The sequence below is a fragment of the Loxodonta africana genome, chromosome 26 (assembly GCF_030014295.1).
Source record: "Loxodonta africana isolate mLoxAfr1 chromosome 26, mLoxAfr1.hap2, whole genome shotgun sequence".
In the NCBI taxonomy this organism is placed as follows: Eukaryota; Metazoa; Chordata; class Mammalia; order Proboscidea; family Elephantidae; genus Loxodonta; species Loxodonta africana.
In genome coordinates this window covers 40,229,289-40,301,377 of record NC_087367.1, presented here as the reverse complement: position 1 = coordinate 40,301,377, position 72,089 = coordinate 40,229,289, and positions in this window count along the sequence as shown.

The following is a 72,089-nucleotide window of genomic DNA, read 5'->3' as shown; positions in this document are numbered from 1 at the left end:
TAGCGTGGCTGATATTTTGGAAATAGAATGCTGGGCCTTTCTTCTGAAGTGCCTCTAGGTAGACTTGAACCTCAAACCTTTCAATTAGCAGCCAAGCTGGTTTACCGTTTGCACCACCCAGGGAATTAACTATGCCAATGCATCAGCTTTGCACATAAGACTTAGCCAAAAATGATCCCTCCACCTGATGAATCTATGAAATCCTGAAGGGGGCATGGTGGTAAAAACTCCAGGAAGCCCTGTTAGACTGTGCTGGGCCAAATTCTCTGAATGACACTCTGCAATTCCAGGGAACATCTCAAGCGGCTACCTCTTTTCTCATTTCTGGAAGCTAGGCTGCTATTGGTGCCAAGACGCTGCCAGTTGGGTGCAAGACAGCCCCACTCCTCTGAACCACCCTCTGGCAGACAGTTAGCGCCCATCTGTAAGAACTAATCGCTTCTCAGATGCTCTTTTTGTGCAAACATGTCCACATTTGTTTCAACCTTGCTTTAGATTTAGGTTTAGTCATGCACAGCTCCTCCTTTCCCAGGGAGTACCTGGACTCTCTCCTCCCTAGAAACTGATTGGAGAGGTAGGGAGGCTGCAAAGAAATAACTAATCCCAACAGTACACAGGTGGGATTCAGCTCACATGTATATTTTGTTTGTTCAACACAGAAATAGCCTACACAATACTGTGAGGGAAAGCACACATTTTACATAACAATCTGGATTTCTGGCTCCTCAAATATTTGAGCACTGTATTTTTTAGTAACTCTAGGAAACCCTGGTGGCATAGTGGTTAAGTGCTACGGCTGCTAACCAAAGGGTTGGCAGTTCGAATCCGCCAGGCACTCTGGAAACTCTAGCGGGCAGTTCTACTTTGTCCTATAGGGTCGCTATGAGTCGGAATCGACTTGACAGCACTGGGTACTGGGTAGTAACTCTGGACTCACTGCGTGGCACAAATGGTTAAGCACTTGACTATTAACTGAAAGGATGGTGGTTAGAACGCACCCAGAGGTGCCTTGGAAGAAAGGTCTAGTGATCTGTTTCTGAAAGGTCACAGCCAAGAAACTCTGTGGAGTAGTTCTACTCTGAAAACATGGGATAGCCATGAGTCGGAATCAGCTAGATAGCAACTGGTACTGGTAGTAACTCTGGGGTGTGTTCCCACCTGGGGACCCCTTCAGGAGAGGAGAGGCAGCTGTTCCCATCAGGTTAGATGGGTGTGCACACACTACTCACCACCAGCCAAGCTACTCCCTGGTTACCACTTATCACTGAGGCTGAGTGTAAGATGCCATTTGTTACTTCACTTGTATTGTTGTTTACCGTCTTGTGAAGAAGAAATCAACTCTTTCTTGTCTCCCTGGAAGGAAATGATAGACCTTGAGGGCTGTATGCTTCATCAGCATGCTTCACTTACTTCTAGTACTTGCCTGGCCCCTCTAGGCATCTGTTTTCGTAACTCCTTCAAGTCTTGGCATGTACATAGGTGAGAAGCTGAGATCTTTGGGAATTAAAAATGCCATGACAGCTTTTATTTCTGCTTCAAAACTGCCAAGTTTCAGTTAAGAGCCATAACTTCCTTCTATCTCTCCCGTTTCATCACCAGCTCTGCAATTGGCTCTCTTTTTAGAGTCATTTTCAAAAGAAAAAAGTGTTTAATCACTTCTTGAGGGCTATAATTCCTGGACAGCCTGAGGACAGTTGCTGTTAATGTTGGCAGCAGCTGGGATCACTCACAGGGTCGGGGACTGGCCCTGACTGCCTCCCTACAGCATTCAAATCTGCTTCTCAAGAAAATTGCAAAGTATTAGATCCCATGGATCTTTAGGGATGCCAAATTACCCAAATCATTGTCAGATCCATAAATATTCTTGATATGAATTTGGGGAATATTTTCCTAGAATTCAGGTATAGCTTTGGGAGGTTTGGAACACCCTGAAATTGTCCGCAAAATTTTACCTGAATAAGAGAATGTGCTTTTTGCTAAGATAGGGTTGATAACCCTCATTAGATTCTCAAAATAGTTCATATTCCAAAAGAGTTAATAACTGTTAGGGTACTGTATATATGTCCACCCCATCTTGTTAAAAAATAAAATAACGTTGTTCACAAAGATGTCTACAACATGAAAGTTATAATAAATTAGGACTGAGTACTAAAAATGAGGGTTGGTTCAACTGATCTGGCTGGTTGGGGCCAAGCTCTCCCAACCTTGTCACGTGCCTCCTTCGTGTTCATTATTCATGATCACTGCGGTCGCAGTGCTTCTAGGCTGTTGCCACTCAACAAGGTCTCAAAGGAAGAATGAGTTTGGGAAGGTCCTAAGCCCCTAGAACATGTTGGTCAGAGAGAGGAGAACTAGCTGAGGCTTTCACATAAGCAGAACTAGGAAGTTGTGTGTGTGCACAGGTATGGATTTCTTTGTGTGGTGCCCAGTTACTATTGTAAGTAGGTGTGTGACCACATGTGGAAAAGTGTGTAGGTGTGAGTTTGAAAATATGAGTGAGCATGTATGGTGATATGCTCAAACTTACATACGTGTTTGAGCTTCATTATGTGTTTTATGTAAGTTTGCGTATGTAAATCAGTATGTTACAGTCTGGAAATATACAAAACATGGAGGGTCAGGGAGGGCAAGGCCGAGTGGACACATAATAGGGAAATAGCGAAGGAAGAATTGTCTGGGAAGACTGGTGCATAATTTTAAAGCAGCGATGAACATAAACACTATTTCAAGATACCTTCAATGATTTAACGTAACTGTAAATTATATTGGTGATAAACTCACAGGTACTGCTAATACTACTGTAGTTTGTTGCCTACATTCATAATTAAAGGAAATATTAAATTTAGTTTCAGCTAGTGAAAATGAAGATGTAAAGTTTTTCCATCAAAATTTACAAACCTTCTGAAGTATATTCACAGCCTCTGTACATGTATCTGTTGATCCTGTGTTAAGAATCCCTGGTTGAGAGAGACATGGCCAACATTTTAAAGGGAAATATAGAATGGAAAGGAATAGAACAATATGAAATGGAAAATAATCAGAAAATATGTCACAGAGTATTATACTGAATATTTTGTTTCAATGACTGTGTTCTGTGTGCATGTGCTTGTTCTGGGTCATGATGTAAGAAGGCGCAAAACAGAAAAGCATTGTGCCAGAGAACTAAATTTTAAATAAATCCTAAACCTTCTGAAATCCTAGGGAAGGATTTGAAATGCAGGAGGCACCTGACTAAGGTTTGGTTTCAAAATCCTTCCTCCAACAGCAGTGAGAAGGATGAATGGAGTGGTGTGAGCTGAGAGAGGGCAGTGGTTACAGGCCATCATGGATGCAAGGAAGCAGGAGAGTACCTGTACAATGGTGAAAATGAAGATGAGGGGCAGGTTCCAGGGCCATGAAGGAGATAGCACCTCAGGATTTGGTGAGTCTTTGGAGGTGAAAGATACCTCAAATGGATGAATCTTGATTTCCTCCTGGGGTTCTGATTTAGGCCCGTAGGTGGATGGACATGCCTGTCTGAGACAGAGCTCACAGGAGCAAGAGCAAGTCTGAGGGGGAAAAGGAATTTGGGTTTGGAAATGCCGATTTTTGGCTTAAGTTACTTATCCAATTTAGGATAAGTAACTTAACCTCTCTGGGTCTCCATTTTATCATTTCTGAAATGTGGTATTTTAATCTAAAAAGATATTTTTGAGGTTTGTTAGATATAAGATTATACCTTGGGAAGGTACTTAGTTGATTATATTAAATGAAATTATGCATGTAAATAGGACTTTATAAACTGAACTGCAAAAGCCTTTCTATAAATGATAATTATTTACTGTATAAGTAAAGTCTTTTTTCTTTGCAAGGGACAAAAACACAGAGCATACTGAATTGGACACATTTAAATAGAAAATCTAGAGATAGGTCTAGCTTCAGGGAGAGCTGCATCTGGGGTTTCTGAATTTGCTCTAGCTCCCAGTTGGGGTCTGCCCTTCTCTGTGTAACGGCTCTATTCCCAGAGGAGCTTGCCCCTCATGGGATCAACTTGGGGGAAGCAACTCCAGGCTCCCTGCTTCCTAGGTCCGAGTCCAGGATAAGAGAGTCTGTTTTCCCCCTATTTCCTGAAAAGTATTACTCTTATTAGACAAGTTTAGGTCACTTGCCTCCCCCTGGACCAATCAATGTGGCCAGGGGACTATGACTAATTTGTTTTGGGTTGGAAATAGGGATGGATCCCATTCAGAGCAATGGCCTGAGAAAGGAGGAGGGAGAGATCCCTGAATAAATTCTGGGGGCTATTACAAGAAAAAGAACAGATACTGGGGAATGAAATATCAAAAATCTGGATATATACATCAGAGAGGATTACAGTATAGAAATTTAGTGTGGAACAGTGTACAGAGAATATGTCAGGAACACATTTGTTGAATTGAACATCAGCATTTGGAACCAATATTCATATAGCTCTGGAGAATCAAGCTGTTTTTAGGAGACTGACTGGGGTGAAAACTCAAGGAGCCCTAATATCTGGAAGGCCTTGGAATCCCTGTTCAGGGAGGGAAGCCAGGATTCATCAAGTGGAGGTATCTAGAAGCCATTTTAATTCTCCTGCAGACAATTAAGTGAGAGATTACTTGACTTCTGCAGGAGTCAGACGAGAATCTGAAGCCCAGGATCTTCCTAGGCCACCACAGAAAGAACAGTAGCACATCCCTCTTCCCTCTGCTGCCTCACACTCTGGTGCCTCTGCTCCTGGAGCCTGTCTGTTGTGGCTGAGTTTTCTTTGGACCGGGTACCCTGAAAACAGGCAGGATGAGCTTTGAGAGTTAACTTTGTGGTTAGCACTTTCATTTTGGTCCAGTTGACCATAAACAGATTTTTAAATGTGCACATAAAGTACTCCGATTGCACACGTGCACCTACAAGGGATTTGCACATGTGTGTACACAGACACACACACAGATACACCTCAGAAAGCAATTTTCCCCCCAGAGCATCGAGAAAGTTCCCCTTTCCACTTAAATGCTTTTCCAAATAGTCTTATTTTATTTTATTTATTTCTCTGCCATATCCTTTTCAATCTGGAAAGTGGCTTGGCCTCTTCCCCCATCTATTTTCTGCCTTCCTGCTATTCAGTTTAGGCATGAAACACAGAACTAGATTGAAAGCATTCAATGGCTATTCAATCGGAGAAGAAAAGAGCCCCTTGGAGCTTTATTAGATATGAAGATCCACAATAAAAATCAATTTCTGCCTCTTTATGCAGTTTAAATGACAAAGCACCCACCCATTCTGCAGCCATTGTGCTGGGGAAATGTAATTCAGTCCCCGAGCTGGGCCCAGAGCACCGCGGACTCCCTGACCTGCACTGACAGATTCCAATATGATACAGACCTTCGGAGATAATGACAGCCACTTCATCTCACTGCAAGAAAAAAGTTATCTGATATCTTTGAGGGTTAAAAGGCTATGTGGGCAGCATTTTCAATAACCCACTAAATCAGCATCTTAAAAAATACCTAAGTTTTGTTCCTTTTAAAGAAAAAAAAGATTTTGCCCCTTATTCCTAACTCCTTTTCCAGGCCCCAGCTGATAGCATCCCAAGTGCCTCCTGCCAAACCTATTGAGCCTTCTTTGGCATAGAAGGGGACCCTCCTAGGTGATTAGCCCAAAGGGAAACAAGGTGAGAGAAACATCTTTATTCCTCTAAGGAATACAGATCTTCAGGTTGCCAGGTCCTGACAAAATAAATGGGATGAAACCAGTTAAAAAAAAAAATCTGGTCCCAAACTTGTTCTATCCTGTTTAAAATGTTGCTATAAAATAAATTTTTCTTCTATAGGAATGGACACAGTCCCTTTAACAGAAATAAGTTTGTTTTTGAAGAAAGTTTGTGGCAGAGTCGTTGCCAAGGGAACCACTGGAAATGCTCATCTGGTCATTAGTTTCCATGTGTAGAGACTATCCTGATAGAAGGGAAAAAACTGAAGGAATGAAATGTGTATTTCCCCCCCTTTTTTTTTTTGAATATTTTATTGTGTTTTAGGTGAAAGTTTACATAGCAAATTAGGTTCCCATTTAACAATTTTTATACAAATCGTTTCACGACATCAATTACAATTTTCACAATGCGTCAGTGTTCTCATTATTTCCATTCTGTTTTTTTCTGTTTCCATTGATCTAGGCTCCCTTCCCCTCCTTGCCTTTGCATCTTTGCTTTTGGGTAAATGTTGACCGTTCAGTCTCAGATGTTTGTTTAAGGGAGCACATTACTCACAGGTGATATTGTTTATTTTATAAGCCAATCTATTATTTGGATGAAAGGTGACTTCCAGAAATAGTTTCAGTTCCAAGTTCAAACTGTATCTTAGGGCAATAGTCTCAGGGGTTCTTTGAGTTTCTATCAGTCCAGTAAGTCTGGCCATTTTTTTAGGAATCTGAATCTTGTTTTGCATTTTTCTCCCATTCTGAGATTGTCTGTTGTCCCTGGTCAGAATGGTCAGTAGTGTTAGCCGGGTACCGTCTAGTTCTTCTGGTGTCTTCGTGTGGTCTATTAGTCCTGTGGACTAGATTCTTCTTTGAGTCTTTGGTTTCCTTTATTTTCTTTTGCTCGGGACGAGTAGAGACCAATAGTTGTATGTCTTAAATGGCTGTTCATGATTGGGATGTAGGATAGCTTTATGAACTATATTATACCAATTGACTAAGCTGTCCCACGAAATTACGGTCCTAAGCCTTTTAACCCAGTAAACCAATCCCATAACTTGTTTGGATGTTTGGGAAGGCTCTGTTACTGTGACCCCTATATGCTTTTTTGTATGTATGGATATATATGCAGCACACACAAACATGTATATACATATACCTACAGATATACCTATACATGCATGTGCATTTACTCGCGTATGCCTTCCTATACACTTATATGCATCCATATCTACCTATATAACTACACACACATTTTTGGTTGTTGCCATTGTGGTTGCAAAATTTTCTGTGCTATACTATTTACCAAAATTGTCCCTTTTTCTTGTGTACTTCTCAGTGTCTTCATTTGCCTTGGTCAAGTTGTGCAGATTTCACTCATATTTGGTATTGCCTTTCCCATCACCAAAAATAAAAAGTGTCTACTATCTAGAAAGTGATTCTCCTCCCTTTCCCTCCCATCCCTGGTAACCAGCAAAGAATGTTGCTTTCTGTGTGTATATCTATTGTTAACTTTTTATAATAGTGGGACCATACAATATTTATCCTTTTGTGATGGACTTATTTTACTCAGCATAATTCACTCAGATTCATCCATGTTATGTTTCACAGATTCCTCGTTATTCTTTATAGTTGCATAGTATTCCACTGCATATATGTACCACAATTTGTTTATCCATTCATCTGTTGATGGACTTTTAGGTTGTTTCCATTTTTTTGCTATTGTGAATAATGCTGCAGTGAACATAAGTGTGGATATTAGTGTCACTGCTGTTAGGTCTCTAGGGTATATACCTAGGAATGGGGTTGCTGATCATAAGGTATTTCTATATATAGCTTTTTGAGGAAGTGCCATACCATTTTCCACAGTGGTTGTACCACTTCACAATCCCACCATCAGTGTAGAATCTACCCACAACCTCACCAGCATCTGTTGTTTTCTGCTTTTGTGTGTTTGTTTGTTGATTATTGCCATTTTTGCTGGCGTGAGATGGTATCACACTGTAGTTTTGGTTTGCATCTCTTTAATGGCTAATGACTGCAAGCTTCTTTTCATGCGTTTGTTGGCCACTTGAATGTCATTTTTGGTGAAGTTTCTGTTCATGTCCTCTGCCCATTTTTTGATTGGATCTGTCTTTTTGTTGTTGAGTTATTGCTGTTTTATGTATATTTTAGAGATTAGACCCTTGTCAGATATGTTGTTGCCAAAGACTTTTTCCCTCCCTCCAGGTTCTCTTTTTACTCTTTTGGTAATGTCTTTTGACGAGCATAAGTATTTAATTTTTAGGAGGTCCCAGTTATCTAATTAATGTTCTGTTTTTTGTGCACTTTTAGTTGTCGTTGGTAAGCTATTTATGCCAAAAAATAGGCTCCCTAGTTTTGTCCCTGTCTTAGGCTGGGTTCACTAGAGGAGCAAAACCAGTGAACCATATATATAAAGAGAGAGAGAAATTTATCTCAAGAAAACAGCTCATGATTTGTGGAGGCCAGCGAGTTCCAAATCTCTTGGTCAGGTGTCAGGCTGGAGGCTTCTCCTGACACATCACTGCAGGGGCTGGCGATTACAAAATCTGTAGGTCAGCGGGCAGGCTACTGTCTCACATCCCAAGAACCAGAGGTTGGAGGATAATGAGTCAGAGGCAGGATCAAGACAGAGAGAGAGAGAGTTCCGCCAGAACATCTATATCTATTGGATGTAGGCCACACCTCAAAGAAACTCACCTTTCAACTGATTGGCTGCTCATATCAGATCACAAAATGGAGGAAGATTACATAATATCTGTCAAACCACAGAGGATCAGGGCCTAGGCAAGTTGACACATAAACTTAGCCATCACAGTCCTTACATTATCTTCTAGGAACTTTACAGTTTTAGCTTTAACATTTAGGTCTTTGAGCCGTTTTGAGTACGTTTTCTGTGCGCTGTAAGGTACAGATCCTGTTTCATTTTTCTGCAAATAGATATGCAGTTTTGCCAGCATCATTTGTTAAAGAGACTATTTCTTCACTATTGAACAGACTTCAGCCATTTGTTGAAGATCAGCTACATGAAGATGAATAGATTTACTTCTGGGTTCTCAATGGTATTCCAATGTTCTATGTGTCTGCCATTGAGCCAGCACTAGGCTGTTTTGATTACTGTGGCTGTATAGTAAGTTGTAAGACCAGGAAAGGTGAAGCCTCCCATTTTCTTGTTCTTCTCTAGTATTGCTTTAGCTATTCAGGACTTCTTTCCTTTCCACATAAAGTTGGAGATTAGTTTTCCATTTCATTAAAGAATGTTGTGATTTGGGTCAGGGTTGCATTATATCTATAGATTGTTTTGGGTTGTACAGACATTTTCACAAATAAGTCTCCTAATCCATGATTATGGAATGTTTCTCCATTTATACAGGTATCTTTTGGTTTCTTGCAGTAGTGTTTTATAGTTTTCCTTGTAGAAGTCCCTGGTTAGGTTTATTCCCAGACACTTTATCATTTGGGGGACTATTGTAAATGGTATTGTTTTCTAGATTGCCTTTTAATAATTCTCCTTGTTAACGTAGAGGAACCCAACTGGTTTTTGCGTGTGGATTATGTACCCGTCTATTTTGCTGAATCCTTCTACTAGTTCCAGTAACTTTCTTGTGGCGTCTCTGGGATTTTTTATGTACAGGGTCATGTCGTCTATGAATAAGGATAGTTTTACTTCTTACTTTCCAATTAAAAAAAAAAAAACCCATTGCCGTCAAATTGATTCCAACTCAAAGCAACCCTATAGGACAGTATAGAACTGCCCCAAAAGGTTTCCAAGGAGCACCTGGTGGATTAAAATTGCTGACCTACTGGTTAGCAGCCAAGCTGTTAACCACTGCACCACCAGGGCTCCCTTTCCAATTTAGATAAACATCATTTCCTTCTCTTGCTTTGTTGCTCTGGATAAGACTTCCAGTGCAATACTGAATGAGAGTGGTTGGTTATAATGGGCATCCTTATCTTGTTCTCGTTCTCATTCTCCTTTGAGAATAATGTTGGGTGTTGGTTTTGCATATATGCCCTTAATTATGTCAAGTAATTTCCCTTCTATTTCTAGTTTGCTGAGTATTTTTATCAGTAAAGGATATTGGATTTTATCAAATGCCTTTTATTGCATTGATTGAGATGATTATGTGATTATTTTCCTTTGTTTTACTTATGTGGTGAATTATATTGGTTGATTTCTAATGTTGAAAATAACAGGATTCATACCTTCCATCCCTGGAATGAACCCCACTTGATCATGACGTATTACTATTATTTTTGATATACTGTTATTTTCCCTAGGCAAGAATCTTGCTGGAGCCTTAACAGAGTCTAAAACACCAAAACATTACAAAGCATCTTCTCTGATCACAATACCATAAAAGTAGAAATCAGTAACACAAAAATCAGGGAAATAAAATCAAACACTTGGAAACTGAACAATACCCTGCTCAAAAATGACTGAGTTATAGAAGAAATAAAGGACAAAATAAAGAAATTCATGGAATCCAATGAGAATGAGAATGCTTCCTATCAGAACCTTTGGGGCACAGCTAAAGCGGTGCTCACAGGTCAATTTATATCAATAAATGCAAACATACAAAAAGACGAAAGGGCCAAAATCAAAGAATTATCCCTACAACTTGAACAAATAGAAAGAGAGCAGCAAAAGAAACCCTCAGACATCAGAAGAAAAGAAATAATAAAAATTACAGCAGAATTAAATGACACAGAGAACAGAAAAACAATTGAAAGAGTTAACAAGACCAAAAGCTGGCTCTTTGAAAAAATTAACAAAATTGATAAACCATTGGCCAAACTGACAAAAGAAAAATAGGAGAGGAAGCAAATAACCAAACAAAAATGAGATGGGTGCTTTAAGAAGACACCCAACTGAAATTAAAAGACTCATATTAAATTACTATGAAAAATTGTACTCAAACAAATCTGAAAACCTAGAAGAAATGGATGAATTTCTAGAAACACACAACATACCTAAAATTACACAGAGGTAGAACAACTAAATTAACCCATAACAAAAGAAGAGATTGAAAAGGTAATTAAAGAGCTCCCAACAACAACAAAAAAAAGCCCTGGCCTGGACGGCTTCACTGGAGAGTTCTACCAAACTTTCAGAGAAGAGTTAACACCACTACTACTAAATGTATTTCAGAGCATAGAAAAGGATGGAATACTCCCGAACTCATTCTATGAAGCCAGCATATCCCTGATACCAAACCAGGTAAAGATGCCACAAAAAAAGAAAATTACAGACCTATATCCCTCATGAACTTAGATGCAAAAATCCTCAACAAAATTTTAGCCAATACATCTGGGGTCTTAAAAGCTAGCAAGCAGCCATCTAAGATACATCGATTGGTCTGAACCCACCTGGAGCAAGGAAGAATGAAGAACACCAAAGACACAAGGTACTTACAAGGGTAAGACACAGAAAGGACCACATAAACCAGACTACATCAGCCTGAGACCAGAGGAGCTAGATGATGCCCGGCCACAACTGATGACCGCCCTGACAGGGAACTCAACAGAGAAACCCTGAGGGAGCAGAAGAGCAGTGGGATGCAGACCCCAAATTTGCATAAAAAGACCAGACTTAATGATCAGACTGGGACTGGAGAGACCCTGGAGGCCGTGGTCACCAGATACTCTGTTAGCCTAAGACAGGAACCATTCCCAAAGCTAACTCCTCAGACAGGGATTGGACTGGAATAGGGGATGGAAAATGATACTGGTGAAGAATGAGCTTCTTGGATCAAGTGGACTCATGAGACTATGTTGGCTTCTCTTGTCTGGAGGGGAGATGAGAGGGCAGGGGGGGCCAGAAGCTACCCGAATGGACTCGAGGAGAGGGAGTAAAGGGAAGAACAGTGCTATCTCATTAAAGGGAGAGCAATTAAGAGTGTATGGCTCAGTGTATGTAAATTTTTGTATGAGACTGACTTAATTTGTAAACTTTCACTTAAAGCACAATAAAAATTAATTTAAAAAAATTCTAGCCAATAGAATTCAATAACATATCAAAAAAATAATTCACCATGACCAAGTGGGATTCATACTACATGTGCAGGGATGGTTCAACATTAGAAAAACAATTAATGTAATCCACCATATAAATAAAACAAAAGACAAGAACCACATGATCTTATCAATTGATGCAGAAAAGGCATTTGACAAAGTCCAACACCCTTTCATCATAAAAACTCTCAGCAAAATAAGAATAGAAGGAAAATTCCTCAACATAAAAAGCATTTATACAAAGTCAACAGCCAACATCATCCTAAATGGAGAGAGTCTGAAAGCATTCCCCTTGAGAATGGGAACCAGACAAGGATGCCCTTTATCACCACTCTTATTCAACATAGTGCTAGAGGTCCTAGCCAGAGCAATTAGGCTAGATAAAGAAATAAGGGGCATCCAGATTGTTGAGGAAGACTTGAAAGTGTCTCTATTTGCAGATGACGATCTTATACACAGAAAACCCTAAAGAATCCTCAAGAAAACTCCTGAAACTAATAGAAGAGTTCAGCAGAGTATCAGGATACAAGATAAACATACAAATATCAGCTGGATTCCTCTACACCAACAAAGAGAACATTGAAGAGGAAATCACCAAATCAATACCATTTACAATATAATATCCAAGAAGATAAAATACTTAGGAATAAATCTAACCAGAGACATATACAAAAGAAAGACCTATACAAAGAAAACTACAAGACACTACCTCAAGAAATCAAAAGAGACTTACATAAGTGGAAAAAAATGCCTTGCTCATGGATAGGAAAACTCAACACTGTAAAAATGTCTATTCTACCAAAAGCGATCCATAGATACAACGAAATTCCAATCCAAATTCCAACAACATTTTTTAATGAGATGGAGAAACAAATCACCAACTTCGTATGGAAGGGAGAGAGGCCCCGGATAAATACAGCATTACTGAAAAAGAAGAACAAAGTGAGAGGCCTCACACTGTGTGATTTTAGAACCTATTATACCTCCACAGTAGTCAAAACAGACTGGTGCTGCTACGACAACAGATACATAGACCAATGGAATGGAATTGAGAATCCAGACTTAAATCCATCCACATATGAGCAGTTGATATTTGACAAAGGCCCAAAGTCAGTTAAATGGGGAAAAAATGGTCTCTTTAACAAATGGTGCTGGCGTAACTGGATTTCCATGTGCAAAAAAGTGAAACAAGACCCATATCTCACACCATGCATAAAAACTAACTCAAAATGGATCAAAGACCTAAACATAAAATTTAAAACGAGAAAGATCATGGAAGAAAAAATAGGAACAACACTAGGAGCCCCGATACACAGCATAAACTGTATACAAAACATTACTAACAATGTACAAACACCAGCAGAGAAACTAGATAACTGGGAGCTCCTAAAAATCAGACACCTATGCTCATCCAAAGACTTTGCCAAAAGAGTAAAAAGATTACCTACAGACTGGGAAAAAGTTTTTAGCTATGACATTTATGATCAGCGTCTGATCTCTAAAATCTATATGACACTGCAAGAACTCAACAACAAAAAGACAAATAACCCAATTAAAAAATGAACAAAGGATATGAACAGACACTTCACCAAAGAAGACATTCAGGTAGCTAACAGATACATGAGGAAATGCTCACATCCATCAGCCATTAGAGAAATCCAAATCAAAACTATGATGAGATTCCATCTTACTCCAACAAGGCTGGCATTAATCCAAAAAAATACAAAATAATAAAAGTTGGAGAGGTTGTGGAGAGACTGGAACACTTATACACTGCTGGTTGGAATGTAAAATGGTACAATCACTTTGGAAATTGATTTGGCACTTCCTTAAAAATCTAGAAATAGAACTACCGTATGATCCAGCAATCCCACTCCTTGGAATATATCCTAGAGAAACAAGAGCCTTTACATGAACAGATATATGCATACCCATGCTCATTACAGCCCTGTTTACAATAGCAAAAAGATGGAAGCAACCAAGATGACCATCAGTGGATGAATGGATAAATAAATTACGGTATATTCAAACAGTGGCAAACTACGAATCGATGAAGAACAATGATGAACCCGTGAAACATTTCCTGACATGGAGGGATCTGGAATGCATTATGCCAGGTGAAATTAGTCAGTTGCAAAAGGACAAATATTGTATGAGACCACTATTATAAGAGCTTGAGAAATAGTTTAGACAGGGAAAAAAATATTCTTTGATAGTTATGAGAGTGGGAAAGGAGGGAGGGGGGTATTCACTAATTAGATAGTAGACAAGAACTATTTTAGGTAAAAGCAAAGACAATACACAATACAGAAGAGGTCAGCACAATTGGACTAAACCAAAAGCAAAGAAGTTTCCTGAATAAACCTAACACTTCGAGAGCCAGCGTAGCAGGGGCAGCGGTTTGGGGACCACTGTTTCAGGGGACATCTAGGTCAATGGACATCATAAAATCTATTAAGAACATATTCTGCATCCCGCTTTGAAGAGTGGCACCTGGGGTCTCCAGCTCTATCAAGTGGCCGTCTAAGATGCATCAATTGGTCTCAGCCCACCTGGAACAAAGGAGAATGAAGAACACCAAAGACACAAGGCAGTTATGAGCCCAAGAAACAGAAAGGGCCACATGAATCAGAGACTACATCAGCCTGAGACCAGAAGAGCTAGATGGTGCCCAGCTGCAACCAATGACTGCCCTGACAGGTTACACAACAGGGAATCCCTGATGGAGCAGGAGAGCAGTGGGATGCACACCTCAAATTCTTGTCAAAAGACCAGACTTAATGGTCTGACTGAGACTAGAAGGACCCCGGAGGTCATGGTTCGCAGACCTTCTGTTAACCCAAGACTGGAACCATTTTCAAAGCCAACTTTTCAGACAGAGATTGGACTGTACCGGAGTCGACTCGTCGAAACTGGGTCCTGGGTATGGGATAGAAAATGATGCTGGTGAGGAGTGAACTTCTTGGTTCAAGTAGACACATGAGATTATGTGGGCAGCTCCTGTCTGGAGGGGAGATAAGAAGTCAGAGGGGGACAGAAGCTGGCTGAATGGACATGGAAATACAGGGTGGAGTGTGCTGTCTCATTAGTGGGAGAGCAACTAGGAGTATATAGCAAGGTGTATATAAATAAAAAAAGGTATATGGGAGACTGACTTGATTCATAAACTTTCCTTAAAACACAATAAATTTTTTTTAAAAAGTTGCTGAGAATTTTGGTGTTTATATTCATAAGGCATATTCGTCTGTTATTTTTTTGTGTGGTGTTTTTGCCTTGCTTTGATATCAGGTTATGCTGACTTCGTAGAATGAATTATGGAGAGTTCTTTCCTCTTCTATGTTCTGGAATGGTTTGAATAGAATTGGTTTCAACTCTTCTCTGACGTTTGTTAGAATTCTCCAGTGAAGCTGTCTGGGCAGGGGCTTTTTTTGGGGGAGGGAGTTTTTGTATGACATCTTCAATTTCTTCTTTTGTTATGTGTCTGTTCATATTTACTACCTCTATTTGTATTAGTTTCCGTAGGTAGTGTGTTTCTAGAAAATTTTTCATTTCTTCTGTTTTCAAATTTGTTGGAGTACAATTTTTTGTAATATTCTGTTATAATCCTCTTTATCTCATTTGGTTCCATTGTAATGCCACCCATTTCATTTATTATTTTGGTTACTTGCATCTTATTTATTTCTTTGTCAGTTTGGACAGTGGTTTGTCATTTTATTGATCTCAAGGGAAAAACTTCTAGTCTTGTCGATTCTATTGTTTTTCTGTTTTCTATTTCATTTATTTCTGCTCTGATATTTATTATTTCTTTTGTTCTGGTAACTGTGGTCTTCTTTTGCTGCTCCTTTTCTATTTGTTCAAGTTGTTGGGTTAAGTTATGCATTTTGGTCTTTTCTTCTTTTCTGATGTTTCCCTTTATTGCTATAAATTTTCCTCTGAGTGCTGCTTTTGCTGTGTTCCAAAGATTTTGGTTTGTCTTTTCATTCTTATTTGATTCCAAGAATTTTTTAACTTCTTTTTTTTTAATATAATTGTGCTTTAGGTGAAAGTTTACAGCTCAAGTTAATTTCTCATTAAAAAATTTATACACATATTGTTTTGAAACATTAGTTGCAATCCGCACTTAATTTCATTTTTAGTTTCTTGTATTACCCAACGGTTTTTAAGTAAAGCGTTATTCGGTTTCCACGTAATTAATTTTCTCTTGTTCTTTCTATTACCGATTTCTAATTTTATAGTGTTATGGCCAGAGAAGACACTTCGTATTATTTCAATGTTTTTGAACTTTATTAAGGCTTGCGTTGTGCCCTAAAATATGGTCTATCCTGGAGAATGACCCATGTTCATTGGAGAAGAATATGTACTGTGCTGCTGTTGGCTGGCGTGTTCTGTATATATCCATGAAGTCAAGTTGGTTGATTTTGTTATTTAGATCTTCTGTATCTTTGTTGAGTTTCTTTCTAGTTATTCTGTCCATCATTTAAAGTGGCGTGTTAAAGTCTCCTACTATTATCGTAGAACTGTCTATTTCTCTTTTCAGTTCTCTTAGAGTTAGTTTTATATATTTTGGATCTCTGTCATTGACTGCATAAATATTTATTATGTATTCTTGGTAATTTGACCCTTTAATCATTATATAATGCCTTTCTTTGTCTCTTATAATGGATTTTGACTTAAAGCCTATTTTATCAGAGATTATTATTGCCACTCCTGCTCTCTTTTGGTTACTGTTTGCTTGATACATTTTTTCCATCCTTTGATTTTTAACCTATTTATGTCTTTGTGTCTAAAGTGTGTCTCTTGTAGGCAACATATTGATGAGTCATGTTTTTTTTTAATCTGTTCTGCTGCTCTCTGTCTCTTGACTGGTGTATTAAATCCATTTACATTCAGTGTGATTATTGAGTTATGAATTCACTGCTACCATTTTGTTATGCTTTTTTTCATGTGGTGCTGTTTCTTTGTTCCACTTAATTTTCTGTGCTGAGCTCCTTTTTGTATGTGGATTTTTCTTTTTGTATCATTCATTGTTGTTGTTTATGTGTTTACTGATTCTTTTTTCTTTATTTTGGTGAGTAGATTTATTAATTTTCTTTGTGGTTACTCTGAAACCTTCATCCTCCTAAGTTTAAAACAGTCTGCTATATCTTGATATCGCTTTGACTTCCTCTCCATGTGGAAATTCTGGAACTACACCACTTATTCCCCCTTTTTGCTTTGAAGTTGTCAGTCTTTACAGCTTGTCTTATGTTGATTTCTCTAGAGAAGCAAAACCAGTGAAGCACATATATGTATATATAGAGAGAGATTTATATCAAGGAAATGGCTCGTGCAGTTGTGGAGGCTGACAAGTCCCAAATCCATTGGTCAAGTGACAAACTGGAGGTTTCTCCTAACTCACATGGTTGTAGGAGCTGACAAACTCAAAATCAGCAGGTCAGGCAGCAGGCTGCTTGCTCACATCCCAAGAACCAGAGGTCAGAGGATGACAAATCAGATGCAGGATCCAGAATGCACAAGCTTTGCCACAACCCAGCCCCCCAAAAACAAACAACCATATATAAATTGGATGCAGGCCACACCTGCAAGGAAATCTCCCTTCTTAACTGATTGAGTGCTCGCATCAAATCACAAAATGGGGGATGACTAACTCAGATCACTAAATTGAAGGTGATTCCATCATTACATAACTGCCAAGTTACATCATTACATAACTGCCAAATCAGTGAGAATCATGGCCCACCTGAGTTGACAAACAACCTTAACCGTCACACAGCTTAACTTCTTGGGTTCCCTGTTATCGGTTTTGCAGCTTTATTGACAATTCTTTACCTGGGTTGATACCTGGGTGATGCTGTCATGTGTCTTTATTTCAGGTTTTTGTCTGGTGTCATTGGCTCTCTGTCCAAAGGACTCTCTTTAATATTTCTTGTAAGGCTGGCCTGGTTTTTACAAATTACCTTAATTTCTGGTTGTCTGGGAATGTCCTAGTTTCACCATCGTTTTTGAAAGAATTTTGCTGATTAAATGATTCTTGGTTTGCAATCCTTTTCTTCCAGGATTTTATATATGTCATCCCATTGCCTTCTTGTCTGCGTGGTTTCTGATAAGAAATCAGCACTTAGTTTTATTAATGCTTCATTGTAAGTGATTTTTCATTTTTCATGAGTCGCTCTCGGAATCCTTTCTTTATCTTTGGTTTGAAAAGTTTGATTATGATATGTCTTGGTGAATTTCTTTTGGGATCTATCCTGTATGGGGTTTGTTGAGCTTCTTGGATGGATGAAGTGTCTGCTGCTGATTGCTGTGTGGGTGAGGAGGGGGTGGCAGCAGGTGGGGCAAGTGTGCACCACTGGTCACCAGTCCAGTGGTGAGGGAGTGTGTACCACAAATCACCAGGGGGAGGTTAGTGGGTGGCACTGCCAGTTACCAGGCAGGTGAGGCAGATGTATATCACTGGTTATGGGGGAAAGGGGTTTGTGCCACCTTTCGCTGGGTGTGGAGGCCCACTGTTGGTCACCGGCGGGGAGAAGAGGAGAGCATTCTTCTTGATCACCAGCGTGGGTGCTTGGAGTACTCTCCCTAGAGGGCAGCCAGTGATCAGGACCAGGCTCTGGCCAAATGTGTGTGTTGAGGGGGGCTGTCTGGATTCCATTCAGGTGGAAGATCTCCAGCTGCCATTCTGTGGATCTTCTACTTTGTGGGCACCACCCACCCAAATCCAGGTACCACTGCTGGTGAGTATTACAGCAGGAATACTCCCTGTTTTCTGACACCCTCTCTGCTCTGTGGTTGCCTGGATCCCTAGAGCTCTCTCCTGACTTCTAGCATTTTCCCTCCTTAGATCTGGTTCACGTTCTGCTCACTTTGCTTTGCTCTAGGTTGGTCTACTATAGAGATTCTGTCAAGTTGCCTTCCTGTTCCCCTCACCCAGGAATGCTGCTCGCTTTGTTTCAAGATGGGCACACTGTACTGGGTCAGCTGGCAGTATGCCTATGATCCATAAGTCACCTAGTTCACTGTTTTCATTTGGCTTCTCTTTCCATTCAGTATTCAATGTAATTCTTTATTCTTCTGTTTGCTGTTTGAGGTTCCAAGGTTGTCATATATTTCACTTGGGTCTTTGCTGTAGGGCGATGGCATGGTGTGTGTGATTAAGTCATCATCTTAGGCCATCCTCCTCCCCTTTCTCCTAAAAATTGTTAACTTTCAGGAAAATGATTGAAATAGAGTCCTGGTGGTTCGTGCTCTGGGACACCTATATGAATTTCATTCTCTGGTATGATCAATGAGGCATTGAGGGTAAATAGATGGTGGAAAGATAAATCAAATTTGTTCTTCTGATCCCTTGAAAGGATTCAGAGAATGAAATGGGCTCCAGGATGATTAAGCAAGAGTAACTGGAAGGACCTGGTGGCTCTAAATTGAGAAAAATGCAGTATGTCACGAACCATATGGTCACTGCAGTTAAAATGCGTCAAAATTATGACGTATTACTGGGGTAGTGGCAGGGAGTAGTGAGAGTGGTGATTCTAGGCTCAAAGACTTTAGTGCCACTTCTTCATTATGTGGGTGTTAGCTCCCTAATTGATGAAGAATGAGGTCTTTATCAAATGATCCATAAGGTCACTTTCATTGTCCCCCAAATCTACACTTTGATTTCCAAATTTACAAAGTCCTTTGCAAAGTTATTTGCACTGTATAGATTATCCTTCCATTTAAAATTTTAAAAATACTTTACAACCAATTGTTCTAATAATACATTCCTTTTAGCTTCATATCTGGGAAAACGTGACACCATTACTCATCTTGTGTGCCAACTCTGACTGACCAGTAGTAGCTATCTAGAACACTTCTGTCTAAGAGAAATATGAGAGCCATAAATGTGATTCCCATATAAAATTTTGAATTTTCTAGAAGTCACATTAAAAAAAGGTGGAAAGACACTGGCCTGACAGAGACTGGAGAAACCCCAAGAGTATGGCCCCCAGTAATGAAGTTCTGAGGTTCATCCTTCATTCTAAACAGGGCCATAAAATAAAATGAAACTAAAGGGACATGGCTGCCCAGGAGCAAGGCCTAGAAGGCAGGTGGGGACAGGAAAACTGGTAATGGGAACCCAAGGTCGAAAAGGGAGAGCATTGACATTCATGGGGTTGTTAAACAATGTCATAAAACAATATGTGTACTAATTGTTTAATGAGAGGCTAGTTTGTTCTGTAAACCTTCATCTAAAGTACAACTTTTAAAAAAAGGTGGAAAGAAACAGGTGCAATTAATTTTTAAAATGTATTTTATTTAATCAAGTATATCCAAAATACTATCATTTCAACATGTAATGAATGTAAAAAGTAGTGAATGAAATATCTCACATTCTTTTTTTATGCAAATTCTTTGAAATCCAGAGTGTGTTTTACATTTAAGCACATCTCATTTCAGACATCTCAAGGGTTAAATAACTGCATGTGGCTAACTCCAGTTGCCATCAACTTGAGACTGACTCATGGAGATCCCACGTATGTCAGAGTACAACTGTGCACCACAGGGTTTTCAGTGGCTGATTTCTTCCAAAATACCTCCAGGTAGACTTGAACCTCCAACCTTTCAGTTAACGGCCAAGCACATTAACCATTTGCACCACTCAGGGACTCCACATGTGCTAGTGACTACTGAATTAGACAGCATATATCTGGAGCCTTATGTTGAGGATTGTGAGGCTGTTGTGTGGGCAGTGGAAAAAAGCTTATTGATTGATTCTCAATGTCTGCAGTAGATAAGCTTGGGGCATATACCATAAGTATGTCACACTATATTTATCTGCCTGGCTCAGATTATGGGCAGGACTGTGAGTGGGTTCCTGTCTTAGGCTGGGTTCTCTAGAGAAGCAAAACCAGTAAAGCATATAAACATATATATAGAGAGAGATTTATATCAAGGAAATGGCTCACGCATTTGTAGAGGCTAGAAAGTCCCAAGTCCATGGGTAAGGATAGAGACTTCTCCTGATTCATGTAGACGCAAGGGCTAATGAACCCAAGATTGGCAGGTCAGAGAGCAGGGCTCTTGCTCACAGACTGTGAAGACTGACCAATCCCAAGATCAGGAGGTAAGACCGCAGGTAAGCTGCTGGCTCAAGTCTCAAGAACTGGAGGCCAGACAAACAGGAGCCATCTGGAGGATCCAGAATGAGCAAAAGCCCACAAGCCTTACCAGAATATCCACTTATATTCAATGTAGGCAACATGCTCAAGGAAACTTCCTTTCAAAGGTTTGGCTACTCACAGCAGATTCCATCATAGAGGTGGTCACGTCATATCAAATCTCATCATGAAAGTGACCACAACATCATACGACTATCAAACCACTTAGAATCATGGCCCAGGCAAGTTGACAAACAATCTTATCCATCACAGTCAACCCCTTGCCATCATGGCACCTCTACATATCTCCTTAAATCATACATAATCTCTGAATAAAGACAATTATACAGTCATATTTGAGCCTAACATGATACAACGAACAAATATACAAAGCAGAAATTCTCGTAACAATTACAGTCCTCATTTCTGCAACTGATCACGTGGCCGTAACTGGTATTTAGAACTACCTTCTTCCACCACCTATTCCATATTCCCTTTGCCCTCACCAAGCACCTCAGCTGGTTGTGGTTCTTTGCCTGGTGGGGTGTCCCAAACCTTCATTCCTGAAGGGTCTGGGCCATTAGTAGTCATGTCAGAGTTGGGTTGCTGTAGTTTTCCACTGACATTAATCACAGGGCATGGTAGTAATAACAGACACCCTAAGGGATCTCTTGCATTCCAGACATACTCTTCTTTTCCTCCATTATCTAATATCAATTCAATTTCCTCCTGGTAATCAGGATCTATCACATCAGCTAGTATGGTAACTCCCTTTTTTGCCTATTGATCCAGGGGCATAAGGAGCCCAAAGTGGCCAGGTGGCAGGCATTCTTAGCTTCCAGTTCAATGGAATCAGTGATGTGTCTCCAGGTGGGATCATTCCTCGCTTTGGACTAAGACGTCTAGACCTGCAGAGGATAAGGTCACAGGGACAGGAAGCAAAAATCTTGTGAGTGGGTCACTAAGGGAAATAGTAAGTGGTGCCACTCCCATTTCCACCCCTGTATTTCTGGACCTATGAATCCTGGCTATGGGAGAAACAGCACCATATATTGAACACTGGTTTAGAGCATATACAGCCTCCTGGAGAATATTGCTCCAACTCTGCAAGGTATTGCCACCTAAATGGCACTGTAATTGTGTTTTTAGAAGGCCATTATCAAGCCAGCTGCTTCAAGATGATGGGGAACATGGTAAGACCAGTGAATTCCATGAGCATGGGTGCACTGCAACACTTCACTTGCTGTGAAGTGAGTCCCTTGATCTGAGGCAATGCAGTGTGGGATAGCATGACGGTGGGTAAGGCAGTCTGTAAATCCATGGATGGTAGTTTTGGCAGAATAACTGCTTGCAGGGAAGGCAAATCCATATCCAGGGTAAATATCTATTCCAGTAAGAACAGAACACTGCCCTTTCCATGGTGGAAGTACTCCAATGCAATCAACTTGCAACGAGGTTGCTGGTTGATTACCTTGAGGGATGGTACCATACTGGGGACTCTGTGTTGGTCTCTACTACTGGCAGATTGGGCACTCAGCAGAGGCTCTAGCCAAGTGCACCTTGGTAAGTAGAAGTTCATGTTGCTAAGCCAATGCATAACTTCCATCCCTGCAACCATAGCCACTTTGTTCATGAGCCCATTGAGCAATGACGGGAGTAACTGGGGAAACAGGATGACTGACTTACACAGAACACATCATCCTATTCACTGAGTTGTTAAAATCCTCCTCTGCTGAGGTCACCCTTTGGTGAGCATTCTGATCAATAGCTGCATACCAAGAGATGTATACCAGGTACCAGGAGATGTATTAATTTGCTCAAGCAATGAGACTACATCTGGTACAGCAGCTGTAATTAGAGTAACCACCCGGTTAAGTGTTCAATAATCTACTGTTATCCTCCAAGATCTATCTGTTTTTTTGCACAGGGCAAATAGGAGAGTTGAATGGGACTGTGGTGGAAATCACCACTCCTCCATCCTTCAAGTCCTTGATGGTGGCAGTAATCTCTGAAATCCCTCCAGAAATGTGGTATTGCTTTTTGTTTACTATTTTCCTAGGTAAAGAAAGTTCTAATGGCTTCCACTTGGCTTTTCCTACTTTAATAGCCATTTGTTAGGGATCCAGTGTGGGGGTCCTACCAGTTGCTGAGTATATCTATTCCAATTATGCATCCTGGAACTGGGTAAATAACTACCGGATGGGTTCAGAGACCCACTGGACCTACTGTGAGACAGGCATGAGTTAAACTCCATTAATAACCTGGCCTCCATATGCCCCCACTCTGACTGGTGGGCCACAGTGACATTTTGGGTCTCCTGGAATTAGTGTCAGTTCAGAGCCAGTGTCCAGTAATCCTCAAAAAGTCTGATTATTTCCTTTTCCCCCAATGAACAGTCATTCTCATAAAAGGTCTTTGGAGAAGGCTAGCAGAAAGATTAACAGTAAAAACTTTTGGCAGTGCTTTGGAGTCCTTCCTCAAGGGGACCCAACCTCCCCTTCAATCAAGGCGTTGTGGGTTTGTAAACTTATTCAAGTCTGGGAATTGATTGAGGAGCCGTTATCTCTATTCTGGCAATTCAAGTTAGATGGCTCTTCACTTTACCTAGAATTCATCCACTTGTACAAATCAAGTAAATATTTAGTAGAATTTCTACCTCTTTCACTCCTAGGGACACCGTGACTAAGTAGTCAATGCCATAAGTCCGTACAAGTCAGATTATTCTGATTACTGCTTTGACTCTGCTGTCCATTATAGTAACCACGCCCACCGTGCCTTTGTCATTTGAGTGCCGCCATTTGGCCCCTGCCACAATGCAGTCCAATCAGCCACCTTGTAGTTAAGTGCCTTATTTCAGTTAGGGCAGTTCCCACTTTCAAATCTGACTTACATAAAATAACAATCACAGCAGTTTTCAGGGATCCTGGGGCTCCCTTCACAAATTTGTTCCTCACTGTTGTGGTAAAAGTTGTGTCCTCTGGACACTCCATGTGTGGATCTGTGGGTCTAACCTGATTAATCCACTCTAACACACCACTTTCCCTAAGGTTTTGAATACTTTCTTCTGCAGTATACCAAGACAGGTTTGGTACTTCAACCAGACTTAGTGTAGGCCAGCTCATAATTCATGTTTCAGTGACCCAACCAAATAAACTATTAAATCCTTTCCTAACTTCTCCAGCTGAAACATTGAATGAAGAATCTGTGCTTAGTGGGCCCATAGCAATAAACTTAGACTGATTCATCTTTATGTTCTTTGCACCACTATCCCATACCCTTAATAGCCATCCCCACACATATTCCCCAGGTTTCTGTTTGTACATATTAGAAAAGTCAAGTTCTTTTGGACTGTAGCATACCTCTTCCTGGGTTACACTGTGTATTCCACCTTTTGGGGCTTGCTGGGACTTAATTCTGGGTATTAGTCTAGAAGCCAAAATCAGTTTGGAAAGGTTTTGAGAACATTCAGCATTTTCCGTAAAGTATCTGCCTCAGGCAATGTCCCAGGCACTGACTCAGACAAAAGCACTTCAGATCCAGCTAGGTTAATCTCATTAGGTGGGAGTAGGGGGGCTAATGGTTTTATTGGGCAAGGTGGTTTAGCAGAAAATCATGGAGTAATGTATTGAGATGGAAGTGAGAGTGCTGGTTCTGTTGGCAGGAGTGATTCAATTGAATCTAGGGACTCAGGAGTTATCTGCCTATACGTCACCAGCCCAAGTTTCAGGATCCCATTTCTTCCCAATCAGGGCCCTCACTTTAACTTCAAACATCTCTTGAGTCTGGCAGTTGAGTTGGCATTGTAATTCAGCCACTCTTACAATAAGACTCTGGGTTTGGTTTTTGGCAATATTAGCTCTGTTACTACAAGAAATAAGGATTTCTTTCAAGGCACAAGTAGAAACTTTGAGGTTCTTAATGCAGCACTTGAGCTTTGACTCTGAAGGCTTGAGCTCATCTCTTTCTTCCCCCAGTTTATCTAGCAAAAGTAGGACCAATCAACCAGCTTCCTTATACTCCTCCTTATGACAAAATTGTAGAAAGGTATCACACATGCAATCACACAGTCCCAGCTTTCACCAATACCTGATCTATTGGTGTTGATATTTTGTGTATTTGAATTGTTACCTCATGCCATGGATTAGCAGAGTCCTCTTTAGTACTGGAAGCAGAGTTATCAAAATCTTTAAGGCTAATCAGACTTGAGAACCAATTTGGAAAACTCATCCTTATAATTTTGTTTCTCTAGAACCACTCTCGGTACCAAATGTCTTAGGCTGGGTTCTCTGGAGCAGCAAAATCAGTAAAGCACATAAATATATATAGAAAGAGAGATCTATATCAAGGAAATAGCTCACACAGTTGTAGAGACTTCAATGTCCCAAGTCAGTGGGTCATGATAGAGGTTTCTCGTGATTCATGTAGCTGCAGGAGCTGGCAAACCCAAGATTGGCAGGTTGGAGAGCATAGCTGTTGCTCACAGGCTGTGAAGACGGATGAATCCCTAGGTTGTCAGGCAAGACTGTAGGTAAGCTGCTAGCTCAAGTCCCAAGAACTGGAGATCAGACAAACAGGAGCCAGCTGCAGGATCCAGAATGAGCAAAAGCCCAGAAGCCTTACCAGAATATCCACTTATATTCAATGCAGGCCACACACCCAAGGAAACTCCCTTTCAACTGATTGGCTACTCACAGCAAATTGCAACATGGAGGTGATCACATTATATCAAATCTCATTATGAAAGTGATCACATCATATGACCACCAAACCACTGAGAATCATGGCCCCACCAAGTTATCACACAACCTTAACCATCACAGTTCCCATTTTACCATAATTTCAGGTTTGGTTCTTTGTGGTGAGGTGACATCAGAAAGCTCTCAGTTTTTGACCAGTGAAGCCAACATGGCACTCTAGGCAGAAGCACCATGCCATCCTTCCACAGCAAAGACAAAAAAAACTAAGTAAAACAGATACAAACATCAACCCTAGAACCCTAAGTGTCAAATGAAGGGATAAAGAGCTCCAACAAGCGCCGAATGGAATAAGAAACTGACAAAGAACGAGGAGAGCTATGGAGTGGAGGTCCTCTACCAGCTAACACAGCATGGATTCACCATCTTGGATTTCAGCCACCAAGGACTGTGGACAGGGAGTACAGGAAGACAACTTCATGGAGGTCCCAACAGGAGACAAAGCACCAGCTAACCAGGGGTACACGCTTTCCCATCCCTCACCCTTCTTCCCTGTGCATGGCCTCTACCACTTTTCAACAGGCTACAGTTGTTTGGTCTAAGAGACAACAGCTCATTACCACCCAGATTCGCCATATTGGACCTCAGCCACGAAGGGCAGCAGACAGGGAAAACCAGAAGGCAACTTCAAGAAACTCGCAACAGGAGAAAAAGTACCTGGTAACCAGGGATACATGATTTCCCATCCCCCACCCATCTTCCCTCTACTAGGCCTCCACCGCTTTCAAATGGGCCATGGTCACTTGGCTGGGGAGACGTCAGCCCACTGACACCAAGATATGCCCTGGCTCTACTGCTGTCCCTTCAGTGCGATTTTTCTTTTTTCCTTTCTTTGGCTTTTTTTTTTTCTTGCTGCTTCTCTCTCTCCCTCTCTCTCTCTTCCTTCCTTTCCTTTCTCCTACCCGGCTAGCCTCTTTTACATCCCCTCCCCTTCTTGATGGGGTATGCCGCACTGCTTGGCTAGACAGCCACTATTGCACAGCCACCCCTAGTCTGTATTGCCCCTGTTGGCAGGCTCCCTTAATACCATTTTTTATTTCATTAGTTTTTTTTCCTTCTGGTTTCTTCTTTCTTTCTTCCTTCCTCCCTTTTCTTTATCCCTTCCACCTAATGCTGTGTAACATCCCTGCCCCTTCTTGGCAGGCTGTGCCACACTGCTCTGCTAGACAGCCACTGGCACATGACCTCCTCAGGTCCACAATACCCTCTCTGGCAAGCTCCCTCAGTGCCTTTTTTCCCCTGTCTTTTCAAGTTTCTTCTCTCTCTCTCATTTCCTTCCTTTTCTTTCTCCAGCCCACCTAGCCCCATGAGCTGCCCCCACCCCTTCTCAATGGGCAGTGTTGCATGTGGCATCCCCAGGTCTGGGCCACCCCTGATGGCCAGCTCCTTCAGTGCCATATTTTTTCTTTGTTGTTGTTTTCTCTTTGTTTCTTCTCTCTGTATCTCTTCCTTCCTTCCTTCCATTTCTCACTTCCACTTGGCCCCATGTGTTTTCCCTGCCCCTTCTCAATGGGCCTTGCTGCATGACTTGGCTGGAGGGCAACTGACACATGGCCTCCCCAAGTCTGCACTACCCCACCAATTGGCTCATTCAGCAGCAGAGTTTATAGTTTGTTTGCTTGGTTGTATTTTTATTCTTCCTCTTTTTTTCTGTTTCTTCTCTCTCTCTCCTTTTCTTTCTCCCATACTCCTAGCCCTGTGCACTGCCCCTGCCCTTTCTTGAGGGTGTATGCTGCACCATTTGGCTGGATAGAAGGAAAAAAAACAAGACTCATAAATATATTCTTTACAAGAGACACATCTTAGAAACAAAGACATAAATTTATTAAAAATCAAAGGATGGAAAAAATACATCAAGCAAACAGTTGCCAAGAAAGAGCAAGAGTGGCAATACTAATCTTGGATAAAATACACTTTGAAACAAAATCCACCATAAAAGACAAAGAAGGACATTATATAATGATTAAAGGGACAATCCACCATGAGAACATAATCATAACAAATACTGACACACCCAATGACTGAACTCAAAAATGCATAAAACAAACTCTAGCAGCACTGAGTAGAGAAATTGATGGTGCCACAATAATAGTAGGTGACTTTGACACACCACACTTGGTAAAGGACAGAACATCTGGAAAGAAACTCAACAAACATACAGAAGATCTAAAGGCCACAATCAGCCAACTTGACCTCATAAACATATATAGAACACTCCACCCGACAGCAGCAAAGTACACTTCTTTTCCAACGCACATGGAACATTCTCTAGAATAGACCACATCTTAGGCCACTGAGCAACCCTCAACAAAATCCAAACATTGAGATAATACAAAGCGTCTTCTCTGATAACAACATCATGAAAGTATAAATTAATAACAGGAAAAGAAAGGAAAAAATCAAATAATGGAAACCGATTAACACTCTGCTTAAAAACTACTTTGTAATAGAAGAAATCAAAGATAGAAACAAAAAATTCCTAAAATAAAATGGGAATGCAAACAAACATACCGAAACATTTGGGACACAGCAAAGGCAGTTCTCAGAGGTCAATTTATAGCAATAGATGTGTACATCAAAAAAGAAGGGGCAAAATGAAAACATTAGTTATGCAACGTGAACTTATAGAAAGAGAACAGCAAAAGCAGCTAACAGCCACCAGAAGAAAGGAAATAATAAAGATCAGAGCAGAAATAAATGAAATAGAGAATAGAAAGACAATAGAATCAACAAAACAAAAAGTTACTTCTTTGAAAGGATCAAAAAAATCAACAAACTATTGGCCAAAATGACAAGGAAAAACAGGAGAGAATACAAACAACCCAAATAAGAAATGAGATGGGGAGACATTACAACAGATCCAGCTGAAATGGAAAGGATCATAACAGAGTACTATGAATAAATGTACTGCAACAAATTTGAAAACCTAGAGGAAATGGACAAATTTCTAGAAACACACTACCTACCTAAACCAAAACAAACTGAGGTAAAAAATCTGAACAGGCCCATAGTAAGAGAGTGAGTTGAAAAAGTAATTTAAAAAAAAAACTCCCAACAAAAAAAGCCCTGTTCCAGGTGGCTTCACTGGAGAATTCTACCAAACGTTCAGAGAAGAGATTGCGCGAAAACTGCTCAAAATATTTCAGAACACAGAAAAGGAAGGGATACTCCCAAATTCAGTCTATGAAGCCAGCATAACCCTGATACCAAAACCAGGCAAAGACACCATAAAAATAAATAAATAAACAAATAAATAAAGTACAAGCCAGTATCTCTCATGAACATATTTGCAAAAATTCTCAACAAAATTCTAGCCAATAGGATTCAGCATCATATCAAAAAATAATACACCCTGACCAAGTAAGATTCATACCAAGTATGCAAGGATGATTCAACATTAGAAAATCAATCAATGTAATTCACCACATAAATAAAACAAAAGAATCACACAATCATCTCAATCAATACAGGAAGATCAGTTGATTAAATCCAAAACCCGTTCATGATAAAAACTCTCAACAAAATAGGGAAATTCCTCAACATAATAAAGGGCATTTATACAAAACCAACAGCCAATATCAGTCTCAATGGAGAGAGGCTGAAAACTGAAGGAAAAATTCAAGCCTCGAGTTGCAATTTTGCAGGTTTCTATGGAGCCCTGGTTGTGCAGTGACTGAGAGCTTGGCTGCTAACCAAGGAGTTGGCAGTTTGAATTGACCAGCCACTCCTTGGAGGCCCTGTGGGGCAGTTCTGCTCTGTCCTATGGTGTCACTGTGTGTCAGAATCAACTCAATGGCAACGGGTTTGGTTTTATGGACAAAACATTGAATGACACAGGAAGCATCAAAAAAAAATGGGAGAGACTCTGTACCAAAAAGAATTGGTCGACGTTCAACGATTTTAGGAGGTAGCATATGATCAAGAACCAATGGAACTGAAGGAAGAAGTCCAAGCTGCACTGAAGACATTGGTGAAAAACAAGGCTCCAGGAATTGAGGGAATACCAACTGAGATGTTTCAAAAACAGATGCAGCACTGGAGGTGCTCGCTCATCTATGCCAAGAAATTTGGAAGACAGATATCTGGCCACCTGACTGGAAGAGATCCACATTTGTGCCCATTCCAAAGAAAGGTGATCCAATAAAATGAGAAATCATTGAACAATATCATTAATGTTACACTCAAGCAAAACTTTGTTGAAGATAATTCAAAAAGGTTGCAGCAGTGCCTTGACAGGGAACTGCCAGAAATTCAAGCCAGATTCAGAAGAGAACCTGGAAGGAGAGATATCACTGCTGATGTCAGATAGATCTTGGCTGAAAGCAGAAAATACCAGAAAGATGTTTACCTGTGTTTTATTGACTATCCAGAGACATTCGACTATGTGAATCATAATAAATTATGGATAATGTTGTGAAAAACGGGAATTCCAGAACACTTAATTGTGCTCATGAGGAATTCGTACCAAGAGACAGTAATTTGAACAGAACAAGGAGACATTGCATGGTTTCAAATCAGGAAAGATATGCATCAGGCTTGTATCCTTTCTCCATACTTAGTCTGTATGCTGAGCATCTAACCTGAGAAGCTGGACTATATGAAGAAGAACATGGCATCAGGTTAGGAGGAAGACTCTTTAACAACCTTCAATATGCAGATGACACAACCTTGGTTGCTGAAAGTGAAGAAGACTTGAAGCACTTACTGACAAAAATCAACTACAGCCTTCGGTGTTTACACCTCATTGTGAAGAAAACAAATATCCTCACAAGTGGACCAGTAAGCAACATCATGATAAATGGAGAAAATATTGACACAGTCAAGGATTTCATTTTACTTGGATCCACAATCAACACCCCATGGAGTATTGCCGTTGAGTCAATTCCAACTAGCAGTGACACTGTGGGACGAAGTGGAGCTGCCCCGTGGGGTTTCTGGCTGGGGAGCAGATGGTAGATTCTAACTACTGACCTTACAGCTGGCAGCTGAGCTCTTGACCACTGTGCCTCCAGGGCTCTAGCCACATGGAAGCAGCAGTCAAGAAATCAAATGACATACTGTATTGGGCAAATCAACCAATCAATCTGTCTGTCTGTCTATCTAATCTATCTATCATTTACAATTCTGTCTACAACAACAACAAAAATATTTCAATCTTTGTATTTCAAAAAAAAAAAAAGAAAGAAATCTCTCCATTTTTACTGAAATATGATAGGTTTAGGACCTTGCGGTGTTGTGATTGGTTTTCTTCAGCTAATGAACTTCCTGCCATTGGAGGAAAGTTTCTCAGTATTAGAAGAATCCCTCTTAGGAACTAAAGTCCTCATTTCTTCTCTGTGGTTTGACTTACAGGCTATTTTGTTGTGAGGTCAGATATTGAACACCAGTCCAGCTTTTAGTCATATATTTGGAAGTTCAAGAGGAAGAAATGTAAATTGACTTAGGACATATTCTTCTTGCTTAGGACAACTCATTTGATCATTGTGGCATCTTGTTCTAAGGTAGAAAGACTTTTAAAGGAATTACTCCGACTCTCTATAAAAATAAGTAAATTTTAAGACCCCAGGCACTATGGGACAAACTAGGAGATAGAACAGATGCATTAAACATGATACTAGGCCAATTAACTGGAATGTCCCATGAAACCGTTGTTACTGGAGAATAGCCTCGGTTTTTGTTTTCGGTGTAGGGAAGAATTCAAACACTGAGACAAATAATGCCAAGTGAGGAGAGGTTTATTAGCTAGCAGAGGGTTAGTAGCAAAAGTACACTCGACTAGGGAGCATCAAACGGGCTACTCAGATATAGAGAGAGTCTGAGAGTCCCCATAGTTGTTTTCTTAGGATTTTATACACTTTTTATCTTATCTCTCCCTGTTAACATTTAACAGCCAAGTCAGGGACCTTATCAAGTTAGGGATTATCTTATTGAGGAATGTCACCACCTCCTGTCTCTTCCTCTGTGGGGACTATCTTACTGAGGAATGTCACCATTCCTCCCAAGTGCAAGCTCTTTCCCTCCCCCTTATACCATGACCCTAAACCTCCAAACCAAGAAACAAAACCCATGAAGTGTTTGGTTGTACATAAACAGCCTCAGCAACTGCTCTTTTATTGTTGTTGTTGTAAATATATCTATCATACAACTTCTTAACAGATATACAACTTGCTGACGGCATTATATTATCACCTATGCAACCCTTCCCTTAATGAAATTTTTCCGTCATTGTAAACTGAAATTCAGTGCTCCATAAGCAATGCCGCAGCCCCTTTCTCTTTCCCTTTACCTCCTGCCCTTTGTAACTGCTAATAAACTATGGTCTCTATACATTTGCCCGTTCTTGTCTTTTTACACAAGTGAGATCATACAATATTTGTCCTTTTGTGATTGATTTATCTCACTCAGCATAATGTCTTCAAGCTCCATCCACATTGTAGCAAGTATCAAGACTTCCTTTCTCTTTCTAGCTGAATAGTATTCCATTCTTTGTGTGGGTTCTATCTCCTAGTTTGTTGCATAGTGCCTGTGGTCTTAAAAGCTTGCAAGTGGCCACCCAAGGTACAATGATTGATCTCTGCCTGGTGCAACAGAGGATGAAGGAGAGCCAGGAATATGTGGAAGAAATGGAATGTGTAACTAATTGTCCCCATGAACAACTGCCTACTTTGCCATGAGACCAGAAGAACTGGGTGATGCCAGGCTACCATAACTGAACATTTTGATCAAAGATTCCATAAAAGAAACCTGATCAAAAGAGAGAAAATGCAGAATTTTAAATTCCCATGTAATACAGAATTTCTGGAGCCATTGAGGCTAGATGAACCCCCAAAATTATTGCCCTGAGATAATTTTTAAATCTTAAACCAAAAATATCCTCTTAAGTCTTCTTAAAACCAAACAATTGCTGTTAGGTGTATTGAGTCGGTTCCGACTTATAGCAACCCTATGTACAACAGAACAAAACGCTGCCCAGTCGTGCGCCATCCTCACAATCATTGTTATGCTTGAGCCCACAGTTGCAGCCACTGTGTCAATCCACCTCATTGAGGGTCTTCCTCTTTTTTCCCTGACCATCTGCTTTACCAAGCACGAAGTTCTTCACCAGGGACTGATCCCTCCTGATAACACGTCCAAAGTATGTGAACCATAATCTTGCCATCTTTGTTTCTAAGGAGCATTCTGGTTGTACTTCTTCCAAGACAGATTTATTTGTTCTTTTGGCAGTCCGTAGTATATTCAATATTCTTTGCCAACACCACAATTCAGAGGTCTCAATTCTTCTTTGGTCTTGTTTATTGATCATCCAGCTTTCACATGCATATGAGGCGATTGAAAACACCATGGTTTGGTTAAGCTTAACTAGTAAAGAGTGTATGCCTTAAGCGTTATGCTGTTTTAAGATCTATCTGTATGGGATCAAAGTGATAGGAATCTTAGGAGGCAGTGAGTTTATGTTAATGGAAGAGGAACAGTTCAGAAAAGGAGGGTGTGAATGGTTGTACAACTTGAAGAATGTAATCAATACCACTGAATTATAGAAACTTTTGAATTTGAGTATGTTCTTCTGCACATATTCTCAACAACAAAAAATGAAATATAAATAAGGAATTAAATTTTTATTACCCAAATCATCTTCCACTTATCAAAATCTTTTGTCTGAGTCTATAATCATTTAATCATTCCCTTTTCCATAGACGTCAAGGTTGATTTTTGCCCATTTCATTATATTTATGACAACCAGAACTATTTTTCAAAATACAGCAGTCATCATTCCTTCTTTGCTGGCTGTCTTAGTGATCTCTTTGTCTTTGAGGGAAGTTGTGGCATAATTAAAAAAAAGAATTAATTCATTCTTCTATGTATTGTTTACTAGAGATAATGGATAATGTTTGTTTTTAAGTTTAAGAAGGTCAAGCGAATGCAACTGGAAGGGCAGCCAGGTTCATTTAGCAGGGTCAGCTTTCCCAGGATTTTGTTCTGTTTCTGGGGTATTTACTTGGAGTTCAGTCCATTTTGGGAATCAGATTCTAAAGGCTAGAGCTACTGTGATATTGGTTCTTAATTTCTGGGATAGTTATTTCCTAGGGAAGCAAACTTTGTATTCTTTGACTGAGCAACGGCACACACAGTTTATTTACTATAGAATGTTTCTTGGGTGAGTATTCTACAGCCACAATGAAACTCTTGCTTCATTGTGTGGGTCTGAGGAAATTACTTGACCATTCTATATCCAACAAAATGCAACCATGGTAGTATATAAAAAATATTAATAAAAATGTTAGTCAAACATTTGGAATATGTTGAAGAACGATAAAAATATCAGGATGAGATAACATATTTTTAGTTGTTTTTGATTACTTTGTTAATTTGGAAGGCACATAAACTGAGGTTCTTGTACTGGACACATTCAAGTTTTAGTATTTGGAGAGATCAAATATTTAACTATGGATTCCTGGTGGTGCAGTGGTAAAGAGGATTGGCTGCTAACCAAAAGGTTGGCAGTTTGAATTCCCCATCTGCACCTTGGAAACCCTGTGGGGCAGTTCTATTCTGTCCTGTAGGGTCGCTATGAGTCGGAATCGATTTGACGGCAATGGGTTTAAATATTCGTGAAAAACTTCATAGAGAATATTAAAATCTAGTTAAGGAACTCTATCATTAAATCAGGTCCTGTTAGTATTAAAGAAAGGCTAATAATAAAATTACTCAAATGGTTCAGATATGACCCCTCCCTTTTACCCCAAGCAGCAGAGCAAGGCTAGCTGACTTCATGGGGTAATGGGATCAAGGGGAAGAATACTTTGCCACATCTCAGAACATCACCAGCTGATACTGGAAAGGACTCTCAACCTAAAGAATCCTGCCTTTACTTGCCTCACAGGTTGTGAGGTTGAAGAGAGAAGAGATATATATACCTGAGTAAGTTCTGGAGATGGAAACCTACCTATTGATGCTATAACAGAAAATTAACTTTGGTTGACTTGTCACTTGTCCAGCTGTAAATGAATTGGGATTGGTTCAAGCCAATGATTGACTTTGAGGTGGGCACGTGAAAAAGTTTTGGACAAAGAAACATAAAAGTACGTCTGCTGGGAGATTTCAAGATTTTCCTGCCCTTCCTCATATCTGCCTGCTTCCTTATTGGGGTTCATATTAAACCAATGATTCTCAAAGTCTAACCAGCAACATTAATACCACTTAAGAACTTGTTAAAAATGCAAATTCTCAGGCTCCATCCCAGACCTACTAAATTAGAAACCCTGGGAGCAGGGCCTGACAACAAGTCCTCCAGAGGATACTGATGCATGCTGAGTTTGAGAAACATTGATAAAGAGGTGACTCCTGGAGCTGCTGCAACCACCCTGGCACTATGACCTTTTGACCCCAATACTGATGGCAGAGATGAGTGATTTAGAGCCTGAATCCTTGAGCTTCTAACCAAGCAAGGGAATGCCTACCTTTAGACTTCCTAAATGAGATAATAAATATACTAAGACCCTATTAGGTCAGAAACATCCAAATGAATAATACGTTATCACTATAACTTAGGGGTTGGCAAACGATGGCCTACAGGCCAAATTGAGTCCACTTCTTGTTTTCGTATGACTTGTGAACCAAAAACGATCTTTATATTTTTAAATGGTTGAAAAAAATCAAAAGAATAATATTTTGTAGCGTGTGAAAATTACATGAAAGTCACATTTCAGGGTCTGTAAATAAAGTTGTATTGAAACACAGCCACACTCATTCCTTTACATGTTGTTTTGGCTTCTTCATGCTACAATGGCAGAGTTGAACAGTTGCATCAGAGACTATATGGCCCATAAAGCTTAAAATATTTATTATCTGGCCCTTTACAGAAAAAAATTGTCAACTCAAGCTATAACTGATTGACCCACTTCATCCTCTTAAGGTTCAAATACGGCCTTGCCTTTTCAAATTTTCCAGTTCATTGTACATGCACCCTCAGGCTCTTATGAGTGAGAACCACAGGTATCTCCCTCCTAAAACCTCTCCCCTCCCCCAGAATTGTCCAAAAGCTCTGAGGGATAAGTCCTATGTCTAATCTCCAGTCTCCCTGTTGCTTCTGTCCCAGCTTCACTGTATTACTGTGTAAGAGTGACCCATTTGATGGTCCTTGTCCAGTGCTGCCCCAATGTGCTCACTGGTACAACTGCCACTCAGGCCGGGGGCCACCCTCCTCATGTCACGTGTACATTATTGTTGTTGTCGTTAGCTGCTGTCAAGTAGGCCCCTGACTCATAGCAACCACATGCACAATGGAACAATATGCTGCCCAGACCTGCACCATCCCCATGATTGGTTGCAAATTCAGCTGTTGTGATCCATGGGGCTTTCACTAACTGATCTTCAGAAGTAGATTACCAGGATTTTCTTCACAGTTTGTCTTAGTCTGGGGGCTTCTCTGAAGCCTGTTCCACATCATAGAAACACTTAACCCTCCACTAAAAGACGAGTGTTGGCTACGCATGAGGTATTTTGGCTATGAATCGCACTAGGGCCTCCCACGTGGAAGGCGAGAATTCTACCACTGAACCATCAATGCACTCTACGTGTACATGGTGAACCTTTATTTTCAGAGCAAAGCTGTTAGTCTCCCATGGCTGGGTTCAAGGGGCAGCTAGAATCAACCCTTCCTCTCAAATTCCTAGGTTCATGTGTGACCAGGTCAAGAGTCCTGATGCCCTTTCTTCAGTAAGCTATTCTCTAGGGTCCTTGATGTCCTTTCTGTTAGTGGACTTTGGCCAGGAAAACCATCATCCAGCCCCACGGTCTTCCTTTACTGTGATTATTATTTCCCAGAAAGACCCTGGGTTCCATATGCAGATTTGCTAGGTCTTTCTTCAAAGCTCTGGCTATCAAGGGATGGATTAGAATTTGCTAAACCATATGAGGAAGAAAGATCAAGAGGTGTAGGCCTCCAAGTAACTTTTATCAAAGGGAACTGCTTTGAGATGATTTGCCCCTCCCTGAGATACAGAATTAATTGATACAACTGTTACCTACAGTTCAATAAAGGTGGCAGGAAATTCTTTGGGCTCACCCCTGTCTCCTTTGACCAATAGAGCATAGTGGAAGTCATGTAATGCCAGTCCCACGCCGAACTTTTAAAAGGACTGTTAGTTTGTGCTCTCTTCTTAGAACTCTAAGTCATGATGGAAGAAGTCCAACTACCCCAAAGCCACTACACTGTAAGGAAGCTCAAGCTAGCCACATAGAGGGGCTATGTGGAAAGAGAGACTGATCTGCACTAGCTCCGATTGTTCCAATCCCTTGGCATTTGAATTTTCTCAGTTGAAGCCCCCAAAATCATGAAACAGAGATGAGCTATCCCCTTTATACTCTGCCCAAATTTCTAACCCACAGCATCATGAAATATGATAACAATAATAATTTGTTGTTTTAAGTTACTAAATCTTGGGGAAGTTTATTACACGCTGATAGATGCTGATAGAACTTTATTATATGCTGAATTTTGCTATTGCCAGAGTATAACGCTTATCAAAGGAGAATTTAGAATCTTCCTTAAAAAGAAATTTTCTTGGAGGAGGGGCCAAGATGGCTGACTAGGTAGAAGGTACCTCGGATCCCTCTTGCAACAAAGACTTGGAAAAACAAGTGAATTGATCACATAGATGACAATCTATGAACCCTGACCATCAAACACAGATCTAAAGAGTTGACCTGAGTGACAGAGGCTGAGAACGAACAACCACGGGGAAGCAAGGACTGCTTTCAGAGCCTGGAGCCAGGGTCCCAGTCAGAAAACCTTGGCGCCAGGATTTGGACTGGGTGCAGGGAAGCTGAGCACAGCATCCTGAGAGGGTGCAAACATGGGACGCAGCCCTAGCCCCCAGAATTGACCTCGGGGGAAGCCCAGCCAGTGCACGCAGGCAGCGCAGTGACGTGGCTGAGAGGAAGAGAAGTCACTGGGAGGCAGCAACTGATTTTGGAGCCTGGAGTGCAGCGTCCCAGCCGGGGAACCTTGGCGCTGGGCTTTGGACTCGGAGTGGAGGAACTAACCACAGCTTCTGAGACAACACAAGCACAGGACGTGGGCCTGACCCTCAGGGGCTATCTCGACCCAGCCAACGCACACAGGCTACACACCCCTCGAGAATCTCAGATAAAACAGTCATCACCAAACAAGATAAGTAACTTTGTCTATATTTTGGGGTGCTACTCTCTCCTATTTATCTGATCCCTCCCCTCCCCTTCCCAGGCGGCTTCATTAACATTGAAATTTCCTGAGCCAGAGAGTGAAGAGCTTTGTGTTTTTTTTTTTTTTTTTTTTTTTTGGTCTTTTCCTAACCCATTCTCCTGGCCTGAGAAAAGGAGCTACAAAAAACCCAGGGACCAAAAATCTTTCCCTAATTGGACTAAAAACACAGAACCAGCTCCAGCCAAGCATATGAGAGCCACAGTCTTGGGCTTTCATCCCTACAGGGAACAAGGTGGCTATTATAATGAAAAGGCATTTCTGATAGGGATCTGACTGTAATTGCTTTAGCGGAATACTGGAAAGACAAGTTTCCCAGGTCTGATATCTCTGCGTATTCAACAGAGCCCTCACTGACCCGCAACAGGGAACTGAGGGCTGAAGCTCCCCCCAGACCACCTAGCCTCCTGCCTTAAGGATCTAAGGATGGTGACACCTACCGATCTGTAGAGGTACTTGCATCAGGTGCCTAAGGTACAGCTGCAGAGCCCACCCACAAAAGTGCTTTAGGAATAGAGACACACCTATCTCACTGGCACTTGGGGGAAGCCAGTCAGCATCCTGCCCCTCCTGAAGTGTGACCCCCTGCTGCTACTAGAATCTGGTGCACACAACTACCACCACTACTCCTCTAGGTGGATAGGTGACAGTCTGCACCACATACTTGATGACCCAAAATCAGATTCTACTCAAGAATAGTGAATGGACTCTTAGGCTTATATATCTGGTAACAGGCCAAACCAGCTGATAATAGGACATAAATGATTCAAAGGCTACAACAATCGAGACAGTGCAATCTGGTAACCCATCTATGTATATTGAAAGAAAACAAAACAAGACTCAGTGAGTAAATATAAAATAAATCACTACAATATCTTATAGATGGCTCGTAGACAGCAGTCGATATCAAACCACATAAAGAAGCAGACCATGATTGCTTCTACAACTCCCCAAACTAAAGAATCAAAATCTTTCCCAAATGAAGACACAATCCTGGAATTGCCAGATGTGGAATATAAAAGACTAATTTACAGAATGGTTCAAGACATCAGAGATGACCTCATAAATGAAATAAGGCAATCTACAGAAAAAGCCAAGGAACACACTGAGAAAGCAGTTGAAGAAATCAAAAATATTATTCAAGAACATAGTGGAAAAATTGATAAGCTGCAAGAATCCATAGAGAGAGAGCATTCAGAAATCCAAAAGATTAACCATAAAATTACAGAATTAGAAAACTCAATAGGAAGTCAGAGGAGCAGACTCGAGCAATTGGAATGCAGAGTGGGGGACCTGGGGGACAAGAGAAATGACACCAATATAGCTGGAAAAAAATCACATAAAAGAATGTTAAAAAATGAAGAAACCCTAAGAATCATGTGGGACTCTATCAAGAAGAATAACTTCCATGTGATTGGAGTCCCAGAAGAGGGAGGGATAACAGAAAATACAGAGAGAATAGTTGAAGATCTGTTGATAGAAAACTTCCCTGACATAATGAAAGATGAAAGGATATGTATCCAAGATGCTCATCGAACCCCATATAAGATTGATCCAAAAAGAAAATCGCCAAGACATATTGTCATCAAACTTGCCAAAACCAAGGATAAAGAGAAAATTTTAAAAGCAGCCAGGGATAAAAGAAAGGTCTCCTACAAAGGAGAATCAATAAGAAAAACTTCAGACTACTCTGCAGAAACCATGCAGTCAAGAAGGCAATGGGATGACATATATAGAGCACTGAAGGAGAAAAACTGCCAGCCAAGGATCATATATCCAGCAAAACTCTCTCTAAAATATGAAGGTGAAATTAAAACATTTACAGATAAACACAAGCTTAGGGAATTTGCAAAAACCAAACCAAAGCTACAAGAAATACTAAAGGAAATTGGTCAGAAAATCAATAATATCAGATACCAGCACAACAGAACATCCTGATATCTACTCAAAAAGGGAAATCACAAAAACAAATTAAGACTAATTTTAAAAAGAAAAAAATGCTGAAAACAGGGAATCATTGAAGTCAATATGTAAAAGATAGCAATAATCAAAAACAGGGACTAAATACAGGAGGAATAGAACTGCCATATGGAGAGGGAAAGAAGGCAATATAGGACAATACAAGTTAGGTTTTTACTTAGAAAAATAGGGGTAAATATTAAGGTAACCACAAAGAGGTATAACAACTCCATAACTCAAAATAAAAACAAAGAAAGACATAACGACTCAGCAAACATAAATTCAACTACTATGATAATGAGGAACACACAATTTACAAAGAAAAACAGCACAAAAAAGTAAGTGGAAAAATGAAATTGTCAACAACACACATAAAAAGGCATCAAAATGACAGCACTAAACACATAATTATCCATAATTATGCTGAATGTAAATGGACTAAATGCACCAATAAAGAGACAGAGAGTCTCAAACTGGATAAAGAAACACAATCTGTCTATATGCTGCCTGCAAGACACACACCTTAGACTTAGTGACACAAACAAACTAAAACTCAAAGGATGGAAAAAAATATATCAAGCAAACAATAAGCAAAAAAGAGCAGGAGTAGCAATGTTAATTTCTGACAAAATAGACCTTAAAGTTAAATCCACCACAAAGGATAAAGAAGGACACTACATAATGATTAAAGGGACAATTGACCAGGAAGATATAACCATATAAAATATTTATGCACCCAATGACAGGGCTGCAAGATACATAAAACAAACTTTAACAGAACTGAAAAGTGAGATAGACACCTCCACAATTATAGTAGGAGACCTCAACACACCACTTTCAGAGAAGGACAGGACATCCAGTAAGAAGTTCAATAGAGACACAGAAGACCTAACTGCTACAATCAACCATCTTGACCTCATTGACTTATACAGAACTCTCCACCCAACTGCTGCAAATTATACTTTTTTTTCTAGCGCACATGGAACATTCTCTAGAATAGACCACATATTAGGTCATAAAACAAACCTTTGCAGAATCCAAAACATCGAAATATTACAAAGCATCTTCTCAGACCACAAGGCCATAAAAGTGGAAATCAATAACAGAAAAATTAGGGAAAAGAAATCAAATACTTGGAAAATGAACAATACCCTGCTCAAAAAAGACTGGGTTATAGAAGACATTAAAGAGGGAGTAAACAAATTCATAGAAAGCAACGAGAATGAAAATACTTCCTTTCAAAACCTCTGGGACACAGCAAAAGCAGTGCTCAGAGGTCAATTTATATCGATAAATGCACACATACATAAAGAAGAAAGAGCCAAAATCAGAGAACTGTCCCGACAACTTCAACAAATAGAAAGCAACCAACAAAAGAATCCATGAGGCACCAGAAGAAAACAAATAATAATAATTAGAGCTGAACTAAATGAATTAGAGAACAGAAAAACAATTGAAAGAATTAACAAAGTCAAAAGCTGGTTCTTTGAAAAAATTAACAAAATTGATAAACCATTGGCCAGATGCACTAAAGAAATACAGGAAAGGAAACAAATAACCCGAATAAGAAATGAGATGGGCCATATCACAACAAACCCAACTGAAATTAAAAGAATCATATCAGATTATTACAAAAAATTGTACTCTAACAAATTTGCAAACCTAGAAGAAATGGATGAATTCCTAGAAAAACACTACCTGCCTAAACTAACACAATCAGAACAACTAAATAGACCCATAACAAAAAAAAGAGATTGAAAAGGTAATCAAAAACTCCCAACAAAAAAAAAAACCCTGGCCCGGACAGCTTCACTGCAGAGTTCTACCAAACTTTCAGAGAAGAGTTAACACCACTACTACCAAAGGTATTTCACAGTGTAGAAAATGATGGAGTACTACCTAACTCATTCTATGAAGCCACCATATCCCTGATACCAAAATCAGGTAAAGACAACACAAAAAAAGAAAATTACAGACCTATATCCCTCATGAACATAGATGCAAAAATCCTCAAAAAAATTCTAGCCAATAGAATTCAACAACATATCAAAAAAATAATCCACCACAACCAAGTGGGATTTATACCAGGTATGCAAGGCTGGGCTGGTTTAATATTAGAAAAACCATTAATGTAATCCACCATATAAATAAAACAAAAGACAAAAACCACGTGATCTTATCAATAGATGCAGAAAAGGCATTTGACAAAGTTCAACACCCATTTATGATAAAAACTCTTACCAAAATAGGAATTGAAGGAAAATTCCTCAACATAATAAAGGGCATCTATTTTTATACAAAGCCAACAGCCAACATCACCCTAAATGCAGAGAACCTGAAAGCATTTCCCTTGAGAACGGGAACCAGACAAGGATGCCCTTTATCACCGCTCTTATTCAGCATTGTGCTAGAGGTCCTAGCCAGAGCAATTAGGCTAGACAAAGAAATAAAGGGTATCTGGATTGGCAAGGAAGAAGTAAAATTATCTCTACTTGCAGATGACATGATCTTATACACAGAAAACCCTAAGGAATCCTCCAGAAAACTACTGAAACTAATAGAAGAGTTTGGCAGAGTCTCAGGTTATAAGATAAACATGCAAAAATCACTTGGATTCCTCTACATCAACAAAAAGAACCTTGAAGAGGAAATCACCAAATCAATACCATTCACAGTAGCCCCCAAGAAGATAAAATACTTAGGAATAAATCTTACCAAAGATGTAAAAGACCTATACAAAGAAAACTACAAAGTACTACTGCAAGAAACTAAAAAGGACCTACTTAAGTGGAAAAACATACCTTGCTCATGGATAGGAAGACTTAACATAGTAAAAATGTCTATTCTACCAAAAACCATCTATACGTACCATGCACTTCCGATCCAAATTCCAACGACATTTTTTAATGTGATGGAGAAACAAATCACCAACTTAATGTGGAAGGGAAAGCAGCCCCGGATAAGTAAAGCACTACTGAAAAAGAAGAAGAAAGTGGGAGGCCTCTCTCTACCCGATTTTAGAACATATTATACTGCCACAGTAGTCAGAACAGCCTGGTATTGGTACAACAACAGGCACATAGACCAATGGAATAGAATGGAGAACCCAGATATAAATCCATCCACATATGAGCAGCTGATATTTGACAAAGGCCCAGTGTCAGTTAATTGGGGAGAAGATAGTCTTTTTAACAAATGGTGCTGGCATAACTGGATATCCATTTGCAAAAAAATGAAACAGAACCCATACGTCACACCATGCACGAAAACTAACTCCAAGTGGATCAAAGACCTAAACATAAAGACTAAAATGATAAAGATTATGGAAGAAAAAATAGGGACAACATTAGGACCCCTAATACAAGGCATAAACAGAATACAAAACTTTATCAAAAATGATGAAGAGAAACCAGATAACTGGGAGCTCCTAAAAATCAAACACCTATGCTCATCTAAAGATTTCACCAAGAGTAAAAAGACCACCTACAGACTGGGAAAGAATTTCCAGCTATGACATCTCAGACCAGCGCCTGATCTCTAAAATCTATATGATTCTGTCAAAACTCAACCACAAAAAGACAAACAACCCAATCAAAAAGTGGGCAAAGGATATGAACATGCACTTCACTAAAGAGGATATTCAGGCAGCTAACAGATACATGACAAAATGCTCTCGATCATTAGCCATTAGAAAAAATGCAAATTAAAACTACGATGAGATTCCATCTCACTCCAATAAGGGAGGCTGGCATTAATCCAAAAAACACAAAATAATAAATGTTGGAGAGGCTGTGGAGAGATTGGAACTCTTATACACTGCTGGTGGGAATGTAAAATGGTACAACCACTTTGGAAATCTATCTGGCGTTTTCTTAGAAAGTTACTAATAGAACTACCATTCAAACCAGAAATCCCACTCCTCAGAGTATACCCTAGAGAAATAAGAGCCTTCACACGAACAGATATATGCACACCCATGTTTATGGCAGCTCTGTTCACAATAGCAAAAAGCTGGAAGCAACCAAGGTGTCCATCAACAGACGAATGCTTAAGTAAATTGTGGTATATTCACACAATGGAATACTACCCATCGATAAAGAACAGTGACGAATCTGTGAAACATTTCATAACATGGAGGAACCTGGAAGGCATTATGCTGAGCGAAATTAGTCAGAGGCAAAAGGACAAATATTGTATAAGACCACTATTATAAGATCTTGAGAAATAGTATAAACCGAGAAGAACACATACTTTTGTGGTTACGAGGTGGGGAGGGAGGAAGTGTGGGAGAGGGTTATTTACTGACTAGTTAGTAGATAAGAACTACTTTAGGTGAAGGGAAGGACAATACTCAACACAAGGAAGGTCAGCTCAACTGGACTGGACCAAAAGCAAAGAAGTTTCCGGGATAAACTGAATGCTTCAAAGGTCAGTGGAGCAAGGGCGGGGGTTTGGGGACTATGGCTTAAGGGGACTGCTAAGTCAATTGGCAAAATAATTCTATTATGAAAACATTCTGCATCCCACTTTGAAGGGTGGCGTCTGGGGTCTTAAATGCTAACAAGCAGCCATCTAAGATGCATCAATTGGTCTCAACCCACCTGGATCAAAGGAGAATGAAGAACGCCAAGGTCACACGATAACTATGAGCCCAAGAGATAAGAAGGGCCACATGAACCAGAGACTTACATCATCCTGAGACCAGAAGAACTAGATGGTGCCCGGCCACAACCGATGACTGCCCTGGCAGGGAGCACAACAGAGAACCCCTGAGGGAGAAGGAAAACAGTGGGATGCAGATCCCAAATTCTCATAAAAAGACCAGACTTAATGGTCTGACTGAGACTAGAAGAATCCTGGCGGTCATGGTGCCCAAACCTTCTGTTGGCCCAGGACAGGAACCATTCCCGAAGACAACTCATCAGACATGGAAGGGACTGGACAATGGGTTGGAGAGAGATGCTGATGAAGAGTGAGCTACTTGTATGAGGTGGACACTTGAGACTGTGTTGGCATCTCCTGTTTGGAGGGGAGATAGGAGGGTAGAGAGGGTTAGAAACTGACAAAATTGTCATGAAAGGAGAGACTGGAAGGGCTGACTCATTAGGGGGAGAGTAAGTGGGAGTATGGAGTAAGGTGTATATAAGCTTATATGTGACAGACTGACTTGATTCGTAAACTTTCACTTAAAGCACACTAAAAATTATTAAAAAAAAAAAAAGAAAAGAAAAAATTTCTTCAAATAAGGCCTGTAGTTCAATTAGTAGTGTTGTATCAGTGTTAATTTCATGGTTTTAATAATTGTGTGATAGCTATATAAATTGTCAACATTAGGGAAATCTTTGCGACGGAGATACTTGAACCCTTTGAACTATTTTTTTTTACAACTTTTCTGTAAGTTTAAAATTATTTTGAAACAAAATAAGTCTTTTTCTCTATGCCTCATTCACTTTTGTCTCTCTTAGGCTGCATCTGCAGAATACAATTCTTCTCGTGGAAAATTATCACAGGCAGTTCTGTTTAAATGCTAGCAATCTCCTAGAAGTCTTAGAGTGGCACTGCCATTGTGTAGGAAATGTAGACCTCCAAATCTCCACCTGGGCTGTGTCCATCTCAGAACTCTGCACCCAGAACTTGGGAAGGACTTCCAAGATTTCACTACAAGGCTTTCAGCCTGAAAGGACAGTAAACAAACGAGAGAAAAAAAGACAAAGCAATTGGGGATGAGTTACCTTATAAAGGAGCCCCTGGCTGGTGCAAATGGTTGGGACTCTCAGCTGCTAATCAGAATGTTGGAGGTTCAAGTCTATCCAGAGGTGCCTTGAAAGCAAAGCCTGGAGATCTACTTCTGAAAGATCAGCCATTGAAAATCCTATGGAACACAGTTCTACTCTGACACACATGGGGTTGCCATGCGTTGGAATCAACTTGACAACAACTGATAATGATGATGACCCTTCAAAAAGATGAGAACCAAAACGATCACTCTCGTCAGTTATGCAATTAAGCTGCAAAATATCTTGTGACTCATATAATACTTCTTTCTTCACCCAGGACCTCACCTCACTTGCATCAGCCCTCACCTTAAGAAAACAACCTAAAAACTCTCCCTCTTCTGAATTCCCACCCTAAGAACTTCCAAGCCCAACCCATAAGCAATAAAAATCATGAGCTCGGGGCGGGGCCAAGATGGCGGACTAGGTGGACGCTACCGTGGATCCCTCTTGCAACAAAGACTCGGAAAAACAAGGGAATCGATCACATACATAACAATCTACAAACTCTGAACAACAAGCACAGACTTAGAGACGGAAAACGAACAAATACGGGCAGACAGCGACCGTTTTCAGAACTAGGAGCCAGCGTACCAGCAGATTACCTGGAAAATCTAGTTTCCCAGTGATGGCTCAGAGACAGCAGTCCATATCAAACCACATAAAGAAACAGACCATGACAGCTTCTCCAACCCCCCACACAAAAGAATCAAAATCTTTCCCAAATGAAGATACAATCCTGGAATTATCAGATACAGAATATAAAAAACTAATTTACAGAATGCTTAAAGATATCACAAATGAAATTAGGATAAATGCAGAAAAAGCCAAGGAACACACTGATAAAACTGTTGAAGAACTCAAAAAGATTATTCAAGAACATAGTGGAAAAATTAATAAGTTGCCAGAAACCATAGAGAGACAGCATCTAGAAATCCAAAAGATTAACAATAAAATTACAGAATTTGACAACGCAATAGAAAGTCAGAGGAGCAGACTCGAGCAATTAGAATGTAGACTGGGACTTCTGGAGGACCAGGGAAACAACACCAACATAGCTGAAAAAAAATCAGATAAAAGAATTAAAAAAAATGAAGAAACCCTAAGAATCATGTGGGACTCTATCAAGAAGGATAACCTGTGGGTGATTGGAGTCCCAGAACAGGGTGGGGGGACAGAAAACACAGAGAAATTAGTTGAAGAACTCCTGACACAAAACTTCCCTGACATCATGAAAGACGAAAGGATATCTATCCAAGATGCTCATCGAACCCCATTTAAGATTGATCCAAAAAGAAAAACACCAAGACATATTATCATCAAACTTGCCAAAACCAAAGACAAACAGAAAATTTTAAAAGCAGCCAGGGAGAAAAGAAAGGTTTCCTTCAAGGGAGAATCAATAAGAATAAGTTCAGACTACTCAGCAGAAACCATGCAGGCAAGAAGGGAATGGGACGACGTATACAGAGCACTGAACAAGAAAAACTGCCAACCAAGGATCATATATCCAGCAAAACTCTCTCTGAAATATGAAGGAGAAATTAAGATATTTACAGATAAACACAAGTTTAGAGAATTTACAGAAACTAAACCAAGACTGCAAGAAATGCTAAAGGAGATTGTTTGGCCTGATGACCAATAATATCAGGTACCAGCACAATACAAGGTCACAAAACAGAATGTCCTGATATCAACGCAACTCAAATAGGGAAAGCACAAAAACAAACAAATTAAGATTAATTCTAATAAATAAATAAATAAACAAAATAATACACATAACAGGAAATCATGGAAATCAATAGATAAACGATCACAATAATCAAAAAGAGGGACTAAATACAGGAGGCATTGAACTGCCAGATAGAGAGTGATACAAGGTGATATAGAAGGATACAAGTTAGGTTTTTACTTAGAAAAATAGGGGTAAATAATAAGGTAACCACAAAAAGGAATATCAATTCCATAACTCAAGAAAAAAGCCAAGAAAAACGTAACGACTCAACAAACACAAAGTTAAACATTATGAAAATGAGAATCTCACAAGCTACTAAGAAAAACGTCTCAGCACAAAAAAGCATGTGGAAAAATGAAATGGCCAACAACACACATGAAACGGCATCAAAATGACAGCAGTAAAAACTTATCTATAATTACGCTGAATGTAAATGTACTAAATGCACCAATAAAGAGACAGAGAGTCACAGACTGGATAAAGAAACACAATCCATCTATATGCTGCCTACAAGAGACACACCTTAGACTTAGAGACACAAACAAACTAAGACTCAAAGGATGGAAAAAAATATATCAAGCAAACAATAAGCAAAAAAGAAGAGGAGTAGCAATATTAATTTCTGACAAAATAGACTTTAGACTTAAATCCGCCACAAAGGGTAAAGAAGGACACTATATAATGATAAAAGGGACAATTGATCAGGAAGACATAACCATATTAAATATTTACGCACCTAATGACAGGGCTGCAAGATACATAAATCAAATTTTAACAGAATTGAAAAGTGAGATAGACACCTCCACATTTATAGTAGGAGACTTCAACACACCACTTTCGGAGAAGGACAGGACATCCAGTAAGAAGCTCAATAGAGACACAGAAGACCTAATTACAACAATCAACCAACTTGACCTCATTGACTTATACAGAACTCTCCACCCAACAGCTGCAAATTATACTTTCTTTTCTAGTGCACATGGAACATTCTCTAGAATAGACCACATATTAGGTCATAAAACAAACCTTTGCAGAATCCAAAACATCGAAATATTACAAAGCATCTTCTCAGACCACAAGGCCATAAAAGTGGAAATCAATAACAGAAAAATTAGGGAAAAGAAATCAAATACTTGGAAAATGAACAACACCCTCCTGAAAAAAGACTGGGTTATAGAAGACATCAAGGAGGGAATAAGGAAATTCTTAGAAAGCAACGAGAATGAAAATACTTCCTATCAAAACCTCTGGGACACAGCAAAAGCAGTGCTCAGAGGCCAATTTATATCGATAAATGCACACATACAAAAAGAAGAAAGAGCCAAAATCAGAGAACTGTCCCGACAACTTCAACAAATAGAAAGTGAGCAACAAAAGAACCCATCAGGCACCAGAAGAAAACAAATAATAAAAATTAGAGGTGAACTAAATGAATTAGAGAACAGAAAAACAATCGAAAGAATTAACAAAGCCAAAAGCTGGTTCTTTGAAAAAATTAACAAAATTGATAAACCATTGGCTAGACTGACTAAAGAAAAACAGGAAAGGAAACAAATAACCCGAATAAGAAACGAGAAGGACCACATCACAACAGAACCAAATGAAATTAAAAGAATCATTTCAGATTACTACATAAAATTGTACTCTAACAAATTTGAAAACCTAGAAGAAATGGATAAATTCTTGGAACAATACTACCTACCTAAACTAACACATTCAGAAGTAGAACAACTAAATAGACCCATAACAAAAAAAGAGATTGAAACGGTAATCAAAAAACTTCCAACAAAAAAAAGTCCTGGCCCAGACGGCTTCACTGCAGAGTTCTACCAAACCTTCAGAGAAGACTTAACACCATTACTACTGAAGGTATTTCAAAGCATAGAAAAAGACGGAATACTACCCAACTCATTCTATGAAGCTACCATCTCCCTGATACCAAAACCAGGTAAAGACATTACAAAAAAAGAAAATTTTAGACCTATATCCCTCATGAACATAGATGCAAAAATCCTCAACAAAATTCTAGCCAATAGAATCCAACAACACATCAAAAAAATAATTCACCCTGATCAAGTGGGATTTATACCAGGTATGCAAGGCTGGTTTAATATCAGAAAAACCATTAATGTAATCCATCACATAAATAAAACAAAAGATCAAAACCACATGATCTTATCAATAGATGCAGAAAAGGCATTTGACAAAGTTCAACACCCATTTATGATAAAAACTCTTACCAAAATAGGAATTGAAGGAAAATTCCTCAACATAATAAGGGGCATTTTTATGCAAAGCCAACAGCCAATATCACTCTAAATGGAGAGAACCTGAAAGCATTTCCCTTGAGAACGGGAACCAGACAAGGATGCCCTTTATCACCGCTCTTATTCAACATCGTACTTGAAGTCCTAGCCAGGGCAATTAGGCTAGACAAAGAAATAAAGGGTATCTGGATTGGTAAGGAGGAAGTAAAGCTATCACTATTTGCAGATGACATGATCGTATACATGGAAAACCCTAAGGAATCCTCCAGAAAACTACTGAAACTAATAGAAGAGTTTGGAAGAGTCTCAGGTTATAAAATAAACATACAAAAATCACTTGGATTCCTCTACATCAACAAAAAGAACACCGAAGAGGAAATAACCAAATCAATACCATTCACAGTAGCCCCCAAGAAGATAAAATACTTAGGAATAAATCTTACCAAGGGTGTAAAAGACCTATACAAAGAAAACTATAAAACTCTACTACAAGAAATTCCAAAGGACATATTAAGTGGAAAAACATACCCTGCTCATGGATAGGAAGACTTAACATAGTAAAAATGTCTATTCTACCAAAAGCCATTTATATATATAATGCACTTCCAATCCAAATACCAATGTCATACTTTAAGGGGATAGAGAAACAAATCACTAATTTCATATGGAAGGGAAAGAACCCCCGGATAAGCAAAACATTACTGAAAAAGAAGAAGAAAGTGGGAGGCCTCACTCTACCTAATTTCAGAACCTATTATATAGCTACAGTAGTCAAAACAGCCTGGTACTGGTACAACAACAGGCACATAGACCAACGGAACAGAATTGAGAACCCAGATATAAATCCATCCACGTATGAGCAGCTCATATTTGACAAAGGACCAGTGTCAGTCAATTGGGGAAATGATAGTCTTTTTAACAAATGGTGCTGGCATAACTGGATATCCATTTGCAAAAGAATGAAAACAGGACCCATACCTCACACCATGCACAAAAACTAACTCCAAGTGGATCAAAGACCTAAACATAAAGACTAAAACGATAAAGATCATGGAAGAAAAAATAGGGACAACCCTAGGAGCCCTAATACAGGGCATAAACAGAATACAAAACATTACCAAAAATGATGAAAAGAAACCCGATAACTGGGAGCTCCTAAAAATCAAACACCTATGCTCATCTAAAGACTTCACCAAAAGAGTAAAAAGACCACCTACAGACTGGGAAAGAATTTTCAGCTATGACATCTCAGACCAGCACCTGATCTCTAAAATCTACATGATCCTGTCAAAACTCAACCACAAAAAGACAAACAACCCAATCAAGAAGTGGGCAAAGGATATGAACACACATTTCACTAAAGAAGATATTCAGGCAGCCAACAGACACATGAGAAAATGCTCCCGATCATTAGCCATTAGAGAAATGCAAATTAAAACTACGATGAGATTCCATCTCACACCAACTAGACTGGCATTAATCCAAAAAACACAAAATAATAAATGTTGGAGAGGCTGCGGAGGGATCGGAACTCTCATACACTGCTGGTGGGATTGTAAAATGGTACAACCACTTTGGAAATCCATCTGGCGTTATCTTAAACAGTTAGAAACAGAACTACCATACAACCCAGAAATCCCACTCCTTGGAATATACCCTAGAGATACAAGAGCCTTCACACAAACAGATATATGCACACCCATGTTTATTGCAGCTCTGTTTACAATAGCAAAAAGCTGGAAGCAACCAAGATGTCCGTCAACGGATGAATGGGTAAATAAATTGTGGTATATTCACACAATGGAATACTACGCATCGATAAAGAACAGTGACGAATCTCAGAAACATTTCATAACATGGAGGAATCTGGAAGGCATTATGCTGAGCAAAATGAGTCAGTTGCAAAAGGACAAATATTGTATAAGACCACTATTATAAGATCTTGAGAAATAGAAAAAACAGAGAAGAACACATACTTATGTGGTTACAAAGGGGGGAGGGAGGGAGGGAGGGAGAGGGCTTTTTATTGATCAATCTGTAGATAAGAACTGCTTTGGGTGAAGGGAAAGACAACACTCAATACAAGGAAGGTCAGCCTAATTGGACTGGATTAAAAGCAAAGAGGTTTCTGGGATAAAATGAAAGCTTCAAAGGTCAGCGGAGCAGGGGCTGGGGTCTGGGGAACTTGGTTTGAGGGGACTTCTAAGTCAATGGGCAAAATAATTCTATTATGAAAACACTCTGCATCCCACTTTGAATTGTGGCGCCTGGGGTCCTAAATGCCAACAAGCGGCCATCTAAGATACATCAATTGGTCTCAACCCACCTGGAGCAAAGGCAAAGGAAGAACACCAAGGTCACACGACAACTAAGAACCCAAGAGACAGAAAGGGCCACATGAACCAGAGACCTACATCATCCTGAGACCAGAAGAACTAGTTGGTGCCCGGCCACAATCGATGTGTGCCCTGTCAGGAAGCACAACAGACAACTCCTGAGGGAGCAGGAGACCAATGGGATACAGACCCCAAATTCTCATGAAAAGACCATACCTAATGGTATGACTGCGACTAGAGGAATCCCAGAAAGAATGCTCCCCAGAACTTCTGATGGCACAGGACAGGAACCATCCCCGAAGACAAATCATCAGGCATGAAAAGGACTGGTCAGTGGCAGGGAGAGAGATGCTGATGAAGAGTGAGCCAATTAAAGTAGGTGGACACTGGAGAGTGTGTTGGCAACTCTTGACTGGAGGGGGGATGGGAAGATAGAGAGAGAGGGAAGATGGCAAAATTGGCACGAAACGAGAGACTGAAAGGGCTGACTCAACAGGGGGAGAGCAAGTGGGAGAAGGGAGTAAGATGTATGTAAACCTACATGTGACAGACTGATTGGAATGGTAAATGTTCACTTGAAGCTTAATAAAAATTAAAAAAAAAAAATCATGAGCTCACTTCTCCTAATGAGACATGATTTCATTTCAGAATCATCTGTGTGATATTAGTCTCCAGTGCTGCAGGAAGTCAATAGGAGTTTGTTTATCTCTTAACAGATATCCTTTTTTTGCAAAGGGGATTTCCTATGCAGATGAGTGAGGGAAATTGAAATTGAAGCTTCATTGCATAGCGGGATTTTTAAGTTGGTTTGGGAAAAGAATTTTTCTCATAAAGTGAATAGATTTAAATTTGAAGCAGGAAGGGAGACTGGATGTTACTCACACACTTCATTTTTCATCTAAATGTGCCAAGTGCTGGGGATTCAGAAGAGAAAAAGACATATTTCTTTGTTATAAAGGAGGCAGAGGTGTAAATAGCCAGGGGCAACACAGTGATGGCCAGGAGGACAGAGGAAAGCACAGAAACTGGAAGCACGGAGGTTGGGTTGCCTCGTTCTTCCTAATGCCATATTAGTGTCCACTTCTTTACCCTTACTCACTCAACTGCAGCCACAGCCACAGCCACACTGTCCTCTTTGCTATTCTTCCAACACGCCAAAGTCAGGTCCACCTCAGGGCCTTTGCACTGGCTGTTCTCTCTGCCTGGAATATTCTACTCCTAGGCATTTACATAACTCACTCCCTCACTTGCTTCAAATCTCTGGCCAAATGGCACCATGGCTAAAATTTCAACCTCCTTACAACTCATCCTTGGCGGGCTTTAACGTTTACTTAGCGCAAGTTTATTCAAATCTCCACCCAGTGGAATGTGAACTTAACAAGGACGTGCATTTTTGTCTGTTTTGTTCACTGTTGTACCCCCAGAGCCTAGAACAGTGCCTGGTAGGTGCTCAATTAACTTTTATTGAATGAACAAATGAATGATATAGTGAGGCCCTTCCCGATCTTCCTGTCACTTTCTATCACCCTTACTGTACTTAATTTTTACCATAACATTTGCCAAACACAACACAGACGAACTCTGTTTTTATGTTTGTTGTTTTGTCTCCTTTCTCGCATGTAAACTCCATGAACACAGGCATTTTGTTTTATTCATTGCTATTTTTTTATATAACTCCAGTGCTCAGAACAATGTCTAGAATGCTCCATCAAATTTTTGAAGGAATGAATTCATAAATGAATGAATGAGTGAACAAAGATCAAGCCTCACTCAACTAGGTCCCTCTCTAAGAGCCAACAGAAGAAAAACCAGGAGCAGCCTGGTAAGCAAGGCCTCAACCCAGCTAATCCAGAGCTGCTAGTCCCACCAGGGTCCTGCTAGATCCTGCTAGACCTTTATGCTGGCCTGAATATGAGGTGTAGACAGAGGGATGGGGGCTCTTCCTTTCTCTCCAGATGGAAAGTTGCTTTACCCAGCAGATAAAACAGAAACTGGAATTTGCTCTTTTATAGAAAATGAAACTTCCCATTCCCTATTCTGCCTGCATTTCTGCTCTTCCTCCACTCCCCAGATATGGGAGGTACAAAAGAGAATCAAAAAAGAAGCTATTATTGTTTCTTCACAACACCCCTGGCCTGGTTAGAACTTTAGAACTATCAGGAAAGGAAGGAATGTGCATGGCTCCCTCACTAGACCCTCATTTCTCCCTCTTTTTTTTAATTCTGGCCTTTACAAGCTTTTCAGGGTTTTTAATTACAATCAAAACAGGGCATGTATGGTAGTTAGGTAAAATGAAATAACAATACTTAAAATAACAATTGAGCCCCAAAAGATCAACGGTTTATTCTCTGCCTTAAAATAGCTTTCATCTTTTCCCCCTTACAACAGCCTCCTCCACCTAGATAATGCATTTCGTTAGATTTATTTGCTCAGCCCCAAAAACTTGACACTAAGGGGATTATTTAGTTTTAGATTTGCTGTAGTCCATAGTAATAGCCAACAGGGAAAGGAATGAAGCAGCAATATTAGCAGGGCAATGGGAAGGGAGGGGAACCAGGGAGGGGGCTGTGCAGTCTGCAGCTAAGCAAAAATGCTTGCATAAACACCATTAAGAAGATTTAGACATTGCTTTCCTTATCATCAGCACTCCTGGAAGAAATATAAATAAATAAAAAAGAAAAAAAAAAAAGGAAAACAGACAGGCCTTAACTTGCTGTGTGTGCGTTTCCATTAAATGTTCAATAGGAAATAAAACCAGCTGAGAGTCCAAATGCAGTGATGCTACGGACCTATCAACGTTACCTCATCATGGTCCAAAAGAGACATTTGTTCCACATGTTACCATAAGGAGCAGCCGGACAGAGAACAAAACACCCCCATTGCCCCATCTGTGGCTGAGCATATGAAACTAAGGCCGCTGCCTGTGTTGGCGCTGCACTCCCATTTATCACCCTCCCCCGCCACCCCCTTCCACCTCCAGCCCAGGATAAAATATTCCTGATTTTCCATGCTCTATTATTTATTATCCAAACCACTAATTTTCAGGCACTGAGGGCTAGAATTGGTGGGAAACAGGCAGAAAACTACAATTACCAGAAAGAAGGGATAGCCTTGTGTCTGGCTGCAGATTAAAAGGCTTGGCTTGGGTGAGAGAAAGATGGGAGGTGACTGAGCAGAAGAGAAAGGTAGGGGAGGAGACTGGTCAAATCCTCAGAGGGAAAGTTGGAAAACATCTCAGTGGTTGAAGTGGCTTTAAAGATGCTGGGGAATTAAACAGGCCATTCCCAGAGGCTTGTCTCTCTGACTGCCTGATGAGTTCTGTGTGTATCTAGGGCAATGGAAAAGTTGCAGCTAGGCATTGCAGGGCTCGCAGAGTACTAACAACAAACAATAACTCTGCTGTGGGAGCTTAGAAAATGGCATCTAGGATCTTTAACACTATTCCATTTTTTCGATGCATCCTTAGAAAGAAATTCCTAAATGGTGCCTTTTTTTTTTTTTAGTGCAAACATATAGGCCTAGTGGTCTGAAGTATTCTAGTAATTACACAGTTTGTAGTACAGGGGAAAAAACCTTTGGTACTAAATGTTATTAGAAAAACACAAAGCAACATAAGGAAACAGATTTTTCATTCCCAAACGTGTACATACGATATTGGAATCGCTGGAGCTTCACACTTTTTTCCTTCTTTCCGTTCATTGAATCTTGCATTCTGTGGGTTCATTCTCCTGGGGTCTACACATCTCAGAACCATCAAGGAGTATGCCACAAAACCTTCTTTTTTTTCTTTTTTAAGAGAACATGGATAGAAAAATCCCATGTCCCATGGCAAATTAAGAACAACTGGTCACATTTCTCCTACACGAAGACTTAATTAGCAAACATCACACCAAATCAGCTGGAAGGAAAGATTCTATAGGCCTCACTTGGTTAGCCGGTAGAGCAGTAATAACAATAATGTCAATATAACTGCAATTTATTGAGTTCTTTATTATTTGCCAGGTTTATAATAAGTGCCATCATATAATATCTCACAGAAGTAGAAGCTGAGGCTTGGAGGGGTTAAATGAATAGGCCCAGTCATTCAGTTAGAAAGGGACAAAGCTGCATTTTCAGCCCCAGCAGCCTGTTTGCTAAGCCTGTGCTCCTAACAAGAATCCACACTGCCCCAGGAGGATGAGGGGCTAGTGTCTTCATGACTTCATTCTCAGAGCCCAGTAAATTGTCCATGATCAATGAAACTTAGGCTCAGTAAACTCTTGCAGGGGTAGCAGTGGGAATCTTAAATCTTGACTCCCACACCGTGAGAGATGGGAGTGAGAAAGAGGATTATGATGTAAGTCCACAGGCCAGAGACCTGGGCTGACCTGCCAAAGGGTCATCCTTATAGCCACCTATTCAACACAGACTGGGAAGATTGACCTCATTCATTTGGGCATCATGCTACATGGGTAGGCTCCTAGTTAGTGTCTAAGCCTTGGGGCACATCTTGATAAATGCGCCCAAGGTCTGTCATGGGAAGCATATGGTTTGTCACCTGCAGTTCCCCATGGTCTTCAAAACTGCTACTACACATGTATCCTGTACCCTGATACCTCCCCACTCCCCCACTTTCCCTGAATACTTGATCGCACACCCTAAGCTCACCAAGGTCAGGGCCTATATCTGGTTCAGCTCCATACCCCCAGCACCCAGCACTTCTGGCACAGAATGAGCGCTCAGGAAGCATTTGCTGAGTACCACTGGATGCTCCTGCCACCCATGTGTCATTCTGTCATACTGTGGTGGCTTGCACATTGCTATGATGCTAGAAGCTATGCCACCTATATTTCAGATGCCAGCAGGGTACCCCATGGTGGATAGTTTTCAGCAGATCTTCCAGACTAAGACATACTAGGAAGAAAGACCTAGTGATCTAGTTCTGAAAATTACCCAGTGAAAGCCGTATAGATCACAGAATATTGTCTTAGATTTCAACTCACTTACTTTGGATGCATCATCAGGAGGGACTAATTGCCAGAGAAAGATAACATGTTTAGTAATGTGCAGAGCCAGGGAAGGCAAGGGAAACCCTCAGTGAGATGGTCTGATACAGTGGCTTCAACAGTGAACTAAAAAATACCAGTGTCATGAAGATGGCACAGGACTGGGCAACATATTGTTCTGTTCTACATGGGATCCCCATGAATTAGAAATGACCTGACAGGAACTGACAACACTGGATGTCCACTCTCCATTTTACTTTATCCATGGGCTGCCAGAACCCTTCTCTGTTCCCTGCTACCAGGAAGAACTGACATAACCGTTCCAGATGGACAACTAGCTATACTATTTTTAGTTTTTTTTTTTTTTTTTTTTTTTCTAGTAAGAGGATCGTCCACCATCCTAATAACATGCTACAGCATTTAATAACCCCCTTGTCAGGAAGTTCTTTCCATTAGCCAACCTCTATCTGTCTTGTGGAACATCAAATCTACTTCCCTTGCCTATCCCCTGTAGAGATGGAGAATAATTAAAGATATACTATCCCTTATGTGATAATTCTTTATCTGCTTGAAGGTTATTTACTGGTCTTATAAAAATTGTCTATTGCCCTAGTCCCAGAGTGCTAGTGTAATGTAATGATAGAGAAATAAGGACTGATAAACTCTAACCTCCCGTACTTGGCCTGCCATGATTTTAATCATATGTTGAACAAAAAGAGGGGCAACTAATGAAGGCCCAGGTCAATACTGCTAAGAAATGTCCCACCCATGCAGAGTTGTTTCTGTGTAGTTGTAGTTCATGCTGACCTTCTGCAAAGCCTGTCTACCCACTCCTGCCCCTGGCTCCTGAGCACAACTACCACGGGCAGGCTCTCACCTTTTGGAAGACCCTGCTGGGATCCTTGAATTCAACACAAATATTTCAAATGCTTAATAACCATAGCCAAATTTTTGAGATGGAAGGAAAGATTCCACGGGCATCACTTGGTTAGCCAACAGAACAATAATAACAATAATATAAATACAATCGTAATTAATTGAATTATTTATCATTTGCCAGGTTCTGTAAAATGCAAAAATGTGTCAGGCATTGTTCCAAGTATTTTTACATATATCATGTCTTTTAATTTTCACCACCTCAAAAGTAGGTTTTATTATCAGTACTGTTTTACAGAAAAGGAAACATAAGACATGACAGGCTGGATAAAACAAAGTAGTTGCTGTCAAGTTCATTCCAACTCAGGGCAACCCGGTGTGTATCAGAGTAGAACTGTGCTTCATTGGGTTTTCAGTGCCTGATTTTTTGGAAGTAGCTATCCAGGCTTTTCTTCTACGGTGCCTCAGGATGGACTCAAACTTTCAACCTTTGGGTTAGCAGCCAAAAACACTAGCCATTTTTACCAACCAGGGATTCTGACAGGGTGGGTAACTTGCCCCAAATCCTACAGCTTATAATTGGTAGAGGAAGGTTGTGAACCCCAACAGTCTGACTCCGGAGTTTGTGCTTATAATCCAACCACATAAGGCCTCCCACGGCTTAGTACAGTGCCTGGTACAGAGTAAGTACCCAATATACGTCCAGTTGAATTTCAAGGAAGGGGTGATATGTTTTCTAGGGATTTGATTATCCAAGGGGATCTTTCCCAACAAATCTCAGGCTTCTTGTCTAAACATTATTCTGCCTGCCAGATAGCCAAGAGCCAAATGTCCAGAATTCAATAATAGCAATATTTAAAGTCAAAGAACTTCTTATGATGGGGAGAAATAATGAGTCTGACTAAAGAAAGAGCACAGAAGTGCTTTCAAAGAGAGGAATCCTAGTGTACTTTAGGTATTATGGACAATTAAATTATGGACATTATGGACAAATAAATTGATCAACAAATGCTAAACCAATCATCTAATATGAATTCATTTGGGACCTAGGGGGGGAAAAAAAGGCATGACCACTGACCTCAAGTCTCTTACAATATAATTGCAGTGATAAAAGGAACATGGTAGAATCTAGGAAGAGGAAAGGATCATAGGGGTTGTCTGGTTATCCTTGTATGGGCCTTGAGACCCTGCATGTTTGGGACGATGCCAACCTCTCCCGCTCACTCACTTGCTCCAACCGTCAAGGCTTCTTCCTGTTGCCTGAACACATGCGACTAGCAGGTTCCACCCCAGACCATTTGTATAGCGGATTCCTCTGACTCTTTCCTGTGCTCCTAATGTGTTGACCTTCATGTCACTTTAGGCATTAGCTTAAATTCCTCCTCTTCAGAGAAGCCTTTCCTAAACTCTGAGGCTGAGGCACTCACTCACTCACTCATTAGGTAGTTTTAGTCTCTTCACTGAAAACATCTATTGAAATTACCTGATATTTTTTATTTGTTTGTATGCTTATCACTTGTCTCCTCCACTGGATAGTGCACCCCTTGAGGGACGTGGGCCATTTTGTTCATCACTGTATCCTCAGCACTTAGTATAGTGCCTAGCACTATTTTTGAGTGATTGATTTTCTTAATCAGACTTTTTTGGTGTATAATTCACATACAATGAAATTCACTCATTTTAAGTGTACAGTTGCATGAGTTTTGACAAATATGTGAATCAAGTAACCACCACCATCACAATCATGATGTAGATCACCCCCATTACCTCAAGCTTCCCTCACATTAATCTCCCTCCTCACCCTTCACCCTGGCCCCTGGCAATCATGAATTTGCTATCTGACTGCCCCTCTTTCTGTCTCTGTTTCTGTTTGTCTGTCTTTCTCTCTCTGTTTGTTGTGGTGGTGGTGTGCTGACGAGTAGATTCCAACTCATACCAAAGCTCAAACCTGTTGCCGGTGAGTAGGTTCTGACTCCTAGCAACCCTATAGGACTGAGTAGGCCTATCTCATAGGGTTTCCAAGGAGCACCTGGTGGGTTCTTATTGCCTACCTTTTGGTTAGCAGCTGAGTTCTTAACCACTATGCCACCAGGGCTCCTTCCAACTCACAGCAAACCTATATGACAGTAGAACTGCTCCATAGGGTTTCCTAGGCTATAATATTTATGGGAGCAGATTGCCAGATCTTTTCTCTCATGGAACCGCTGGGTGGGTTCAAACCACCAACATTTCAGTTAGTTAGCAGCCAAGTGCTTAACCATTGTACCACCAGGGCTCCCTGCTCTGTGTGTGTGCGTGTGTGTGTGTGTGTGTGTGTGTATAAAAAACTCATTGCCGTTAGGTCGATTTTGACTCGTATATAAAATTCCAGACAGAAATTTTGAAATATTTTAATAGCTGTCTTTCAAACAATTTTATTGAGTAAATGTTTTCTGGTTGTTTTGTTTTGTTGTAATAGTTTTATTGAGGTAGAATTGACACATAAGAAAACACACATCCTTAAAATGTACAATTTAGTGAGCTTTGACATATGTATATATCCATGAAACCATCAGACTAAGAAAGATGGTGAAAATATACCCATCACCTCCAAAAGATTCCTTATATCCTTTAGTAATCACCCCCTTCTATCCTCACTACCCCAGTCAGCAGGCAACTATTGATTTGTTTTCTATCATTGTAGTTTGCATTTTCTAGAATTTTTATTAATGAAATGATAAAGCATGTACTCTTTCTTGTCTACATTTTTCTCTTAGCATAATTATTTGAGATTCATATATGTTGCTGTGTGTTTCAGTAGTTCATTCCTTTTATTGTTTAGTAGTGTTCTATTATATAGACACAACATGGCATCATTAACAACCTATGCTATGCAGATGACACAACCTTGCTTGCTGAAAGTGAAGAGGACTTAAAGCACTAACTGATAAAGATCACAGCCTTTAGTAAGGATTACACCTCAACATAAAGAAAACAAAAATCCTCACAACTGGACCAATAAGCAACATCATGATAAATGGAGAAAATATTGAAGTTGTCAAGGATTTCATTTTACATGGATCCACAATGAATGCCCACAGAAGCAGCAGTCGAAAAATCAAATGGTGTATTGCACTGGGCAAATCTGCTGCAAAAGACCTCTTTAAAGTGTTACAAAGCAAAGATGTCACTTTGAGGACTAAGGTGCATTTGACCCAAGCCATAGTATTTTCCATTGACTCATATGCATGTGAAAGCTGGGCAATGAATAAGGAAGAGAGAAGAAGAATTGATGCTTATGAATTATGTTGCTGGTGAAGAATATTGAATATACTATGGACTGCCAGAAGAATGAATAAGTCTGTCTTGTACGAAGTACAGTTGGAATGCTCATTAGAAGTAAAGATGGCGAGATTTCATCTCATGTACTTTGGACAAATTATTAGGAGGGACCAGTCCCTGGAGAAGAACATCAGTGCTTGGTAAAGCAGAGGGTCAGTGAAAAAAAGGAAGACCCTCAATGGGATGAATTGACACAGTGGTTGCAACAATGGGCTCAAGCATTAGAATTATGAGGGTGGCGCAAGACCAGGCAGTGTTTCGTTCTGTTGTCCATAGGGTCTCTATGAGTTGGAACTGACTTGATGGCACCTAACAACAACAACAACATTATATGGACATGCCACATTTGTTATTCGTCTACCTGTTGACGGACATTTGTGTTGTTTGCAGCATCTGGCAATTATAAATAAAGCAGCTGTGAACATCCACATACAAGTCTTTGAGCGGACATATGCTTTCATTTTGAGTGAAAGAAGCCAGACGAAAAAGAGTACGTACTGTGGGATGACATTATATGAAATTCTAGAAAATGCAGAAAAATAATCAGGTTGCCTGAGAAGAGGGGTTGGAAAGGAATGGGAAAGAGAGATTACAAAGAAAAACGAGAAAACTTTTAGGAGTTGTGGATGTGTGCACTATCTTGATTGTGGTGATGCTTTCTTGGGTGTACACATATATCAAAACTTACTAATTTATAACTTCAAATATGTACATTTTATTGAATCTCAATTATAGCACAGTAAACCCAATCCAAAAAAGCTGTTAAAATTTTGGTCACTTAGAATTAATAAATAAGCTGTGTTTCATCCAGACAATTCAATACTACTCAGCAATAAAAAGGAACAAACCACTGAAACACTTAACAACATGGATGAATCTTAAAAGCATTATGCTGAGTGCAAGAAGCCAAACACACAAGGTTACATAATCTATCATTTCATTTACACAAAATATTAGAAAAGGCAAAACTAATGATTGCAGACATCTGCTTCCAGCCAAACGGGAGTAACAGGGTCCAGATTTACCCTCCTGCCTAAAATAACAACAAAAACAAATAAAATGTATGAAATCAGTTTCCTAACTGAAACACACTTTTTGATACAATGTATTTGATTTCTTACCAAAACAAGTCTAACCCCTTTGAAAATGCAATGGTTTCCTACTCATGCAGAACAAAAGCCAAAGTCTTCACAAAGCTTTGCAAGGCCACAGAAGCTCTGTTGCACCCTCACGTCCCTATCATGCACACATCATTTACCTCAAACCAGCAAAGCTGGCCTCCTTGCTGTTTCTTGGATATTCCAAGCTCATTATCGAGTTGGGTTTCTTCATTTTCCCTGGCTGGGATGCCAGTACCTCAGGTTCATGCCTTGTGTCCTCACATCCTATGTCTGTGCTCAACCTTCACCTTCTCAGCGGGGACCTAACTGAGTGCTCTGCTTGAAATGGCAATGTCTTTACCCTTGGTCTCTGGGTTCACCTCCCCTGTTTTATTATTCCTCATAGCACTTTACTTGTTTATGTTTTAGTTAGTCTCTGCCTCCCCCCACCCGCCCCGCCATTTCCTTTACTGTTCTATCCCCAGCTCCTAGAACACTGTCTGGCATATAATACCAAAACACCAAACGTATTGCCGTCTAGTCGATTCCAACTCATAGCGACCCTATAGGACAGAGTAGAACTGCCCCATAGAGTTTCCAGGGAGCGCCTGGTGGATTTGAACTGCCAACCCTTTGTTTAGCAGTCGTAGCACTTAACCACTATGCCACCAGGGTTTCCTACCATACAATAGGCACTCAATAAATATGTACTGAATAAAAGAACGTAACTAACAAGCTAGGACAAATGACCACATGAACAATATTTACATTATGTCATTGTTGTGAGAAGTAAATAAAATAAACTATAGGTAGTGGCCAGCAGTAAAGCAAACTGTAAACCATGTCATTAATAGGCTTCTTGTTCTCCATTTGGTAAATAATAGTAATGAAAATCATGGCTGATATGCATTAAACACTTATTCTGTGCCAGGCATATTTTAAGTGTTTTTTATGTATTAACTCATTTTTACGTATTAACCCATTTAATTCTCACAACAATCACTTTACAAGTAAGAAAGCTGAGGCACAAAGAGGTAAATAAATTGCCAGGGTTATAAAGCACTGCTGTGCTTTGAGCCCAGGCAACCTGGTTCTATGGTTATGATCACTGTTATACTACTGTTTCTTGAAATCCTAAAACTGAAATTTTTTTCTTCCATGAAAAGCTTTCTTTGATTTTTCTATTAGAAAATATTGCAATTTAAAGAAAGCAATATTCTTAAAGTTGAGTTTTTAATACAAACCCTGAGTTTATTTTCCATTAATATAGGAGCCTGAGACAGTTTCTCCATTGTTGGTAGCAAGGCTTGAAGAATTGTTTTGACAGTAGTAGGACTCAGACTGATTACTGTGATTCCTGTCCTTGGTGATTGGCAAAGGCCCAGAGGTGCCCAGTGGAATTCTTTGGCCTCTAAACAAGCCCAGGTGGCCACAGGTGAATATATCAAAAACACAGCAGCATTGCTGCCATAAGAATTTTCAAAACTGTGAGTATCCACGTTATCCAGTAAGCTTCCTAGGTCTACATGCTGCCTTTTTTTTTTTTTCCCAATAGTGCCAAGGACTGACTTTTTTTTTTTTTTTAATAGCTAAGAATGCTTAGACACATAAATGCATTGACAAGAAGCTCCTTCAGTCTTAGCTGAAATACTGCTTCACCCAAGGTCAGGATTAATTTATGCTCCTCAACTGGCCTCAAATTAAGAGACGTGTAGACAGCTTTATTGGCCTGATTTTCATCCCTTTATAAAGCCAACCACACAGATCCTCTACAGTGGACTTATCCTAGACTTTAAAGGGAAGCCAGCATTTGAATTAGGGGTTTTGTGTAGAATATGAAATGGGATTTATAGACATTGTATTGAAGTTTACTGAGTATTTGCAACACAAGAGCCTGTAACATGTAACAAAGTTAAATGTGAATAGAAAATAAAAACCAGGGTGAAAATATATGCTGAATAGTGGAAAAGAAGGAACCTGGGACTGACTTTATCTAACTGAAACATGTCCTGGTTATGATTTGGACTGGCAAATCTATCCCAGAGGCAGCCATGCACATGACAAATCATTTCTTGATGAACTGTCCCAATAGATGGTCTCCTTTAGATAAAACCTCACACTTGGGATACCATTTACCACTCCATCCCCACCTCCCATAAAATTTTGAATTCAAAATACTTCTTATTTTGATGTAAAATTTTTATTTCAATGTAAAAATTTTCTAGAACTATCACAGCAAGACCATCACCTAAACCACAATTGCCAAAAAGAACAGCAAAACTAAGAAGACACGAACTGTTTTAAAGCCCCACAAGAGCATCTCTGATTGCTGTGTAACAACCACTCTGGGATTCAGTAATACAACAAGGATTTTGTCTGAGAAAACAATGCATCCTATTACCCAAGTGGACTTGGATGGGGGGTGGAATGGAACAGAAATGTGGAAATGTGCAGGACCTCTTGACAACCTGGAACCAAGTAGTGAAGGGGCAAAGAAACTCCAGAATGGATACAAATTTCAAGTCAGATGGTTCTGTAAACCCAGGCAGTGAAGCTAGGGTCTGCCTTAGAGGAAGTCTGTGTGTGGAAGCCATTAGGACTATTCCCTCTGGAAATACAATAGACTGTATTTTCTAACCCACTTGAAATCAGATATGGCCATGGATTTGCTTCATCCAGTGAGATGTAAGCAGAAGTTTTAAGAAACAGTATGTGCTTTGCTACATCTGCTTTTCCACTGGGCAGGGTGAATGACAGCATTTAAGATGTGGCTGCTTCATCAGCGTGGTGGTCCTTGCTGATATATGATGGACACGTAAACTGGATGAGAAAACCCCTTTGTTGTTTTAAGCCACTGAGATTTTGGGGAATGTTTGTTACTGTGTTTAACTTAACCTACCCTGACTGATACTTTAGGAGAGCCAATAGTTGAAAATATTTAAACATAAAATATGTTTGGAATTTAAAATGGGCCTTGGAAACAGGATATTAAGTCTTCATTTTCTGTTAGGAAAATAATTTCTGGCTCACTCTCCTCCATGAAAGCGGCTGAAAATAACATGGGGAATAAAAACAAACAAAAAAAAACAGAAAAGCCTTCTAAATTAGATGAAACTTGGAAGGAGGCACATCTTTGAAGTGAAGCCATAAAAGCATCTGCCAAATGTTTTGAAAACTGGACTAGGGTAAAGGAAAGTAAACATATGCCTCCGCGGATCTCAGGTAGTACTCGGGGCTCTTTAAAAGACGTGATTCATCCTACAGAACCAAAACCCACTCCCTTCCTTAGAAAAGCAAGCTTATGCATGCAGACAGGCTGCAGTGGCATCTCTGGATTCTGTTTGATGCATAGACTGAGGTGCAGGCAGGACTAAACGGAATCAAATAATCTTCATTTGTAGGAAGTATGTGGAAAGAGTGGCAGAGTGATGTTGAATGTGTGGGTGGCTGGTCTTGGTCAGAGGAGCCCTCTTGGCACAATGGTTAAAGCTTGGCTGCTAACTGAAAGAAGAGCTACTATGTGAGAGAAAGATGTGGCAGTCTGCTTCCATAAAAATTTACATTCTTGGAAACCCTGTGGGGCAGTTATACTCTGTCCTATAGGGTTGCTATGAGTCAGATTTGATTTGACAGGGCAGTGGGTTTGTTTGTTTTTGTTTGTTTGTTGGTTGGTTTGGTCTTTGTCAACTGAAGAGAAATTTTTAATCAATGAATTCCCATCTGTGATCCCCAGACCAGCAACACCTGGGAACTTGTCAGAAATGCAAGTCCCTGGAGGACCCCACTGCATACCTAGTGAATCGGAAGCACAGTGATCTGTGCTTTAACAAGTCCTCCAGGTTATTGTGATGCAGCTCAAATTAAAGAACCACTACTCTAAATCATCACGCACGGGGTTATTTATTTATTTATTTATTGTGCTTTAAGTGAAAGTTTACAGTTCAAGTTAGTTTCTCATACAAAAATTTACACACAATTGTTATGTGATCCTAGTTACTCTCCCTATGACAGCACACTCCACAGATTTCCCATGTCCATTCAACCAGCAACTGTCCCTTTTTGCCTTCTCATCTTGCCTCCAGACAGGAGCTGGCCATTTAGTCTGATGTTATCTACTCGAGCTAAGAAATACTCTCTTCATGAGTAAATCATTTTATGTCTTACAGTTCAGTCTAATTTTTGTCTGAAGGGTTGGCTTCAGGAATGGTTTTAGTTTTGGGCTAACAGAGAGGCCAGAGCCATGTCTTCTCCGGTTCCTCAGGTTAGAGTCAGACTATTAATTTTGGTCTTTTTACTAGAATTTGAGTTCTGCATGCTACCTTTCTCCTGTTCCATCAGGGACTCTCTGTTGTGTTCCCTGTAAAGGCAGTCATTGGTGGTAGCTGGGCACCATCTAGTCTTCTGGTTTCAAGATGATGGAGTCTCTGGTTTATGTGGCCCTTTCTGTCTCTTGAGCTCGCATTTTCCTTGTGTGTCTGGTGTTCTTCATTGTTCTTTGCTCCAGGTGGGTTGGGACCAACTGATGCATCTTAGATAGCCACTTGCTAGCTTTTAAGACCCCAGATGCCACTCACCAAAGTAGGATGCAGAACATTTTCTTAATAAACTTTGTTATGGCAATTGACCTAGATGTCTCTGAAACTGTGGTTCCCAGGTCCCCACCCCTGCTACTCTGTCCCTCGAAGTGTTTGGTTGTACAACGCGGCTCTTCATATTCAGAATTTCACTTGAACTCGGCAGACCTATCCATAGACAACAGAAAGAAATCCACATTGCTACTGCCCTAGCTCACTCTCCTGATCCTCCTTTAACTCCTCCTCATGAAATACTAGTTCCCAAATTCAAGGTCTCTTCAGACAAAAATAAGACTCACCATAACATTATACCAGGAAGTAAATGAAAATCAAGTATAGATATTTTCTCATGAAATTAAAATACAAACAAACAATAAAAAAAACAAAACAACAACATCAACAAAGTATGGTCTTTCTAAAATAAGCGTTCATAAAAAAGAAATCTAGGGAGGTATGTTGGGGTTGACCTGTACCACAAGGCTCTATTTGCTTTGCTTTTTTTGATGTGGTCTGGATAGACTATGGGCTTCTTAGAGAAGCTTCATATTCCCCATGAAGCTAGATCAAACATAATAATGAGCCATAGACTAATGAGGGAAATGCTAGGCAAATAGGCTTAAGACAATGCATTTACTCCCCCTACTCCCATCTCTATTTCCTGCAAGTTCCAGATAGAGGATCCAGAAGTTACTTGCCCTGCCGGGTGGGAGTGGAGGAACACATAAAATAACTGAAGATGTTGACAGATGAGCCCATCAGGGTGTATAATGGTGTTAAGCCAGATAAGAGTTAGAGTGGACCAGTCAAAGCTAGTGATCAATCAGGAGTCCAGGCCATGCCTCAGAAGATTAACAGAGTGAGAACTGATCTGAGGACCAAGTAAACAAATGGGCAGCATTGACTTTTTACTGCATAAGGAATAAACCATAAGGAATCCCAGCCAGCAACACTTTGGCAACATAACGAGTTGAAGATCAGAGGATGGCACAAGAATAAGATGCATTCTCCCCACCGTCTCCATCATCACATAAGCCACAGGACCCAGATCACTTCTGAGAAGAAAGAAAGGGGAAGAAGGAGGCAGAAGAATTTTCCAATTGACTGGAGCTTAAATCTAGAATCATCTAAGTACCTGAAATAGACTTATTTATTTGACCAGGAAAAAGTTCCCCTGATTATCACTAGGAATAGGGGGATGAAATCAGCTATGAGCAATAAATAAAGCTTTGCATACATACTTTACAGTAAGTAAATATAGAAACTGCCACATAGAGACCAACTACAACTACAGTATAATAACAGAAGAGTTATTAAAAGCAGAAAGCATAACATGAAATGAATGAAGCAAGACCAAACATATCTTTTATGTCATAAAAGTCATACAATAGGAAAAATACTCTAAGGTATGAACAAATGAAAAACTTTCTAAATAAAAAGGTACATAAAAAGCAAAGTCATGAACATCCTGCTTCCAATAATACCAGAGTAACTTGTATCAAATTAAGCCTTCTGCTAATAACAATTATAAATCTTAGGAAAAAAATATTTAACTTACTATTTGAAGACACTGAAAAGTATCAAAAAGTAGGAAGGAACTGAAGGAAATATGACCCTTGAAAGGTTACCTACATTTACTAAGTTCCCGTCCCCCTCCCCTGAGGGCACTCCCCAGTTCACATGGTAGAAGGGTCAGGGATAAACCTTGTGCATAAAGCAGCAGTCTTATTGACCTGAGGATTAAGAATTTGTAGTCCAGAGCTGCTAGAATGGTTAGAAATTGAGGTGGAATACAGAAAAGGGGGAGCCACAGAAGATTGAAACTTTCTACAAACTTTACTCAAATTTTGTGATGACTCCTGAAATGCACATGCACAGGGCAAGCCAGCAAAAAGCCCATCAGGGAGCCCAGCACGGAACCCAGCTGAAATTAACAGTTGGAAGGTTGAAGAACTGAGCAGTGATTTCAGCAGCCACCCACTACTGGGGAGACAATATTAGTAGAACTCCTGCTAGGTTAGAGTGCCTAGCTAAATATCTCAGGCTTTCCACTGAAACTCCAGAAAGTTCACACCTTAGGAGTAAAGACGTCATCCTATGAATATGTGATATGCCTTAGGACTAAAGGCCAAAGCGACAATAGACTCTTCTTAACAAAACCTTAAAGAAAGCCTCCACAAATCATGATGATTTACTAGCAATTTAATTGCTAAACTCAAAAAACTCAGTGCTGTCAAGTCGATTCTGACTCATAGCAACTCTATAGGTCAGAGTAGAGCTCCCCCAGAGAGTTTCCAAGGAGCATCTGGCGGATTCGAACCGCCGACCTTTTAGGTTAGCAGCCATAGTACTTAACCACTACACCACCAGGGTTTCCATTGCTGGGAAAAAAAAAAAAAAACACTCTTCAGAAGAAGATAACAAAAACCAGAATCTACATAACTTATAAACCTCAATATCCAGTGTACAATTAAAAATTACCAGATATGTGAAAAAAAAAAGTACCTTTGAAGTAGTGGTAATTTTAGCCTTTTTTTCCACCTGTAGTATACCTTGGAAACCCTGGTGGCATAGTAGTTAAGAGCTATGGCTGCTAACCAAAAAGTCAGCAGTTCGAATCCACCAGGCTCCCCTTGGAAACCCAATGGGGAAGTTCTACTCTATCCAATAGGGTCCTTTTGAAAACAGAATCAAATCAACAATGACGAGTTTGGTTTGGCTTTGGTTTAGTGTCCCTTGGTCTGAACTCAACATAGGCAGAAACCCAGAAGTAAGCCCTGTTACTACAGACACAGAAAGCTTCAGGAGGATCCCTATGATTCTCACTTGCATAGCAATAAAGGAAACTCCTAATGCTCAGAGATAACTTGGAAATCCTCCATTTTTTTCTCTTTCCTCCATTTTATTGAAAATCACCCCATAGGCAATGTGATAGTGGCAGCAGCAGTGATAGCTATGGGAAACTCTAAGGAAGGAAAACATTTCTCTCCATTCAGTGCACCTGTGATTTCAAGAAGGTGGGGTCAACCCCCATTACTATCTTTTTCTTTCTTTGATCTCTTACCTCTGGGTCACAGATACGGCACAATCAGGAAGCTAGTTGGTTTCTTGCCTGAGAACTTAAAAGGGGTTCCCCAATAACCAGAAAATACTAGGGAGATCATAGAGAGGAATGAACTTGAGAACAGTGTCCCCATTAAGTTGATAATTAACTCTTGTGTTTGCCTCTGAATTATTATAAAATTGCTCAAATTAGCAATTGTGAATACTCTTGAAACAAATACGAAGAAAGTCAAACAAATAAAAATATAGGATACAAAGAAGAACCAAATGGAAATTTAGAAGTAAAAATTAAATAACAAAAAAAAAGAAAGAAAACTCACTGAATGAACTGAATAGCAGAATGGAGATGACAGAAGAAAGAGTTGGTAAAGTTGAAAATAGGTCAACAGAAGTTATTGAATCTGAACAATAAAAGGAAAAAAAATGAACAGAGACTTAGGTATCTGAGGGACAAAAACAAAAAGTCTAATACTTGTATAACATTTTATTTTTTAAATTGAAGAAATAATGACTGTAAACTTCCTCTGGCAAAAGACATAAACCAACATAGACAAGAAGTTCAATAAACCCTAAATAGGATAAATCCAAAGGAAGCTATGTCCAGACACATTATGATCAAACTGCTGAAAACTAAAGACAAAGGAAAAATCTTGAAAGCAGTCAGAGAAAAAGAATGCATTACCTCTAGGGGAATAACAATTAAAACAACTTCGTATTTTTCGAAAAGAAACCACAGAGGCCAGAAGGAAGTGGCACCAAAGTTTTCAAATGCTGAAAGAAAGAATTGTCAACCCAGAATTTCCGTATTCAGCAAAAACATTCTTTAGAAATGAAGGTAAAATAAAGACATTCTCAGATGAAGGAAAACTAAGAGAATTCATAGCTATCAATCCTGCTATAAAAGAATTGCTAAAGAAAGTTCTTCAGACTTAAAGGAAATGATAACAGGAGAAAACTTGCAACATCAGAAATGACAGAAGAACAGCAGAAATAGTGCATGTCTAGGTAAATACAGTGGACTGTTCTTATCCTCTTGAGTTATTTAAAATGTGTTTTCCAATTGAAAGAAAAATTATAATAGTCTTGTCTTAGTCTAGTGCTTTCTATAACAGAAATACCACAAGTGGATAGCTTTAACAACGAGAAATTTATTCTCTCACAGTCTAGTAAGCTACAAGCCCAAATTCAGGGCAACACCTCCAGGGGAAGGCTTTCTTTCTCTTTCGGCTCTGGGGGAAGGTCCTTGTCATCAATCTTACCTGGTCGAGGAGCTTCTCAGCACAGGAAGCCCAGGTCCAAAGGACACTCTCTGCTCCCAGCACTGCCTTCTTGGTGGTATGAGGTCCCCATGCCTCTCTGCTCACTTCTCTCTTTCTATCTTAAAAGAGATTGGCTCAAGACACAATCCAATCTTGTAGATTGAGTCCTGCCTTCTCAACATAACTGCTGCTAATCCCATTTCATCAACATCATAGAGATAGGATTTACAACACATAGGAAAATCACATCAGATGACAAAATGATAGACAATCACAAAATACTGGGAATCATGGCCTAGCCAAATTGATACACATATTTTTGGGGGACAAAATTCAATTTATGACAAGCATCTACAGGAATTTTCAATGTATGTAGATGTTATATATAAGACAACAATACGATAAGGGGCAAAGAGATGTATAGAGTGGTAAGTTTTCTACACACAAATCGTAGTAGTAAAAAACTGATTCTAAGTAGACTGTAAAGTTAAATACGTATTTTGTAATCCTTTGACTAGCTGCCAAAAAAAAGTTTGCAGAGATATATACCAAAAACCAAACCAAATGTGTTGCCACCTAGTCAGTTCCGACTCATAGTGACTCCATAGGACATAGTAGAACCATGTTGTAGGGTTTCCAAGGAACGGCTGGTGGATTCGAACTGCTGACCTTTTGGTTAGCAGCTGAGCACTTAACCACTGTGCCACCAGGGCTCCACAAGGAAATGTTGTTGTGTGCCTTTGAGTCGATTCTAACTCATAGCATATAAAAAAAAAAAAAAAAAACTAGTGCCATCTATAGTCTACCTTAAAATAGAAAAATTTATAACACTCCACTCAAAACAGAAGAATACTCATTCTTTGCAAATGCCCAATAAGTATTCACTAAAATAGACCAGTTATCCAATCCAGGATAACTATTGCATCTAGTTGTCATGTCTCTTTAGTCTGTAATAGTTGTTCAATCTTTCCTTACTTTTATGAA